This window comes from Bufo bufo, chromosome 1, assembly GCF_905171765.1.
Source record: "Bufo bufo chromosome 1, aBufBuf1.1, whole genome shotgun sequence".
Taxonomy (NCBI): domain Eukaryota; kingdom Metazoa; phylum Chordata; class Amphibia; order Anura; family Bufonidae; genus Bufo; species Bufo bufo.
Genome location: NC_053389.1, coordinates 289280324 through 289352412, shown reverse-complemented (window position 1 = coordinate 289352412; position 72089 = coordinate 289280324). Strand labels below are relative to the sequence as shown.

The 72089-nt window shown below is 43.7% G+C and overlaps 1 protein-coding gene across 1 annotated transcript; it reads right to left on the bottom strand.

Moving 5' to 3' along the window:
- Positions 1 to 33299: 33299 nt before the first annotated feature.
- LOC121004722 (zona pellucida sperm-binding protein 4-like) lies at positions 33300 to 54153 on the bottom strand. The gene is made up of 12 exons (XM_040437077.1): positions 53970 to 54153; positions 51363 to 51484; positions 51039 to 51135; positions 48428 to 48583; positions 38984 to 39174; positions 37437 to 37534; positions 37232 to 37359; positions 35077 to 35266; positions 34856 to 35003; positions 33925 to 34000; positions 33686 to 33799; positions 33300 to 33442 (listed from the first exon to the last, which is right to left on the bottom strand). The coding sequence occupies exons 1-12, from the start codon at positions 54151 to 54153 to the stop codon at positions 33300 to 33302; spliced, it is 1647 nt and encodes a 548-aa protein (XP_040293011.1).
- Positions 54154 to 72089: the final 17936 nt, after the last annotated feature.

Genomic DNA, 72089 nt, shown 5'->3' with positions numbered 1-72089 from the left:
CATACACAACCCAAATGGTATTGTCTAAAATGACAGATCGTCAAAACATGAGCCCGCACACATCTCCGTGGACATAACTATAAAAAAGTTATGATGGTCAGAATATCACGATGAAAAGAAAAAAAATTTTTCTTAAGAAGTGAGTCCTTATGAGGCTTAGCTGGCTGCAGTGAACGGGTCTATAGAGGTCCTGAGTGGGGGGGGGGGGGGGTTAGGGTTGCCACCTTTCTCAACAAAAAATACTGGTTACACAAGTTAAAAAGGTTGGTGTGGGTTAATACGGGTTTTCACTGTTGGGGACACCTTGTGTATTTAAGTTTCATTTAGCCTCTATTTTTAAAATGTTTCTGTGGGGATTTAAACTCACAACCTCCTACATTAAGGGCAAAAACCTTAATCACTGGGTTGTAGAGCTCAATGCAATGTTTTTGCTGAAAAACCTCATAGAAGTTTCTCTTGTATTATACAAGAGAAACTTCTATGAGGTTTTTCAGCAGTGACTTAGCATTTAGCTCTATAGCCCAGTGGTTAAGGCTTTTACCTGTAATGTAGAAGGTTGTGAGTTCAAATCCCCAGAGAAACATTTTAAAAATACTTGTTACACAAGTTAAAATGGTTGGTGTAGTTTAATATGGGTGTTATTTGATCATATTTTACGTTTTGCTCCATTTTTTTCTCAATAAAATCAAATTCTTCACTGTTGGGAACATGCTATGCATTTAAGTTATATTTAGCCTCTATTTAAAAAAAGTTTCTGTAAGGATTTGAACTCACGACCTTCTACGTTAAGGGCCAAAACCTTAAAGGGATTCTGTCACCAAGTTTTGGCCTATAAAGCTGCGGACATGCACGGCTAGATCGCCGCTAGCATGTCCGCAATATACCGGTCCTATAGGGCTGTGTGCTTTTATTTTCTTTAAAAAAGGATTTTAGAGATATGTAAATTAGTCTTGTATGTGTCCAAGGGGCTGTACGAACCTTCCTGGAGCCCAGCCACGCCCGCCTGTGAAGGAGCCCAGCACCGCCTATGTCCTCCGAATCTCCTCCTTTCATCACCGATAGATTGCCGTAATCTTGCTATCGTTGATGAAAGGAGGAGATTCGGAGGACATAGACGGGCGTGGCTGGGCTCCAGGAAGGTTCGTACAGCCCCTTGGACACATACAAGACTAATTTACATATCTCTAAAATCCTTTTTTAAAGAAAATAAAAGCACACAGCCCTATAGGACCGGTATATTGCGGACATGCTAGCGGCGATCTAGCCGTGCATTTCCGCAGCTCTATAGCCCAAAACTTGGTAACAGAATCCCTTTAACCACTGGGCTATAAAGCTCAGTGCTAAGTTATTGCTGAAAAACATCGTAGAGGTTTATCTTATATTATACAAAAGAAACTTCTATGAGGTTTTTTAGCAGTAACTAAGCATTGAGCTCTATAGCCCAGTCGTTAAGGTTTTTACCTGTAATGTAGAAGGTTGTGAGTTCGAATCCCCACAGAAACATTTTAAAAATACTGGTTACACAAGTTAAAGGGATCCTGTCATCTGGATTTTGCCTATAGAGCTACGGACATGCGCTGCTAGATCGCCACTAGCACGTCTGCAATATACATTCCCCATAGCTCTCAGTGCTTTTATTGTGTCAAAAAAAGATTTTATATATATGTAAATGAGGCAAGTAAGGGTACTTTCACCCTTGCGGCAGAGGATACCGGTAGGCAGTTCTGTCGTTGGAACTGCCTGCCGGATCCTTCAAAACGTATGCAAACTGATAGCATTTGTCAGACAAATGCATAGAAATGCTGGATCCGTCTCTCTGGTGTCATCCGGAAAAACGAATCTGGCATTTATTTTTTTTGCGGTCTGAGCATGCGCAGACCGCAAAAACGGATCCGTTTTGCCGGAACACTCGGGGCTGGATCCGGCATTAATGCATTTCAATGGGAAAAAGTGTTCCGGAATTTTGGACGGAGATAAATCGGTATTATCTCCGTTCTGAAAAGTCAAAAAGACTGAACTGAAGACATCCTGATGCATCCTGAACGGATTGCTCTCCATTCAGAATGGGATAAAACTTATCAGTACTTTTCTTGTATTGAGCCCCTAGAATGGAACTCAATGCCGGAAAAGAATAACGCTAGTGTGAAAGTACCCTGAGGTGCCCAAGGGGCTGTTACAAACGTTTCTGGTGCCCAGCCACGCCCACTGTGAAGGAGCCCAGTACCGCCCACATCCTCCGAATCTCCTCCTTGCTCTCAGACGTCACAAAGTTAGAGTACCGTAATCTCACAGCTAGCGCATGTGCCGTTCATTCCCTGAGGCTGATGTCAGCACAGGTAAGGAACACTATGCCGGCACTCGCGAGATTATGGCGCTCTAACTTTGTGACGTCGGGGAGCAAGCAGGAGATTCGGAAGATGCGGGCGGTGCCGGGCTCCTTCACAGTGGGCGTGGCTGGGCACCAGAAACGTTACTAACAGCCCCTTGGGCACCTTACTTTCCTCATTTACATATATAAAATAGTTTTTTTTACACAATAAAAGCACTGAGAGCTATGGGGAATGTATATTGCAGACGTGCTAGCGGCGATCTAGCTGCACATGTCTCTATAGGCAAATTCCATGTAAATAACATCACCTCCTCCCCAGCCACCTCCAACATGCATTCCCATGTAAACATCACCCCCTTATCATGTTAATTATCAATAACATAATTCTCCCCCACTAACTACCTTCAACATACACTTACATGTAAATAACATAATGCCCTCCCACAGCCGACTTCAACATACAGTCCCATGTAAATAACATCACCCTGCCCCAGCCCACTCCAACATTCACTCTTATGTAAGTAACATCACTCCCTCCCACAGCCGCCATCAATAGTGTTGAGCAAATTTGTGTTTTAAGTTCGGCGTCTAAAGTTCGGATTCGGGTTATCGAAGTTATCGGGTTATTCCGCTACCACGGACCACAATGGAATTCGAAATCCATATCGGGATTCTTCGATAACCCAAAGCCAAACTTAAACCACAAGTTCGCTCAACACTAGCTATCAACATACAGTTCCATGTAAATAACATCCCTCCCCTCCCTTCAGCCCTAATATACAGTCCTAGTTAAATAACCACAACTTCCAGCATTGCTTTGCCTCTCCCTTCACTTACCTCTCCTCATGTAGCAGACATCACTACAACTTCTTCTCCTATTCGCTGCTGTCCTCTCCTGCACTGGTCACATGATGGTTACATCATTGCAGGTCCTTCCCAACCACTGCCTGTTTTGCTGGTCACATGACCTGTGATGTCACCACAGGTCCTTCAGCTCTTCCAGTGCATTAGATTCAATTGTATTGCCATCCGGAGGATGGCAATACAGTTGTATCTAGCTGGCAGGCAGGACATTCGGGGCCTGGGATAAAACATCAGAGGCCCAGGCCCCGAATGTTTTAACCGAGCAACGCCCCTGGCTGACCTTGTAAATGTAAAAAATTTTAGGTGCGGGCCTGCTGGTGAGCTGACCCTGTAAAGAATTATATGCGAGGGCCTGCTGGTGAGCTGACCCTCTAAAAGGTTGTAGGTGAGGGCCTGCTGGTGAGCTGACCCTCTAAAAAATTATATGTGAGGGCCTGCTGGTAAGCTGACCCTGTAAAAAAATATTTGCAAGGGCCTGCTGGTGAGCTGACCCTGTCAAACATTGTAGGTGAAGGCCTGCTGGTGAGCTGACCCTCTAAAAAAAGTATATGTGAGGGCCTGCTGGTGAGCTGACCCTGTAAAAAATTATATGTAAGGGCCTGCTGGTGAGCTGACCCTGTAAAACAATGTAGGTGAGGGCCTGCTGGTGAGCTGACCCTGTAAAAAATTATATGCGAGGGCCTACTGGTGAGCTGACCCTGTAAAACATTGTAGGTGAGGGCTTGCTGGTGAGCTGACCCTGTAAAACATTATTTGCGAGGGCCTACTGGTGAGCTGACCCTTTAAAAAAATAATATATACGAGGGCCTGCTAGGAGGATGAGAAAAGGAAGATTCAACCATATACCCTTTTTTTGTGGAAGAGGTGCATGTGTACAGTGTATTCAGTACATTATAAACAACACATTTAAAGTGCCTTTATGTTCATCAGCTTTCCTCTGGTGGAGTAGAGAAGTCATGGTCAATGCAGGACTTGTTCATTTTTATAAGTGTCAACCTGTCAGCATTTTCAGTTGACAGGCGGATACACTTATCTGTTATAATGCCACCAGCAGCACTAAATACCCACTCAGACAAAACGCTGGCGGCAGGGCAGGCCAGCACCTCCAAGACATAGAGCGCCAGTTTGTGGCACGTGTCCAGCTTGGACACCTAGTAGTTGTAAGGCACTGAGGGATCATTGAGGACGCTGACACGGTCTGCTATGTACTCCTTCACCATCTTTCAAAATTTTTCCCTCCTTGTGACACTAGGCCGCGCATCAGGGTGAGGGTGCTGGTGGGGTGTCATGAAACTGTCCCAGGCTTTGGAGGGTGTTGCCCTGCCTCTGTTTGAACTGCTGTGTGTTCCCCTTGTCTCCCCTCCTCGGTTGGCCAAGGAACTACGGACTCTGCCGCCAGCGTTGTCAGATGGAAAATTTTGGAGCAATTTTTCAACAAGGATCTTCTGGTATTGCATCGTTTTGCTCGTCCTCTCCACCAGAGAATAGAGAGATGAGAAGTTCTCTTTGTAGCGGGGGTCGGGAAGGGTAAGAAACCAGTAATCCGTGTTGTCTAAAATGCGCATAACGTGCGGGTCACGGGAAAGGCAGCCTAACATGAAGTCAGCCATGTGTGCCAGAGTACCGACAGGCAAGACTTCACTGTCTCATCTTCCTCCTCCTCTGTCCACCCACGCAGAACAGGTGGAATTAAACTTCCATGGGTACTACCCTTTGTAGCGGAGGCAACCATCTCCTGCTTCTCCTCCTCTACCTCCTCTTCATCGTCCAATTCGTGCTGAGAAGACGAACTGAGGGTGGTCTGGCTATCACCCTGTGTAATGTCTTCCCCATTTCCACCTCTTCCACATGCAAAGTGTCATCCTTAATTGTGAGCAGCGAGCGTTTAAGTAGATATAGAATTGGGATAGTTACGCTGATAATAGCGTTATCTCCGCTCACCATCAGTGTTGATTCCTCAAAGTTTCTTAAAACCTCACAGAGGTCAGACATCCATGCCCACTCCTCGCTTGTGAATAGCGGAAGCTGACTGGAAAGGCGACGACCATGTTGCAGCTGGTTTTCCACTACTGCCCTCTGCTGCTCACAAAGCATGGCCAACATGTGGAATGTGGAGTTCCAGCGCGTGCTCACGTTGCACAAAAGCTGGTGAGGTGGCAATTTCAAGCGCTGCTGCAGCGCTGACAGATCGGCTGAGCTGTCGATGACTTGAGGAAATGTGCACACACGCGGCGCACCTTCACCGGTAGCTCAGGCAAATTGGGGTAGGTTTTAAAAAAAATGCTGAACCACAAGGTTGAACATGTGGGCTAGGCATGGGATATGTCTAAGCTTGCCGAGCTTCAAAGCCGCCACCAAGTTACAGCCATTATCAGACACAACCATGCCTGGTTGTAGGTTGAGTGGCGAGAGCCACAGCTCAGTCTGGTCTCTTATCCCCTGCCACAGCTCTGCGGCGGTGTGCTGTTTGTCCCCTAAGCATATCAGCTTCAGCCCGGCCTGTTGCAGCTTCCCCACTGCAGTGCTACACTGCTTCCAGGTACCGACTGATGACTGACTGGTGCTTCAAAGGGTCTTTCTTCTGCACCCTGCTTACCCTTCGGATGTCCGGAGAGTGTATTTCAAAGAGACACAGATACACGCTTCTAGTGTCACTACAAATAACTCTAATTTTATCTGTGTTCTCTCAGTCTTATATACATTCATTCTAACGATCATTAACAGGTGTAGTTTACATATACAAGGTTGCTGAGTACAAACAATTCCCTATATAGGCTATTGCAAACATACTTGACTGATGTCCTTGGTACAGATCAAATAGCATTTCTTTATAAAACTCCTCACTACATAGCATATGGCTTGCTTTATTTAACCCTTCAATCCCCTCTTAAGTCATGAATATGACTTATCTTCTTTCTCTCAAAGAGAGGTAAGTAGCATATGGTTGTCCAGGATCTGTGGGTTTTGGACACATTGCATAAAACATCTGAATGAGAGAAGGTATACATTGAATACAACAGCATATGATAATCAAGGAAGCAATTATGATTATAAAGCTGATAAATAATGTTCTTAACCAACTCAAATCCGGCAGCCAGCTCAATAACCAGTCCCACCAGGAGGATGAATCAACATCCTTCTTAATATTATTAGCAATTTCATGTAACGCTTGAATATGGGACTGGATTGATCTGGAATGGTCAGATAGATTAAAGCAACACATTCCTTTGAAATCTTGACATCCTGTATTATGTTTAAGTAACAGATAATCTATAGCAAACTTAGTTTCTAGCACTGCTCCTCTTATGCCTTGTAAATCTAAAAGTATGTGTGATAAAGCGATAGAGGTATGATTCAGAGATTTAGCCAAGGCACATGCAATTGAATTTATAGTACGAGCATTATATATAGCCAGTCCGGGCACTCCTAATATAGAGGCACCCAAACTTATATATTCTGCATGGCTGAGAAGGGGTAAAGTAGAGTCACAGTCTTCTGATAAAGTCTTGGTAACCGATCTGTGAGCTCTCCTGATAGAGGGTTGACTGGGAAGGGCCAGAGTCAGCATGGCTAACGCACAGGGACCTCCAATAACGTTAGCAGGAATGTAATTGTAAGTGCTGTTACCACAAGACAAAAACCATCCCTTAGGGAGCATTAAATTATAGATAAAACTAGGAGTCACAATGGTCTTATTACAACTCATGGAATTATTTAGGGAGCTAGCAAGCCTACTATCCTTTTTACAGGTGTCGTCAATGTAATCATATACACTATTCTTAGGTAATCCACTTTTTATGTCTCTACCATCACAATATAAAGTCATATCCTGGGAAAAGGTGAAACAGGTCTCTGCTGCAGTCACATTGATAGTAATTATCCTAATATTATCCCGGCTATCTCCTAATTTCTGGTACTCCCCACAGAGGTCATACAAGGGAATAAAAGATTGTATATTGTTAGCCATTGACCAAACTTCAAGGAGGGATTCATCGGGTGTAGGCACAGCAATAACACATGTTTGTATAAGATCCTGTGGGCTCTGTAAGTCTTTAAGGCACAATGAACTAACATTTAGGGCATTTGCCATCCTAACTATACTGTTCTGTTCAGAATAAAAGGGGCCAGAAGCAAAGGGATCTTGTTCCTGAGCTCTTTTATGTATTGTCCGATTATTTAGTGCACCACAGAAGAAACTCCTCTCCTCTGGGTGATAAATACATGTAGTAATAAGCCCGACTGGCAAGAAAACACAAAAACTAATAATTATCAGCAGACAAACAAATCTCCCAGAATATTGTGTGTCATCATCTTCAGCCCGTGGCAAGGCACTTTTCAGGAGAACTTCTTCTGAGCTCCCCTCTTTGTTCAGGGATTTCACACCTGCTTCACCCTCTTTGTCTTTATCTGTCACCGGAGAGGAAGCCTCTGGGACCCTTTTTATCCTGCTAGCGTGAATCCAGATTGGAGCCTCTTCTGTGAGAATCGCTGTTCTGGTGACTGCTACCACTCGGGTGGGTGGTCCAAACGGGAACTCAATCTGTTTTTGTCCTTTTGCCAGGCGCTGGACTATCACCACATCTCCTGGTTGGAAAGGATGCGTAGGTTCCTGTGGAGAGAAAGGAGAGGCACGAGCAACATTTTGTTCAATTTGATCTAAAGTTTCCTCACATATTCTGCCTGTACTACTTCTAGATCCCCTTGTTCTATTATGGGGGCTTTTGGACCCCAAGGGGTGGGGAAGGGTCTTCCCATTAGGACCTCAAATGGTGAGTAGCCAGTATTCTTATTAGGCTGCATCCTAATTTCTGCTAGGGCTATAGGCATTTTATTTTTATTTGGGACAACCCTGGGTAAGGTTATTTAACTATACTATTTACAGATGCCCAACTAGGCAGTAGAACCTGTCTTGACCCAGGTACAAATTAATACTTCACTTTTATTATAATTCGCTAAAAATTAAACTGTACTGAACATGTGTGCAATTATATTCTTTAATTGAAATAGGACAAGACCAAAAAATTATAAATTAAAAACACAATGCACCTCTGCACTGTAAGTGGCATGCAGTGCACGGTGAAAGTGTGAGAGATGTGCACTATCTCCCACCTTGTGTGGTTATGCACAATTTGCTACTGGTGACTACACCGAGAAATTGACACTACCACAGCACCATGTGTGGCTCAATTGTAACAAACAGTATAGTTGTAATGACAACTTTATGAACTAGTAGGGGAGTAGTGATTACAACTATACTGTTTGTTGCAATTGAGCCACACATGGTGCTGTGGTAGTGTCAATTTCTCGGTGTAGTCACCAGTAGCAAATTGTGCATAACCACACAAGGTGGAGATAGTGCACATCTCTCACACTTTCACCGTGCACTGCATGCCACTTACAGTGCAGAGGTGCATTGTGTTTTTAATTTATAATTTTTTGGTCTTGTCCTATTTCAATTAAAGAATATAATTGCACACATGTTCAGTACAGTTTAATTTTTAGCGAATTATAATAAAAGTGAAGTATTAATTTGTACCTGGGTCAAGACAGGTTCTACTGCCTAGTTGGGCATCTGTAAATAGTATAGGGCTATAGGCAAGAACTTTTTCCAATTAGTGAATGTGCCTCCAGTAATTTTCCATATCTTTTCTTTAATTGTTCGATTCATCCTTTCTACTACTCCGGAACTCTCTGGGTGATACGGGAGGTGGAATTTCCAGTCAATCCTAAGGGCTTTGGAAAGCTCCTTACATACCCTGGACGCAAAAGCTGGGCCATTATCTGAGTTAATTTGAACAGGACACCCCCATCTGGGGATGATCTCTTGTAACAAGATTTTTACCACAGTTTGTGTGGTTTCATTGGTAGTGGGAAAAACCTCCGGCCATCTAGAGAACATATCCACAATTACAAGGGCATACTCCTGCTTACTTCCTGTCTTTGGGATATGGGTAAAGTCAATTTGTAAGTGAGTGAATGGCGAAGTTGGGTAATTCAGATGCTGGTGTTGGGCCTTCTTTGAATTATTTGGGTTGTTTCTGAGACATATAATACACCGTGAAACATAAGATTGTACCTTTGACCTAAGATGTGGTATAAAAAAATCTCTCCGAATGAGGTCAGTGGTTGCCTGTGCTCCCCTATGGCCAAGACCGTGATATTGTGCAATTAAAATTGGGGCGCTTGCAACTGGAATACATGGTTCCCCCTCTTTGCAGATAAGACCCGTATCAGGGTCTTGTACTGCACCTACCGACTGCCATTCCATCTTGTCACTACTGGTAGCCAAATCCTGGAGGCTGAGCAATAGATTGTCAGCGAGGGTAATTTCTGGAACTAGGGAGGGCATTTGAACAGTCGCTGGCTTTCTAATGGCAGCTTCTTTTGCTGCCTGATCAGCCAGGGTATTTCCTTTAGCCATGTGCGTTTGGAGACCAGTATGTGCCCTGCAATGGATAATAGCAACTTTGCATGGTAATTGGATGGCGGCCAGGAGATCATGTACTAGGGTGGAATGTGAGATTTGCTTCCCATCTGCAGCTATAAAGCCTCTTCTCTGCCAGATTACCCCATGATCATGGACAACCCCAAAGGCATATTTGGAATCTGTGTATATATTTACATCTCTTCCCTCAAAAAGACAACAAGCTCTAGTGAGGGCAATCAGTTCAGCTGCTTGGGCTGACTGAAAAGGTATAGGATTGGATTCCAGAATGACATCAGGGAGTTGAACCACAGCGTATCCTGCATGATAAGTGTTGTCATTAGGGCGGGAACAGGATCCATCCACAAAAACATCAGGTGCTCCTTCAATGGATGTGGACTGTAAGTCAGGCCTAGGTGAGGTATGTTCATGTATAAGCTCAGTACAGACATGGGGAGGAGGCAAATCATCCTGCTCTCCCTTGTATCCTAGTAGGGCATTCAGTATAGCCATTGGACCGAATGTGGGGGCTGAGTATTTGATATGAAGTTGAGCATTAGAGGGCAACAAAACTTCATATCCACTCAATCTTTGTGCTGACATATGTTGAGTATGTATGTTCTTCAACAGGACCTGACATTGTGTGAGGTAGGCAGAGTGGTAGGATGACCTAGGGTGACAGGCGTAGCCATCTCAGCGACCAGAGCGCAAGCTGACAAACTCCTGAGACACGCAGGCATGCCCTGAACCTGTACGGGAACCACCTTTGAGAAAAAGGCAACAGGGCGGAATTTGCCTCCATGGTCTTGCGCCAGGACTCTCGCCATGGTTTTACAATTGTCCCTGGCAAATAAGTGAAACATCACGCCATAGTCGGGTAGGCCCAAACCAGGACTTGAAACCATTGCACATTTCAAATGACTAAAAGCTTGTAACATTACATCAGACCATGTAATGAAGTCAGGCATATCAGTATGAGTGGCTTGTCTCAGAATATTATCATAGTAGGAACAATCAGCAATCCATTGGCGGCAGTAACCAATCATGCCAAGAAAGGTTAACATGTCTTTCTTGGTTTGTGGGCGGGGCAGACCCAGTACGGCAGTAATTCTGGCATGGCTGATTCTCCTCTCACCTTTACTGAGAACAAAGCCCAAGTATTCAACACTGTCCATACACCATTGTAATTTTTTCCTAGAAACTTTGTGACCACATTCGCATAACCACAGTAAAAAACTAACACAATCTGCCTGGCAAGCCTCCCGAGTAGAACTACATATGAGGAGATCGTCCACATATTGTAGAAGGACAGAACCATGAGGGGCAGTCCAAAGGCGTAGTGTAGCTTGGAGGACAAAGGAGTAGACTACTGGGGAGTCTACATAACCCTGAAGCATTTTACACCAAGTATACTGGCGAAATTTACATGTGAAAGCAAAGAGTGGTCGTGTCTCCTTGTCCACTGGGACAGAAAAAAATGCATTCTTTAAATAAATAACAGAGAAAAACTCTGCATGGGCAGGAATAGCTGATAGCAGAGATGGTACGTCTGGAACCACAGGGGCTATAGGTATGATCTGTGCATTTACAGCTCTAAGATCCTGGACAAACCTAAAGGTATTGTCAGCCTTTCTCACTCGGTTGATAGGTGTATTATAGGGGGAAATAATTTCCTCAATTACCCCTGCCTCTAGGAATTCCATCAACATAGACTCAATCCCCTTTTCTTTTTCTGGGGAAAGGGTGTATTGTTTAATATAAACAGGTGCAGCGCAGGGCTTAAGCATTGCCTTATATGGTGTACAAGAGATAAGGCCAGCATCTTGGTCAGTATTTGCCCAAACCTCAGGAGGAACCTGATCAAGTAGCGGATCCTGTGGTTGGCATTCCACATATAGAAAACAATTACCCTTTGGTACATGAATGGGCATAACTGAGGATGTGACATGTAGGTGTCCCGTCTTGCTAATCCCCAACTGCATAGTGTCCACAGGTCCTGTCAGGAAGCCAGCCATAACAATATAGAACACAATCACAGGGTGTCATATAATAGTCTGAAAAGCTATCATCAATATGTGACAGAAATTATAAGCTATTCAATTAAAATTTAACTTTTAATAGATAATTATTAAGAGAGTTATAATTCTTCAAAAAAATTTATTGATATATTATCAAATGCCAGAATGAAGGTAAAATCAAGACCCACCGTGGACTTCAGGGCAGTAGGTCATACAATAACGAAGGTAAGAGGTGTAGCACTTACAGTTAGATGTTTCATATAGCTGAATCAGATCTGGTAAGGTCAGGAGGAATTAATATCCCTATTGATACCCTAAGGTGTCTACCCCTGCCTACAGGCAGAGCACCCGCACCGAAAGGGGCGACCCCACCTCTCGGTGGCTAAACCCTTATCTTACCCTCACGTGACCCTAGGTGTTACCCCAACTGCAACCTCAACAGAACAAACAAATCTCTCCCTAATAAATTCACAGGACAATTTGGAATGATCCTAAAACTGTGTGTTAACATTGACTGGTGATTGTATGGATGTTGGATCGAGAGAGGAGGAGTTTTGTAAGATCTGGTCAGTATCCCATTAATTCCCACAGAGGGCTCAGCATTCTCTTTTGGACCGCTATAATAATCCTCACATATAGTACTACTAGTAGCACCAGAGTCTACAAGAAAAGGGAGTGGACGTCCCTCTATGGTTAACACTATCAGTGGTGATTCCTTATAGTGGTTTGTGATGAGAGTGAATGCTGGGATAAAGTCCCCCGGACATCCTCATTGTGATGTCTGCTGCCCCCAGGCTACAGGAAAACGAGGGGTATTATTCTGGGGCTGTGGCAGTGGTGGGGGAAGATCTCGGATCTGAGCTTGTGGATATCTTTGGGAGCCTTGAGCTTGGGTTTCATTTGGGGCATGTTGTCTGAGTGGGTAAGGGCATCGACTGATCCAGTGGTCAGTCTTACCACAATTAAGAAAATAGTAGTGGGTTGTAGTGGCTCACTCCTTAGTAGTTACAGGGTGGTGCTGCAAGCTCATATAGAGGGAATCTGTCATGGTCTTACCTTCTTGCTGTTCTCCTTCGTTTGACATGTGCTGGCGGCCATCTTGGTTTCTGGGTTTCTTGTAGCCTTCCACCCTGCGGCTCCTCCTTCCCACTGGGAGGAGCTGGATGCCTAGCTCATATATATAGGAGGTCTGTGGCTTCAGTTCCTTGCTTGGTCCTCCTGTGTTCACATGCTTCTAAGACTGCTGCTGCTTCTGGTTCCTGATCCTGGTTTCGTCTGACTACCCTGCTGGTTCCTGATCCTGGCTTCGTCTGACTACCCTGCTGGTTCCTGATCCTGGCTTCGTCTGACTACCCTTCTGGTTCCTGATCTCTGGCCTCTCAAAGACTCTGCTTCGGTTTCACCATTCGTTTGGACTTTTGCTTTACAGCTTTATTTTCAATAAAGCCTTTTTATTTTCACTTATCTCTTGATGTACGTCTGGTTCATGGTTCCGTGACAGAATCACCCTACCCTCTGTTAAAAAGTAAATGGAAAAATGGGCGAGCACTCATACACTTGGCAACCAAATTGACATATGCAGAAAATATTTATTATTAAATCCCCATAAAATTCAAGTAATAAAAATAATAAAAACAGTGTATTATAGCAATGACATACAAAAACTACAATCACATAAACTAGAGTAGATATAATAGTATAGTCAATATTGTATTGAATGCTAAAATATATGATAAAATATTCGATACTAGTCTATAGTCGATAAATTCACTGATATAAATCACACACCAAAAACTTCAAATATTGTCCAGGTCTTATATATGCTGTTATTGTGAAGGGGGAGGTAATTCCTCTGTGAATCTATCTCAGATTGGGAAAATGAGTGTCACTTTAAATATTGTAGGTGTACTGTATTTCCCCTGGGAACGTAGTGTATTCATAAAATGTCCACAGGAATCCTGATAATGTTGGAATAAAAAGTCTCTTATGGTATTTCCTTTTAAAGTCGAGGTAAACTTTAAATCGGTATTTGGCTTACCGTCTGGTGTCTGCTGTCTCCCTGTTAATTGAGTGGAGCTTTAAATGTCTGCCGGCTTATTTGATCGCTCCTTCCAGCAAGCTGGTTAAAATTTCGCGGGAGTTCCAAAGATCGCGGGAGTTGACACTCTGTTCTGCAATTTCCTTCGGTACAGCTTTTCGGCGATAAAAGTAGTTGTTCCTTTACTGTAAAAAATTTTTCTTTCTCTGTATGGCCATACAGTTTTATCGGAGGCTTCTCAATACAGGTACATCACTTGTTTCACCATACGCGTTTTGGGTAGATTCGCTCTCCCTTCCCCAGTGTCAAGTGTCTGCCTGCCTGGCCTCCATTTTTATCCATTCCTTAATTACTTCCCAACTCTCAAACACCTGCTGTTCCCAATTGGTCAGGAAATCCTCCCACATAATCAGGGGATAATTCTATGCAGCATTGAAATTTTTATTTTATTTTTTTTCTTTCTCTACTTGCAGTTTCCATGCGTTTTTTTTTTTGGGGACACATGCGTTTTTTTGCCCAGATGTCTCAATTGGTGTTATATACTGATGTATGAAATATAAACTTAATATCTAATTGCTAACACTTATAAAATTACATTTTAATGATAAAATATTATTAAACAAATTATTTAGATTAAAATTCGGATATAAAACTATAAATACTCCCCAACATTTATAATGGATTTGAGTCTTGAAAGTTGGAGATTAATAGGATTCTTGGAATTTGATAAAATTCTTGGGGCTGTGGCAGTGGTGGGGGAAGATCTCGGATCTGAGCTTGTGGATATCTTTGGGAGCCTTGAGCTTGGGTATCATTTGGGGCATGTTGTCTGAGTGGGTAAGGGCATCGACTGATCCAGTGGGTCAGTCTTACCACAATTAAAGCAACCTGCAGGACGATTTCTATTATACCCCCCTTTCCCAGAGTATTACCCTCTACCCCTTCTACTGCCTCTTCCCTTATTAGGCTGATTCGGGGGACAATTCCTATCCTGAGTTTGGAAATGGGCCTCTTTAGGTCTCACCATTTCAAAACAACCAGCCGCATCTTTATCCATTAACTTATTTTGGAATTGATCCTTATTAAGACTAGGCCATTCGGAGATCATTAGTTTAACAGTAAGTTGGAGATGTGGCTGTAGATTGGTAAGGAAAGTCTGAATGAGCAAAGAATGCATATTATCCTGAATACTCATTCCTGCCTCCAGAGTCCAAACTTCATTAAACCTTTTCCAAAAGTCTATAACAGACTCTCCTGATTTTTGTTTACAGGCTACAGCAGTCGGCAGCGAGGACCTAGTCTGAAAACACCTCTCCATTTCACACTTAATTTCTTCCCACATTGTGTCTATGCCTGCCTCAGTATTTAATTTATAATTTCCAGCCGGGGTATTTGGGGGCTCTATAGTGCTTATAGAGGGAACCTTGCTCGAATCCCAGGGGGAATTGTGCCCTACTATCCCATCTATTATAAGGCGCATATCCTCCTGTGTCAGACATCTCCCTTTACAAGCTCTCTTCAAATAATGAAATGTCCCAGATGAAGAGGGTTTAGGGCAGTGTTTGACAATCTAATTAATATCATCTACATCAAGAGGTTTCTTTAACAAGATATCCCCTACAGTCATAAAAGGGAACTGTTCCTCTGGGTTACTGTCAGGAAGAGGTATATGTTCAGGTTTGGGAAAATACTTTTGTGATCTAAGGCGCATGGGAGACATGACATCACCATCACCGACAGCACCAGCCGCTGGATCCTGACCACTTTGATCAGGCATAGGTTGGGGCAACTGCGGAGGCGGCTGCGGGAGATGGGGAGCTGTAGGTGGTTGGATGTTAGTAGCAGTATACGCTGCCAGTAGATCTAAATCATCTTTTGAGAGGGATGGATATATCTTTGGGATATTTGCTAAATAGGGAGGAGGGGGCTTCTGAAATGAACTCCTTGTCAATTCTTTTTCTAACTCATGTTTCTTTTTATATTCCTCCTGGTTCTCTGCCTTCTGTTTCTTAACCTTTTTATTTGATCTGTCATACCAATATGGTGCATAAGTAAGCCAATTTTCCCCTCCCAACTTCATATACTGCATGTCCCACTGAGGGTCTGAACCATAATATGGGTAAGCCTTAATGTCACCCAAACATAATCCTTTTACCATGTCCATATGGAAGGTGTCATTAGCCCCTTCCCAAGGGAACAGATTTATACTCTTCATCCCCTCTGTCCATTCTGCCATATTATCCACGCAGGGAGTAACTAAATAGTGATTAGTCCCACAGACCCGGGCTACATAATCCTTGCATGTTTCTCCCACATGCGGAGGGGGTGGAGAGACTTTTCCTTGCTTTGCACCCATTTTTTATAATTGAATTGAGACGGAAGCAGTGCAGAACTCTTTCCAGGACTGGCTGTATTGAACCGTGAAGGCTCTGACAAGTCCTGTCAACTGGGTAGAGGACTTATGTCTGTGCTCAACTTCCTTCTCAACTGCCTATTAGTATTATCCCTTAACCACCTCCGGACCGCCTAACGCAGGATCGCGTTCCGGAGGTGGCAGCCCTGCGCAGAGTCACGCATATATGCGTCATCTCGCGATGGGCGAGATTTCCTGTGAACGCGCGCACACAGGCGCGCGCGCTCACAGGAACGGAAGGTAAGAGAGTTGATCTCCAGCCTGCCAGCGGCGATCGTTCGCTGGCAGGCTGGAGATGTGTTTTTTTTAACCCCTAACAGGTATATTAGACGCTGTTTTGATAACAGCGTCTAATATACCTGCTACCTGGTCCTCTGGTGGTCCCATTTGTTTGGATCGACCACCAGAGGACACAGGTAGCTCAGTAAAGTCCCACCAAGCACCACTACACTACACTACCCCCCCCCCCCCCGTCACTTATTAACCCCTTATTAGCCCCTGATCACCCCTGATCACCCCATATAGACTCCCTGATCACCCCCCTGTCAATGATCACCCCCCTGTCATTGATTACCCCCCTGTAAAGCTCCATTCAGATGTCCGCATGATTTTTACGGATCCACTGATAGATGGATCGGATCCGCAAAACGCATCCGGACGTCTGAATGAAGCCTTACAGGGGCGTGATCAATGACTGTGGTTATCACCCCATATAGACTCCCTGATCACCCCCCCTGTCATTGATTACACCCCTGTCATTGATCAACCCCCTGTAAAGCTCCATTCAGACGTCCGCATGATTTTTACGGATCCACTGATGGATAGATCGGATCCGCAAAACGCATCCGGACGTCTGAATGAAGCCTTACAGGGGCGTGATCAATGACTGTGGTGATCACCCCATATAGACTCCCTGATCACCCCCCTGTAAAGCTCCATTCAGATGTCCGCATGATTTTTACGGATGCACTGATAGATGGATCCGATCCGCAAAACGCATCCGGACGTCTGAATGAAGCCTTACAGGGGCATGATCAATGACTGTGGTGATCACCCCATATAGACTCCCTGATCACCCCCCTGTAAAGCTCCATTCAGATGTCCGCATGATTTTTACGGATGCACTGATAGATGGATCCGATCCGCAAAACGCATCCGGACGTCTGAATGAAGCCTTACAGGGGCATGATCAATGACTGTGGTGATCACCCCATATAGACTCCCTGATCACCCCCCTGTCATTGATCACCCCCCTGTAAAGCTCCATTCAGATGTCCGCATGATTTTTACGGATGCACTGATAGATGGATCCGATCCGCAAAACGCATCCGGACGTCTGAATGAAGCCTTACAGGGGCATGATCAATGACTGTGGTGATCACCCCATATAGACTCCCTGATCACCCCCCTGTCATTGATTACCCCCCTGTAAAGCTCCATTCAGATGTCCGCATGATTTTTACGGATGCACTGATAGATGGATCGGATCCGCAAAACGCATCCGGACGTCTGAATGAAGCCTTACAGGGGAGTGATCAATGACTGTGGTGATCACCCCATATAGACTCCCTGATCACCCCCCTGTCATTGATTACCCCCCTGTAAAGCTCCATTCAGATGTCCGCATGATTTTTACGGATGCACTGATAGATGGATCGGATCCGCAAAACGCATCCGGACGTCTGAATGAAGCCTTACAGGGGCGTGATCAATGACTGTGGTGATCACCCCATATAGACTCCCTGATCAACCCCCCTGTCATTGATCAACCCCCCTGTCATTGATCAACCCCCCTGTCATTGATCAACCCCCCTGTCATTGATCACCCCCCCCCCTGTCATTGATCACCCCTCTGTAAGGCTCCATTCAGATATTTTTTTGGCCCAAGTTAGCAGAATTTTTTTTTTTTTTTTTTACAAAGTCTCATATTCCACTAACTTGTGTCAAAAAATAAAATCTCACATGAACTCACCATACCCCTCACGGAATCCAAATGCGTAAAATTTTTTAGACATTTATATTCCAGACTTCTTCTCACGCTTTAGGGCCCCTAGAATGCCAGGGCAGTATAAATACCCCACATGTGACCCCATTTCAGAAAGAAGACACCCCCAGGTATTCCGTGAGGGGCATATTGAGTCCATGAAAGATTGAAATTTTTGTCCCAAGTTAGCGGAACGGGAGACTTTGTGAGAAAAAAATTAATAAATCAATTTCCGCTAACTTGTGCCAAAAAAAAAAAATTTCTATGAACTCGCCATGCCCCTCATTGAATACCTTGGGGTGTCTTCTTTCCAAAATGGGGTCACATGTGGGGTATTTATACTGCTCTGGCATTCTAGGGGCCCCAAAGCGTGAGAAGAAGTCTGGTATCCAAATGTCTAAAAATGCCCTCCTAAAAGGAATTTGGGCACCTTTGCGCATCTAGGCTGCAAAAAGTGTCACACATCTGGTATCGCCGTACTCAGGAGAAGTTGGGGAATGTGTTTTGGGGTGTCATTTTACATATACCCATGCTGGGTGAGAGAAATATCTTGGTCAAATGCCAACTTTGTATAAAAAAATGGGAAAAGTTGTCTTTTGCCAAGATATTTCTCTCACCCAGCATGGGTATATGTAAAATGACACCCCAAAACACATTCCCCAACTTCTCCTGAATACGGCGATACCACATGTGTGACACTTTTTTGCAGCCTAGGTGGGCAAAGGGGCCCATATTCCAAAGAGCACCTTTAGGATTTCACAGGTCATTTACCTACTTACCACACATTAGGGCCCCTGGAAAATGCCAGGGCAGTATAACTACCCCACAAGTGACCCCATTTTGGAAAGAAGACACCCCAAGGTATTCCGTGAGGGGCATGGCGAGTTCCTAGAATTTTTTATTTTTTGTCACAAGTTAGTGGAAAATGATTATTTTTTTTTTTTTTTTTTTTTTCATACAAAGTCTCATATTCCACTAACTTGTGACAAAAAATAAAAAGTTCCATGAACTCACTATGCCCATCAGCGAATACCTTGGGGTCTCTTCTTTCCAAAATGGGGTCACTTGTGGGGTAGTTATACTGCCCTGGCATTCTGGGGCCCAAATGTGTGGTAAGGAGTTTGAAATCAAATTCTGTAAAAAATGACCTGTGAAATCCGAAAGGTGCTCTTTTGAATATGGGCCCCTTTGCCCACCTAGGCTGCAAAAAAGTGTCACACATCTGGTATCTCCGTAATCGGGAGAAGTTGGGGAATGTGTTTTGGGGTGTCATTTTACATATACCCATGCTGGGTGAGAGAAATATCTTGGCAAAAGACAACTTTTCCCATTTTTTTATACAAAGTTGGCATTTGACCAAGATATTTATCTCACCCAGCATGGGTATATGTAAAAAGACACCCCAAAACACATTCCTCAACTTCTCCTGAATACAGAGATACCAGATGTGTGACACTTTTTTGCAGCCTAGGTGGGCAAAGGGGCCCACATTCCAAAGAGCACCTTTCGGATTTCACAGGTCATTTACCTACTTACCACACATTTGGGCCCCTAGAATGCCAGGGCAGTATAACTACCCCACAAGTGACCCCATTTTGGAAAGAAGAGACCCCAAGGTATTCGCTGATGGGCATAGTGAGTTCATGGAAGTTTTTATTTTTTGTCACAAGTTTGTGGAATATGAGACTTTGCATGAAAAAAAAAATAAAAAAAGAAATCATCATTTTCCACTAACTTGTGACAAAAAATAAAAGATTCTAGGAACTCGCCATGCCCCTCACGGAATACCTTGGGGTGTCTTCTTTCCAAAATGGGGTCACTTGTGGGGTAGTTATACTGCCCTGGTATTCTAGGGGCCCAAATGTGTGGTAAGGAGTTTGAAATCAAATTCAGGAAAAAATGAGGAGTGAAATCCGAAAGGTGCTCTTTGGAATATGGGCCCCTTTGCCCACCTAGGCTGCAAAAAAGTGTCACACATCTGGTATCCCCGTACTCAGGAGAAGTTGAGGAATGTGTTTTGGGGTGTCTTTTTACATATACCCATGCTGGGTTAGATAAATATCTTGGTCAAATGCCAACTTTGTATAAAAAAATGGGAAAAGTTGTCTTTTGCCAAGATATTTCTCTCACCCAGCATGGGTATATATAAAATGACACCCCAAAACACATTCCCCACCTTCTCCTGAGTACGGAGATACCAGATGTGTGACACTTTTTTGCAGCCTAGGTGGGCAAAGGGGCCCATATTCCAAAGAGCACCTTTCGGATTTCACAGGTCATTTTTTACAGAATTTGATTTCAAACTCCTTACCACACATTTGGGCCCCTAGAATGCCAGGGCAGTATAACTACCCCACAAGTGACCCCATTTTGGAAAGAAGAGACCCCAAGGTATTCGCTGATGGGCATAGTGAGTTCATAGAACTTTTTATTTTTTGTCACAAGTTAGTGGAATATGAGACTTTGTAAGAAAAAAAAAAAAAAAAAAAATCATCATTTTCCGCTAACTTGTGACAAAAAATAAAAAGTTCTATGAACTCACTATGCCCATCAGCGAATACCTTAGGGTGTGTACTTTCAGAAATGGGGTCATTTGTGGGGTGTTTGTACTGTCTGGGCATTGTAGAACCTCAGGAAACATGACAGGTGCTCAGAAAGTCAGAGCTGCTTCAAAAAGCGGAAATTCACATTTTTGTACCATAGTTTGTAAACGCTATAACTTTTACCCAAACCATTTTTTTTTTACCCAAACATTTTTTTTTTATCAAAGACATGTAGAACTATAAATTTAGAGCAAAATTTCTATATGGATGTCGTTTTTTTTGCAAAATTTTACAACTGAAAGTGAAAAATGTCATTTTTTTGCAAAAAAATCGTTAAATTTCGATTAATAACAAAAAAAGTAAAAATGTCAGCAGCAATGAAATACCACCAAATGAAAGCTCTATTAGTGAGAAGAAAAGGAGGTAAAATTCATTTGGGTGGTAAGTTGCATGACCGAGCAATAAACGGTGAAAGTAGTGTAGGTCAGAAGTGTAAAAAGTGGCCTGGTCTTTCAGGGTGTTTAAGCACTGGGGGCTGAAGTGGTTAAAAACCGTCACTTGCTTTCACCAGTTTCTGGGTTAGCGGGTTTCCCCTCGCCAGAGTGGTGGGGCGTCTTACGGTTCTCCAGGACACACACAATAAAGTTAGTACATTTTTTTTACAATATCATTGGCTACTTACCTTCAGCATAAAATAAAATTACTTAATGTTTCATAACATCATAACATAACAGAGAGCACAAGAAAGCGACAGATAAGAAGCGGTAGACATGGGGTGACAAGGGAGACCAAGGTGCAGACAATATTTAACTTCTTGCCAAAAGAATTCCTGTTTTCTAAATCCTTCCCAAAAGGATTGCTCTATCTGCCATTAGTCTATATCAGTGATGGCTAACCTTGGCACTCCAGCTGTGGTGAAACTACGACTCCCAGCATGCTCCATTTATTTCTACAGAGTTCTGAGAGCAGCCAAGCAAGGGGGGCATCTTGGGAGTTGTAGTTTTACCACAGCTGGAGTGCCAAGGTTAGCCATCACTGGTCTATATAAAAGTCTACCTTGCAAAAGATAGATTAATCCTTACCGAAAGGATTGCGCTATTAAATTCTAACCAAAAGAATTTATCTTTTAGACTTGGCCACTATTCTATCTGTAATAATAGGAAAATGAGCGGGCACTCGTACACTTGGCAACCAAATTGACATATGCAGAAAATATTTATTAAATCCCCATAAAATACAAGTTATAAAATTTATAAGTAAATGTAGCAATAATATACAACATTACAATCACATATATTATGGTAGATATAATCGATACTAGTATTCGATAAATTGAATGGTAGAAAATTCAATGTTAAAATATTCGATAGAATATTCGATACCACTCAATAGTGTCAATAAATTCAATAGTATATATCACACCAAAAACTTCAAGTATATGCTGTTGTTTGGGGAAGAGGGGGTATTTTCTTCTAGAGCTCTATCCCAATTTGAGAAACTGAATGTCACTGAAAATGTTGTAGGTGTATTCACTGGGAGCGCAATATGTTCATAAAGTGTCCACAGGAATCCTGATAATGTGAAAAGTCTCTTATAGCATATCCTTTTAAGGTCGATATAAGCTTTGAATCGAAGAAAACTTTAAATTGATATTTGGCTTACCGTCTAGCGTCTGCTGTCTCCCTATTGCTTCAATGGAGCTTTAAATGTTTGCTGGCTTATTCAGTCGCTCCATACAGCAAGCTGGTTTGAATTTCGCGGGAGTTCCAAAGATCGTGGGAGTTGCCACTCTGCAATTTCCTTCGGTGCAGCTTTCGACGATAAGAATAGTTGATCCTTTACTGTAGAAATTTTCTTCTGTATGGCCATACAGTATTATCGGAGGCTTTTCAATGCAGGTACATTGTTTCACCATACGCGTTTCGGGTAGATTCACTCTCCCTTCCTCAGTGGTCGAGTGTCTGCCTGCTCTGCCTCCATTTTTATCCATTCCTTAATTGCTTCCCAAATCTCGGACACCTGTTGTTCATACTACTCCCAGTTGGCCAGGAAATCCTCCCACATAATCAGGGGATAATTTTATACAGCCTTGATGTTTTTTTTTTTCTTACTTGCGGTTTCCATGCGTCTTTTTTGGGGACACATGCGTTTTTTGGCCCAGATGTCCCAATTGGTGTGATATATCATTGTGTGAAATATAAACTTGATATCTGATTGCTAACACTTATAAAATGACTTTTTATAATAAAATATTATTAAACAAATTTTCAAGATTAAAATATCAATATAAGAATGTAAAACAATAAATAGTAAATGTGTGGAATCTTGAAAGTTTCATAGGAATCCTAGAAATTGATACAATTATTCGGATTTGATAGAAAAAGAAGGGTCGGTATCTCGGAGCCAAGGACACGTCGCAGCGCCGATAGACGGCCTAGCATGCGACGTGCCATCGGCCACGAGACACCCAACCTACAAAAATCCAAAAATTTCCAATTCCGAATTAAGACCTTTCGGTTGTAGAGATCCAAATTCATAAATGCGTCTGGATTCTATCCTAGACATTTGTCTGATAAAATCCCCGCCTCTCCAGTGTTTCTCCACCTTCTCCAGTGCCGTAAACCCCAGACTTGATGGATCCTGATTATGCATCTCCTTATAATGTTTAGATAGGGAATGTTTATCATAACCCTTCCTGATGTTGGCAATATGTTCGCCACTCTTTTTTTGAATGGCCTCTTGGTACGTCCTATATATTGTCTGTTACAGGGGCACTGTGGAAGGTAGATAACTCCACTGGAGTCACATGTAAGACAATCTTCTATCTCCCAATTATAGTCGTTCTGAGTCGAGGGGACATTAGTCGTCAGGCGGGGTTTTTTATTATTCATTCTACAACCCATACACCTTCCACATTTATAAAAACCCTTCAGACTCAGCCAAGTTCCTGAAAAACTCAACTTATTCTGTTTCCACGGTTTTACGGTAGGGGCCCCCTTGATACCTAGATTGGGTGCCCTAGTGAAGGTAATCGTCGGAACAGTCGGAAGTAAGTGTCCCACAATTTTATCATTCAACACATGGTGCCAATGGGTTTTAATAATTTTCTGAATCTTCCTATAATTCTCATTAAATGGAAGAACAACTCTCATGGCTTCTTCTTTATTTTGTGTTTTATCTTTCTCATTTTTATCTTTATTGTCCTCCTTATTAAAGAACTCTCTTCTATCCAATTTCCTAATTTGGTTGAGTGACTCCTCCACTAAGTGTTCAGGATATTCCTTCTCAATAAATTGTCTTTTCATCTCAATGGCTTCCATCTCAAAAGTATGTCCCTCTGTGCAGTTCCGCTTAATTCTACGGAACTGACCAGAGGGAACATTTGTCAGCCATTTCGGCAGGTGACAGCTAGAAAAATCAATATAACTATTTCTAGCTGTGGGTTTACAAAATGTCTCACATATATATTTATTACCAGATTGTGTGATTAATAAATCCAAGAATTCAGTACTCTCCTGTATGTTTGAGGTAAAGACTAGATTTAAATTATTAATATTAATAGTTTCTAGGAATTTTTCCAATTCTTCTTTACTCTGATTCCAGATGAAGATCACATCATCTATATAACAGCGCCACAGGGCCAGATCCGTCCCCAGCCTTGGCTTGATGAGGTTGTACTCCCACTCAGCCAAGAACAAATTAGCATAGCTGGGGGCAAATCTGGTCCCCATGGCGGTACCCCGCTTCTGCAAGAAGAATTCCCCCTCAAAAAAGAAGTAGTTGTGGCTCAGGATATACTCTATTCCTTTCGTTATAAATTATTTTTTTATTGCTCCATACGAGCCATCTCTTATTAATTGCATTTTTACACCATCAATTCCTTGCTGATGATCAATCACAGTATAAAGTGATTGAATATTAAGTGTGCCCATAATCCATCCAGACTGGACATCTAGGTTTTCCAGAATCTGTATGATTTGGGTAGTATCTTTGATATAGGAATTGGTTTTCTTGACTATTGGCTGTAACTGTACGTCTATATATTTTGACAGGTTGGATGTGATAGATCCAATCCCTGAGACGATAGGGCGTCCTGGGGGATCATTCAGATTTTTATGCACTTTGGGCAGGCAGTAGAAGCATGGTAGCCTCCTCTGCGTGCCCAAAATGAAATCCAGTTCCTGCTGTGATATTGTACCATTATCCAATCCGTCCATACTGTATCTCCTGAGCTCCAACTCAAATCTCTCAAGGGGGTCTCCCCCCAATTTTTGATAGGTCTCCCCATCTGAGAGTTGTCGGAGGCATTCCCTATTATAATTAATTGTGTCCATCACCACTACCGCACCTCCCTTATCTGCCGGGCGTATAGTGATGGAGTGTTTTTTTTGTAGTTGTTTCAATGCCTCAAACTCTCCTTGGTCTAGCCTTTAGTTTGCAAATATCTTCCTCTACACACTTCTGAAAGGCTCCTATTTCTATGCTGATTTCACTCCTTGGGAACATATTTGATTTATTTTTTAGGAGGTTTTTATTAGGGTTTTTTTGTCTTTTTTACGGTTTTTTCAACTATAGCTTTCTCATTCCTCACAATTGGATTTTTGATAAAATATTTTTTAAGGCAGATATTCCTTATTAGCTTTTGTACTCCTATATACGTAGAGAATTTATCCATCTTATTGGTGGGGGAAAACTTCAGACCTTTCTCTAACAGATTATTTTGGGTTTTAGTCAGGGTGGTTGAACTTAAATTAATTATTGCGCTGAGATCCGTTGCTAGTGATGTCTTTTGTGATATGTGTCTCTTCCTCTTACTTCGTCTTGTCTTTCTGACCCTCCTCTGTGTCTTGAGTGTTGATATCTTATTTGTTCTATATGGTTCATCTTTTGGGGTGCATGGTGATCCTGTCTCTGTGATATATGATGTTGTCCCTTCCTTATGTTCTGGTATTGATAAGTGCTCTTGGGTCTTAAATTGTAGTGATGTGTCGGTGATTCTAAACTGTGATTGGGAGGTGTCCTTTCTCTGTGTTGTAATCGTGCTCTGTGATGTGCTGGGGTATGATCTAAAAAATGCCGTTCAGACAGCTCCTCATATCTGTTTGTCACAGAGATTGAGTAGCTGTCTGATAAGCCCTGTCGATCCCTATCCCCTTCCTTTTTCTTCCCTTTTGAAATCTCTTTCTGTAATAAGGGAATTGTTCTCCAAATCTTTCACCCTGGTGATTTTTCTGTGTATTTTGGTGTTTTTTAGTTTTTTTTATTAATTATCTCACTCTCAATTTTATCTAATCCACTACAGAGTCTTTGTTGCCACATTTCAAATTCACTATTTCTAGAGAATTTTTCAAGGTGGTCCTTTAATTTTCCAATTTTTTGATTCAGCACTTCCAATAGTGCTGTTCTCCTTTTTATTATGAGTTGCATGAGTGAAATGGAACAAGAGAATAGTAATCTGTTCCATTCCCCCTCAAACTCATACCGACCCTTCTTTCTCTATCAAATCCGAATAATTGTATCAAACTCTAGGATTCCTATGAAACTTTCAAGATTCCTCACATTTACTATTTATTGTTTAATAATATTTTATTATAAAAAGTCATTTTATAAGTGTTAGCAATCAGATATAAAGTTTATATTTCACACAATGATATATCACACCAATTGGGACACCTGGGCCAAAAAACGCATGTGTCCCCAAAAAAAAAAACGCATGGAAACCGCAAGTAAGAAAAAAAAAACATCAAGGCTGTATAGAATTATCCCCTGGTTATGTTGGAGGATTCCCTGGCCAACTGGGAGTAGTATGAACAACAGGTGTCCGAGATTTGGGAAGCAATTAAGGAATGGATAAAAATGGAGGCAGAGCAGGTAGACACTCGACCACTGAGGAAGGGAGAGTGAATCTACCCGTAACGCGTATGGTGAAACAAGTGATGTACCTGCATTGAAAAGCTTCCGATAATACTGTATGGTCATACAGAAGAAAATTTCTACAGTAAAGGATCAACTATTCTTATCGTCGAAAGCTGCACCGAAGGAAATTGCGGAACAGAGTGGCAACTCCCGCGCTCTTTGGAACTCCCGCGAAATTCAAACCAGCTTGCTGTATGGAGCGACTGAATAAGCCAGCAAACATTTAAAGCTCCATTGAAGCAATAGGGAGACAGCAGACGCTAGACGGTAAGCCAAATATCGATTTAATGTTTTCTTCGATTCAAAGCTTATATCGACCTTAAAAGGAGATGCTATAAGAGACTTTTCACATTATCAGGATTCCTGTGGACACTTTATAAACATATTGCGCTCCCAGTGAATACACCTACAATATTTTCAGTGACATTCAGTTTCTCAAATTGGGATAGAGCTCTAGAAGAAAATACCCCCTCTTCCCCAAACAACAGCATATACTTGAAGTTTTTGGTGTGATATATACTATTGAATTTATCGACACTATTGAGTGGTATCGAATATTTTAACATTGAATTTTCTACCATTCAATTTATCGAATACTACAGGGTGGGCCATTTATATGGATACACCTTAATAAAATGGGAATGGTTGGTGATATACTAATGTGCCACAAAGAGGAAGTTAATATGTGAGGGGGGAAACTTTTCAAGATGGGTGGTGACCATGGCGGCCATTTTGAATCCAACTTTTGTTTTTTCAATAGGAAGAGGGTCATGTAACACATCAAACTTATTGGGAATTTCACAAGAAAAACAATAGTGTGCTTGGTTTTAACGTAACTTTATTCTTTCATGAGTTATTTACAAGTTTCTGACCACTTATAAAATGTGTTCAATGTGCTGCCCATTGTGTTGGATTGTCAATGCAACCCTCTTCTCGCACTCTTCACACACGGATAGCAACACCGCAGGAGAAATGCTAGCACAGGCTTTCAGTATCCGTAGTTTCAGGTGCTGCACATCTCGTATCATCTGAAGGCAATCGTCTATGCTGTGAAGATACGAGATGTGCAGCACCTGAAACTACGGATACTGGAAGCCTGTGCTAGCATTTCTCCGGCGGTGTTGCTATCAGTGTGTGAAGAGTGCGAGAAGAGGGTTGCATTGACAATCCAACACAATGGGCAGCACATTGAACACATTTTATAAGTGCTCAGAAACTTGTAAATAACTCATGAAAGAATAAAGTTACATTAAAACCAAGCACATCATTGTTTTTCTTGTGAAATTCCCAATAAGTTTGATGTGTCACATGACCCTCTTCCTATTGAAAAAACTAAAGTTGGATTCAAAATGTCCGACTTCAAAAATGCCCACCATGGTCACCACCCATCTTGAAAAGTTTCCCCCTCACATATACTAATGTGCCACAAACAGGAAGTTAATATCACCAACCATTTCCATTTTATTAAGGTGTATCCATATAAATGGCCCACCCTGTAGTATCAATTATATCTACCATAATATATGTGATTGTAATGTTGTATATTATTGCTACATTGTTCTTATAAAATTTATAACTTGTATTTTATGGGGATTTAATAAATATTTTCTGCATATGTCAATTTGGTTGCCAAGTGTACGAGTGCCCGCTCATTTTCCTATTATTACATTTGCCTTTTAACCACTTCAGCCCCCCTAGCTTAAACACCCTTAATGACCAGGCCACTTTTTACACTTCTGTACTACACTACTTTCACCGTTTATTGCTCTGTCATGCAACTTACCACCCAAATGAATTTTACCTCCTTTTCTTCTCACTAATAGAGCTTTCATTTGGTGGTATTTCATTGCTGCTGACATTTTTACTTTTTTTGTTATTAATTGAAATTTACCGATTTTTTGCAAAAAAATGACATTTTTCACTTTCAGTTGTAAAATTTTTCAAAAAAAAAACATCTATATATAATTTTTTCTCTAAATTTATTGTTCTACATGTTTTTGATTAAAAAAAATGGTTTGGGTAAAAGTTATAGCGTTTATAAAATATGGTACAAAATGTGAATTTCTGCTTTTTGAAGCAGCTCTGACTTTCAGAGCACCTGTCATGTTTCCTGAGGTTCTACAATGCCCAGACAGTAGAAAAACCCCACAAATGACCCCATTTCGGAAAGTAGACAACACCCTAAGGTATTCGCTGATGGGCATAGTGAGTTCATAGAACTTTTTATTTTTTGTCACAAGTTAGTGGAAAATGATGAATTTTTTATTTATTTTTTTTCCTTACAAAGTCTCATATTTCACTAACTTGTGACAAAAAATAAAAACTTCCATGAACTCACTATGCCCATCATGAAACACCTTGGGGTGTCTTCTTTACAAAATGGGGTCACTTGTGGGGTAGTTATACTGCCCTGGCATTTTAGGGGCCCTAAAGCATGAGAAGAAGTCTGGAATCTAAATGTCAATTTTTTTTTACGCATTTGGATTCCGTGAGGGGTATGCTGAGTTCATGTGAGATTTTATTTTTTGACACAAGTTAGTGGAATATGAGACTTTGTAAGAAAAAAACATACAAAAAAAATAAAATAAATCAATTTCCGCTAACTTGTGCCAAAAAAATGTCTGAATGGAGCCTTACAGGGGGGTGATCAATGACAGGGGGGTGATCAGGGAGTCTATATGGGGTGATCACCACCCTGTCATTGATCACCCCCCTGTAAGGCTCCATTCAGACGTCCGTATGTGATTTGCGGATCCGATCCATGGATGCGTGGATCCGCAAAACACATACGGACATCTGAATGGAGCCTTACAGGGGGGTGATCAATGACAGGGGGGTGATCATGGAGTGTATATGGGGTGATCACCCCCCTGTCATTGATCACTCCCCTGTAAGGCTCCATTCAGAGGTCCACATGTTTTTTACGGATCTACGGATACATGGATCGGATCCGCAAAACACATACGGACATCTGAATGGAGCCTTACAGGGGGGTGATCAATGACAGGGGGGTCATCATGGAGTGTATATGGGGTGATCACCACCCTGTCATTGATCACCCCCCTGTAAGGCTCCATTCAGACGTCCGTATGTGTTTTGTGGATCCGATCCATGTATCCGTGGATCCGTAAAAAACATACGGACGTCTGAATGGAGCCTGACAGGGGGGGTGATCAGGGAGTCTATATGGGGTGATCAGGGGTTCCTAAGGGGTTAATAAGTGACGGGGGGGTGGGTAGTGTAGTGTGGTGCTACTTATTACAGAGCTGCCTGTGTCCTCTGGTGGTCGATCCACGCAAAAGGGACCACCAGAGGACCAGGTATATTAGACGCTGTTATCAAAACAGCGTCTAATATACCTGTTAGGGGTTAAAAAAAATAAAAATAAATCGCATCTACAGCCTGCGATCGCCGCTGGCAGGCTGCAGATCTACTCGGTTACCTTCCGATCCTGTGTACGCGCGTTCACAGGAAATCTCGCGTCTCACTTAACCATGTGTCCATGGTTAAGTGGACCTTCCCAGTAACTGCATTGGTCAGGGCACGTGTGACGTTATGGTACACCTTGAAAAATAGTGTGTAATGCGGGACAGCCGCCGACATCAGGCTGCAGAAGGCCTCAGTGTCCACAAGCCTAAATGGCACCATTTCTAGGGCAAGTAATTTAGAATGCTGCTTATTTAGTTCAAATGCCTGGTGTCTGATCATCCACCTCATTAAACAGTAATTGCCATTCCCCACAGTCATCTTCTTGTGATTGTGGATGCTCAAGAGTTTGGGTATAATGGCACAAGATCTGTCCCTCTTCAAGCATGGTTGACGAGAGGGCCAAATCAAGGAATGGCGCTGAAAAGAGCTCCTCGGAATATCCGAGTGTGGGATCACTTGTTTGCCAAGACTCTCCATGGTGGGAGGAAGGAGGATCAGGGTGAGCATTGTGTTGACCAGACTCTTGGCTACTAAAACTGGACTTGGTGGAAGACAGGGTGGTGCTTAACCGACTGAAAGCATTATCTGCTGCAATACAACCGACCACCTGGTCACACTGGTTTGACTTCAAGAGTGGTGTCCTGCGCCACCCTGCAAACTGGGATATGAAGCTAGGTATCGTGGCTTATTGTTCTCCTTGTGCTGCGGCAGCAGGCACAGTTTAACCACTGCATGCACCATCACAGCTACTGCCCGCCCCTTACTGCTTGCCTTCTTCATATATGATTAAAAGTCTGTCAAACATACAGTAGCATAGGATTTGTAAGTGTATGCGCAAACAAATTTAAAATAGTATTTGGGCTGTGGAAACATCACACAGGAGATATCCCGCAGGTAATGTAAATTCTGTCACTAGCAGCTAATGAAAAATTACAGGGAATGTCACAGGTATTTGGGGTAAGGAAATGTTATACAGGAGAGGTACCACCGGTAATGTCACTGCCCGCAGCGTCTACGCAATAAAGCACATTGTATGTCAGATACATTTTTGAAGTGCACACGTTACACTGGTAATGTCACTGTCAGAAGCGGACACTGGATATCAGATATTTTTTGGATGCGCACACTTTACATTGGAGATGTTGCGCAGCTAATGTCGCTGTCTGCCACGGCCTAACTATTGTACGCTATTTAGTGCAGGATGCGCTAAAAATAGATATTGCTGCCACACACACAATAGTCCTTAAAAGGACTTTCGGGTCTCTGAAAAGTTTTGGTGGTAAAAATCTTAAATAACTCCCTGTCAGGGAGAGCTGTGCTCAGGAAGGGACAAAGAATGAGCCAAACATGCGTCATTGGGTGCTATATAGCACCAGGTGATGTGTTCCAGCCAACCAATCACTGTAATGGCTACTGGCATTTCAGTGAGGGGAGTACTTACCTGCACGTTTGTGCTTGAGCACCATGCTTGAGTCTCCTCCCCGCAAAACAGGGAGACTCAAGCTTTGCGCTCAAGCACATGCGGTACTCGGCCAAGTACCGCTATGTGCTGAGCATAGCAATGCTCAAGCCAAACAGCAGTTCGGCCGAGCATGCGTGCTCAACACTAATCACTATATTAACAGTAGGAACATTATATAACTGTTTTAAATACCTATTTTGGCCTTTCTGCTTCCATAAAACACAGATCTTAGTGGAGTGAATGTCTGTTCAGCTCCTCTTGTGTAATGATTCTAGCAGCTCCTGCTAGGGGAATTTCCCACACAGGCTGTGTGTGAGGCTGACTGATTGGTCAAGACTCCTGCCCAGCAACAGTTTAAGGCCAAATGCACACGACTCAGGACTTGAGACTAGTGATGATAGAGCATGCTCAGCCAAACACCAGTTCAGCTCGAGCATCTCGATGCTCGGCACATGGCGGTATTCGGACGAATACCGCATGTGCTCGAGCGCAATGCTCAAGTCTCCACCCCGCATGTTTCTTGGCTGCTATGCAGCCAATGAACGTGCATGTATGTACTTCCCTCACTGTAATGCCATAGCCATGTTGGCATTACAGTGATTGGCTGGCCGGAACATGTCATCGGGTGCTATATAGCACCCAAAGATGCATTTTCAGCTCATTCTTAGGGTACTTTCACACTAGCGTTAGTGTGATCTGGCAGTCAGTTCCATCGTCGGAGCTGCCTGCCGGATCTGCCGATCAGTGTGAGACCTGACAGCATTTGTAGACGGATCCGGGTGCAGATCGGTCTACAAATGGATTGCAAGAACTGATCCATCTCTCCGCTTGTCAGGCGGATGGACAGATCTGCCCTTCAGTTTTGCAATGCCGGATCCAGCACTAATGCAAGTCAATAGGAATTAATGCCGGATCCGGCATTTGATCAGGAATTCTGGACGGACATAATATTGCTGCATGCTGCGGTATTATGTCTGGCCAAAACGCCTGACCCTGACTGAACGAAAGGCATACTGATGCAAACTGCATGGATTTCTATCCATACAGAATGCATTGGGATATGCCTGATCAGTTCTTTTCCGGCAATTATGGAGTAACAGTCTGGTTAGACTAAAAGTCAGATATCAAAATTCTTCTAATGCCACAGTGCAAAAGGCACTTCATAATGCTGTGCCTGCCACACTGCATGTTTAGAAAAATCTACTTCAAGTCTAGAATATGCTGCACGTTGCGCCATAAGTAGGGTTTCAGCAAAAGCCAATTACTTAAGTGAGTTTTTTTGTTTAAGTGTAGAGAGAAACAAAAAAAAGTGATGAAGTGAGCTTTCCTAGTTAGGAAGGGAAACTTTGCATATAGTTCTTTGGTGAAGATCATTGTCAGTCAGTTTAAAACCATTGCAGAATCAAAACTTTCCATGAAGTTTAATGCATTACAGCTAAGTTACAAGAGCCAATAATTATGTCCAAATAGAGGAATCGGCTGGGTGCCTACATTATGGCTATAGTAAGCCACATATCAATACCCTACATGTGACCAAGCTGAGGTTTACTACTATTATGCAACTTAAAACCATGGCAAGTACATGTGCAGTGTGGCTGTCCTTATTCACATGCAGTTAATGTGAATATGCTGCAGCATGTACAAGCTCCCTTAAGATCCACTCCTACCTCAAGATAAAATCAAAAGTGGTACCAACTAGCTTGTTCAGTTGCAATGGTGATGTCTGAGAGACTGTTTAGTGTAGAGAACACAAGGAACTATGCTGTATAGGAAGACCAGCAACCTAGAGCAGTTACTAGTTAGATGAGCAACTCAAAATCCCACAAGTTCTTTATCAGCAATATTGTTATATTGAACACAATACATGTTACTGAGAGATCTACTTTATTAGAGCATTTACTGTGGACAGTGCACATTTCTTTTGTTTCCTATACAAGTAGATACCCAGAAGAGACACCACCAAGATGAAGACGGTAGCCACTATGCCTGGAAACCAAGCAAGGGCAAGTCCAGAGCCAAAACCTGTTTTAAAAGGGAAAAAAAAAAAAAAAAAGTTAGCCCAAGCTAGAACATTTGTATGCCAGGTTCATTTTCAATTACAGCCAGTATTGAGCAAAGTCCTGTAGGTGTGCGTTCAAAATGCTGAAGTAACATACTTTTGATACTACCAGTATGATCTTTGCCAATTTGAACTTCAGCCCAATTTGAAGGCCTCAACTATTGTACCATGCACAACCACATTCAGTGATGTCAATAGCACACTACCTTCGTCCTTGTCGACTAGGTTATTTGTTTTGATCTCTTCAGAATAAAATATCACAGGACCATGAGAAGTCACTGTAAGAGTGTTGTCTGTCTGCTGCAATTCCACCATTCTCTCTGCAAGACAAAAAGTTGATCAAATTGGTGCCTACAAGTAGTGTAACAAGCAATCAGTTAAATGTTAGCAGAATGGAAAACCCTCAACTGAGAGAGGAGTAAAGACAATTTACTGGGTCACCTACTTTTCCTTTGACAGGTCACAGAGCATGTCTCCGAGGCAGATGGGACACATACTGAAGCACTGCAGTGAAAGAATACCTATAGGAACACAAGTCACCTGTAGTTTATGTAATTGTAACAAACAGCTCCTGGTTATTTGTGTTATTCACACACTAGTTCAATGTGCTGTTTCGGAATAAATTTAAATACCAAGGGTGGTTAATCATCTATAATTATAGTAGCCCAATATTGAGCTGTCCAGAGTACAGTGCTAAGCAGGGAAGCTTATGTCTGTGTAGGGAAGATACCTGGCACTGTGTGGAGAGCAGGGAGTCCTGAGCACCCCATGCTGGGAAATTGGGACCAGTCAAAATGCTCCCCCCTCCCCAGCCCATGGCACAGGGCTATGACGTGGGCAGGAACGTAGATTTTTTTTGACCATCTGGACTCCAGTTCCAACATTGTAAAAGTTAGCCGACAGACCTCCCCTGTGAGGCAAGGATATAGTAGAACAGAGGGCCCCAGGATCTGTACAGGCAAGGAAGTTCAGGTTCTAAGAGATAGCTGGCTGGCTTATACTTCCTGTGGCTTGAAGCCACACAGGAACAAAGGGAGATACAAATAGTTTCCTCATCTTAAAGTGGTAGAAAGATGCAAGGTCTAAATTTTTACACAAGCGAGCCCAGGAAGTCACAATAGCCCCATTTGGCAACTGATGCCACAATTCTGGAGTGAAGGCATAAATCAGGACTCAAGTACTGTGTGTATTCTACAAAGATTCTGTGAGCAGCATCTACAACATGGATTAGATGTACAGTGGGTAGTATCCATATTGGAATTATGGCTTACTAGATCTGGGAATGTCAATATTTCTTTAAATTACAGGTGACACCTACTGATTTGGCAACAAGTCCTCCACACACTTCCATAAAAACACTTATCCAAGCAGCTTACCGATCCTCCAAGAGCAGTTTGGGTGTTCGAATCCACAAAGGTGAAGGTGCTTACAATGAAACGACTGTAGTATGTTGGAAAAGTTATTCCTTGTGAGGAAGTAACAGGAACCAGCTCTGTAAGATAGTTGTCTCCAGCAAAAGGGCAGCTGAAACAACATAAGTACTTGTATCATTACAGCCCTAAGCAAGAGAATGTTTGATCGTTTATCCAGTCCTCACCTGCTGGACAAGATAGGCCATTGGGGAAAGCTAGTAGGCTCAGGAGAACTGGTGGCCCAGCAGTTGTTCAAAATCAGAACTAGGCTTGGATCAGTCCTCTGCAGGATGTGAACTTCAACATGCACAGGATCTCTTAACACTCTTAAAATAGGATAATCTTCATCTGCATAGTATGAGCTATACTGCACATCTGCAAGACATATCCAACATCAGCTTTTGCATGACCATACAGTTTCACATCCAAGAATAAGGGAATCTGTTTGGCATATTAGTCAATAGAACATTTTGTCAAGTACAACTACATAAGCCCTTATACACTAGCTGCATGCCAGACTAAGTTATGTTCCCATCAGATGGGTGGCAGTCAGTTCAGATTTCTTACCATTTGTGATTTTGCAGTTACAGCTTAAGGGTTGGCACCCAGAAGCTGCCCTCTTGAATTTAACTGTCACCTACCCTCAGCATGGCAAGACAGATAAATACTGTGGTAAGGTAGCAATTTTAGGTAGCTGCACCATTTGGTTCTGCTGGAATGGCACTTTGTGGTGCACCATTGTGTTGCTGACTGGCCCACATTTGTTGTCCCTGCTTACAACTTTTTTTCCAGGGCCACTTTACATTCCCTGTTCACTATGGGTCCCATGGACAGTATGTTCAGGTTTCCCCCAATATCCATGTTATCAGGAATGTCTATTATGTATGATCTTAATCTACATCAAACACCTTTGAAAGACAAAAAAGTATTAAGCAGATGGCTCACTCTGATTTATCACGACAGGTGCACTAGTTCAAAGAAACACCCCCTGATTCTGATTAGCGTAAATGTAAGTTGGATGGAACCGGCACTCAGACAATAGGAATTCACGTGGAACTTGAATCTTATTAATATTAAAATATTTATTAAACAACAAGTATATATCCTATGTGCACTAGGTTAAAATTTTAAAACATCTAAAAAGCATATACAATCATATGTGTCTATCAAATGTCCATGACTGGAACACAAATATCCGTATACTGCGACACAGAGGGGTGCATCCGTGTTTCCCAGATGATATTGGCTATTTGGATCGCAGCCGTCTGTGGCGGAGCAGAGCAGAATATAGTAAACGTGAGTCCCAGATATAGACAAATATGGGCGTATCACCTGTGAAGCAACTATCCCAGCGGTGCATGGCCATGTACTAAAGAACGAATAGATTTACCCACTTTGAGCTCACGTAAGACCAAGGCAGACTGCAGGATTCACGAAAGTGAAATACCTGATACAGGTCTCCCGCGAGAATAGAGACGGGATTCTAACTAGGACCTGACCGGATACCAATCAAGCGGAGATAGGCTGAAGCGTGCAAACGCCACGAGAAGTAACCCTTCCGCGGGATCCATTCAGTGAGCCGACTGGAGTCACAGTGAGTAAAGAGACTATTCTAAGTGAAGCTGTACTAAACCACGGAACAACAGGTGGTATAAGTACGGGAGCTACTTACTTTCTGGACAATCGATTTCTTATACATAGGCGTACTCAGACCCTGAGACGTCCTTAACAAATAGACTATCCACAAGTGGTGTGAACTACAGACTTACTCTGAAAGCCATATATATTTTTTTTATTTTTCATTTTTTATTCTATATCCCATATAGGTGGCATAAAGATATTAATTTATTGATATAATGTATTACTATGTATAAGTTTGTATAACCGGGATAGCAACTACATATTTGTCTATATCTGGGACTCACGTTTACTATATTCTGCTCTGCTCCGCCACAGACGGCTGCGATCCAAATAGCCAATATCATCTGGGAAACACGGATGCACCCCTCTGTGTCGCAGTATACGGATATTTGTGTTCCAGTCATGGACATTTGATAGACACATATGATTGTATATGCTTTTTAGATGTTTTTAAAATTTTAACCTAGTGCACATAGGATATATACTTGTTGTTTAATAAATATTTTAATATTAATAAGATTCAAGTTCCACGTGAATTCCTATTGTCTGAGTGCCGGTTCCATCCAACTTACCTTTGAAAGACAGTTCTTAAGATAAGCCAATTTAAAGTGGTTGCGTAAGGTAAGCCATGCCCAACTTTGCCATGCCCAACCCTTCCTATGCAGGTCACAAATTGTTTCCAAGTAGCTTGTTAATTACCTCGAGCTATTCTCATCTCCAAGGTTAGAGGTCCCATGGTAGATACAGGGAGAGGAGGTGGAAGGGTGAAGACCTCTACCTGCAGTGGGACAATGCCAGTCCGTGAAAAGCTACAGCTTACAGTCACTCTGTAGGAAGAGGAGCATTTTGTAATCCAACCATGGTACTTGTAGGGTCAAAAAAACAAAACAAACCTTGACCTTACCTCATAGTACTGTCTCTAGTGACCGATGCCGACTGCCAGGTGATTACTCTGTTGGTTGCCACAAAAGTGTACTCATACACCATGGATGCATCAACCGCCTGTTAAATAGTTAACATAGGTGAGATACTGTTGTCATTTCATTTAGCATTTCTCTTCATAACTTACACCCGACAGACTAAATGAAAGTGTCCACACTGACAGAAACAAGGCATTTTACAGCAGAAGCAGAGAGAATAAGATTTTAAATAGTGTTATCCGCATGCTGTGAACATGGATTATTTAATGCACTTCTATAGCGCTACTATATTCTGCGGCACTTTATAGACATTGCGCTGTCCCCAATGGAGCTCAGTCTAAGTTCCCTATCAGTATGTCTTTGGTGTGTGGGAGGAAACAGGAGTACCCAGAGGAAACCTATGCAAATACAGGGAGAACATACAAACTCTATGCAGATGTTGTCCTTTGATTCAAATCAAGGACCCCAGTGCTGTAAGGCACCAGCGCTTAGCACTGAGCTGCAGGTTCTAAAGGGGTTTTCTGGGAAGATTTTACCCTTCAGTTATCAATATCTGATCAGTGTGGGTCCAACTCCCACAGATCTTTGAAGAGGCTTTGGTGTGTTAAGCACCTTCACACCATATTCATCAATTCACTCAAATAGGGCCAAACTGGCAGCTGTACGTGGGCCATGTTACTAACATCACTGGCCCAAGAGGCCATGGTACTCAATGGCCTCAAATAGCTTAACAGGGGTGCAGGGATTTAGACTCCTACCCATCAGGTAATAAAGGCCCATCCTGAGATTAGGCCATTATTACTCTGAAAACCCCTTTTAACCTACAGCAGTTTATTCTGCTGATCTTTGCCCCTTTGTAGTGCATAGGATGAAATCCAAGCCAAGTTTGCATGCAACACATGCAGATTATGTCTAATGGCTGTACCACAACAGTGGCTGATGAAAGTGTTCAGTGCTTCAAAGAAAGTCTGGCAGTGTAAATGTGGATATTAGAAGTGGACAACCTCTTTAAGGGGTTAAGCAGGTCATTAAACTGAGCTATCCTCTGGATAGATCAGCTGTTTTAGAAGGCAGCAGCACTGGCAGTAGTGCTGCTGCCTTCTTGCCGTTTACCGCAGGCCCAATGACATCATGGCTAGTATCAATGGCCTGGGTGGGGCTAAGATCTGTTCACTTGAATGGAGCTTAGCCCTACCAAGGCCATTGATACTAGTTGTGACGTCACTGGGCCGGCAGTAAACAGTGAGAAGGCCGCAGCACTACTGCCTTCTCACAGAGCTGATCAGCAGGGTTCCCAGGTGTCAGACCCCCGCCGATCAGATGCTGATAATCTATCCGAAGAATAGATCAGTTTAATAAAAATAAAATTATAAAAATTCAGAACACCTAAAATATGCACAAAAATATGCACAGATAAAAAGACATGCCTGATCTGGACTAGATTGGGCCAGTTCCCCTTGCCATTTTCTGTAGTCAATAGACATTAAGCAGTATTTCAGGCAGGTTCAGCATGATTGGACATTTTGCTCACCTCGTTTGCACTCCCACAGGACAATGGGAACTGGAACCCAATAAATGATGCAGTTGTTGCCACCATCAGGCTTGGGCACGAGTTTGAATCCACACCAAGTACTTTTACAGAGTCCAGGATCAAGGATGGTATGGTTATGTCTTTTGAAATCGCAACCACCATGTTATTTTCAGCAGAGCAGTAGGTAGTCACTACACAGAAGAGGCAGACTGTTAAGGCATCCACTCTACATGCAACAAAGTTTCAAGTTTCCATGCAAGGGTTTATCCTGACCCATCCTCAGAATAGGCAAGTATGTAATCAGTAGGTGTACAACACCTGGAACACCCACCGATCAGCTGTTTGAGAAGTTAGCAGCGCTCCTGTAAGCACTGCAGACTTCTTGCGGCTTTTCCTAGGCCAGTGATGCCACATTAATTGTGGACATGGCCTAGGAGTAGCTCAGCCGCATTCAAGTAAATGGGGCCCAAGTGTAATACCAAGCACAGCTGCTATACAACGTATGGAGTTGTGAGAAGGCAGCGGCCACAGGAGTGCAGGTGCCTTCTCAAAACTGCTAATTGGCAGGGGTCCCAGGTGTTAGACCCCTGCTGAGCAGATCCTAATGACCTACCCTGATGGGTCTTTCAACCTTTATACTGATGACCTTTCTAACTGAGGTACTTCGGTATGTTATGGTGGCCAGTATGGCACTATAGAAGGTAGTATTCAAGGTTAGGTTCCCATCTTATAGATATCGCCTTGATGCCAGCAGACATGCAAAAATTGTACAAAATTTGCCACAAATCTCAAATTCGTAAGAGCATAGCATTAGCACCAGAATATTTTCTATTACTATGGAATTGTTGTATGTTATGGGTGTTTGCAGAGTGCTGTTGCATTGGGTTTTCTTTCTTTGCGTTTCTAGCCATGGCAGCATGCACCTGTGCATTGGGATGTGCTGACTGACCCCATTTTTCCCTGCAGTAGATTACCCGGCCGCCCCAATTAAAGGGGTTGTCTCATCTCAGACAATGGGGCATATCGCCATCAGATGCCCCCATTGTGTTATGGGGTGGGGGCCACATCTCTCTAAGCAGAGCCCCACAATGTGGTGGCTGGAGGCAGGGCCGGCTCCAGGTTCATGTGGGCCCTTGGGCGATAAATCCCAGTGGGCCCCCATGAGGCATTTTTTTACATTGACATGTCCCCCTGTGGCTCCTACACGGTATAATGACCCCCAGTGGCCCCTATACAGTATAATGACTACTAGTGGCCCTTCACACAGTATAATGAACCCCCAATTCCCCCCCACTGTATAATGACCACCTGTGGCCCTGCATTCAGAATAATAACCCCCAGTCGCCCCCATTTAGAATAATGACCCCCAGTAGCCCCCACACTGGGGGAATACTGTATGGAGGGGGCTCTGGGGGTATTTATACTGAATGGAGGGTCATTGGTGATCATTACTAAATGGGGGACACTGGGGGTCATTATACTATGTAAAGGGCCCTCACAGTATAATGACCCCACAGTGGCCCTCCATTCAGAATAATGACCCCCAGTCGCCCCCACACTGGGGGTTATACTGTATGGAGGGGGAACGAGGGGTTATTATATTTAATGGGGGCTCTGGTGGTCATTATGCTAAATGGGGGGCACTGGGAGTCATTATACTGTGTAAGGGACCCTCACAGTGTGATGAATGACCCCCCAGTGGCCCCCTCACATACCTATCATTGCAGGGGAGCTGGTGGTCCTGTCATTCACTAACCGCAGCTCCCAGCTCCCCACATGAACCTGGAGCCGGCCCTGAATGACCCCCAGTAGCCCCCACACGGGGGGAATACTGTATGGAGGGGGCTCTGGGGGTCATTATACTGAATGGAGGGTCATTGGTGATCATTATACTAAATGGGGGACACTGGGGGTCATTATACTATGTAAAGGGCCCTCACAGTATAATGACCCCACAGTGACCCTCCATTCAGAATAATGACCCCCAGTCGCCCCCACACTGGGGGTTATACTGTATGGAGGGGGCACGAGGGGTTATTATATTTAATGGGGGATCTGGTGGTCATTATGCTAAATGGAGGGTCAATGGGGATCATTATACTAAATGGGGGGCACTGGGAGTCATTATACTGTGTAAGGGACCCTCACAGTGTGATGAATGACCCCCCAGTGGCCCCCTCACATACCTATCATTGCAGGGGAGCTGGTGGTCCTGTCATTCACTAACCGCAGCTCCCTGCGCTCCTTCTCTACGGCGGCCCGCTGCAGCAGTGAGCCAGGCCTGGAGGAGAGAAGGAGATGTGCAGTGATGGAGCTAGAACTGACTGGGCCCCACAGCGAAATTTAGTACGCCCCCCTCCCCCCCAATGTGTGTTCACATTACGTTTTTCCTATCGGTTTGATGTATACACATGTGCTGCACTCCACGTTTTTGTATCCTGCAGAGTCAAGTAAAAAATGCATACGTTAACGTATATGTTTTTTTACCATGGAACTGTATGGTGAACGGACGCCACTGTACGGCATCAGTCTGAGGCATCTGTTAACGCATACATTTTCAGTATGCATTAAATGGATGGCAAAAATGTGATGTGAACCCAGCCCTAGTGTCAGAATAAGCCCCAGTACACAGCGGAGCAGCGTGGCGGAGAGGGGAGGCCGCCATGTACTGACAGATCGCTACCTGGTCCTGGTGGTCAGGGGTGAGGACTGTGCTTCCCAAGGATCATTTTCTACTGGGAAATACAGGGCACAGTATAATACACTAGAATCTATATAATATAAAGATATTAGCCCCACCCCCCGAATAATCATACGATTAGGGGTCATTTATTATATAGAAATACGTCTATATTAGGCGTATTTCTGACACAGATGTGGCGCAAAGGTCCTTAACCACCTCAGCCCCCAGTGCTTAAACACCCTGAAAGACCAGGCCACTTTTTACACTTCTGACCTACACTACTTTCACCGTTTATTGCTCGGTCATGCAACTTACCACCCAAATGAATTTTACCTCCTTTTCTTCTCACTAATAGAGCTTTCATTTGGTGGTATTTCATTGCTGCTGACATTTTTACTTTTTTTGTTATTAATCGAAATTTAACGATTTTTTTGCAAAAAAATGACAATTTTTCACTTTCAGTTGTAAAATTTTGCAAAAAAAACGAGATCCATATAGAAATTTTGCTCTAAATTTATAGTTCTACATGTCTTTGATAAAAAAAAAATGTTTGGGTAAAAAAAAAATGGTTTGGGTAAAAGTTATAGCGTTTACAAACTATGGTACAAAAATGTGAATTTCCGCTTTTTGAAGCAGCTCTGACTTTCTGAGCACCTGTCATGTTTCCTGAGGTTCTACAATGCCCAGACAGTACAAACACCCCACAAATGACCCCATTTCTGAAAGTACACACCCTAAGGTATTCGCTGATGGGCATAGTGAGTTCATAGAACTTTTTATTTTTTGTCACAAGTTAGCGGAAAATGATGATTTTTTTTTTTTTTTTTTTTTTTCTTACAAAGTCTCATATTCCACTAACTTGTGACAAAAAATAAAAAGTTCTATGAACTCACTATGCCCATCAGCGAATACCTTGGGGTCTCTTCTTTCCAAAATGGGGTCACTTGTGGGGTAGTTATACTGCCCTGGCATTCTAGGGGCCCAAATGTGTGGTAAGGAGTTTGAAATCAAATTCAGTAAAAAATGACCTGTGAAATCCGAAAGGTGCTCTTTGGAATATGGGCCCCTTTGCCCACCTAGGCTGCAAAAAAGTGTCACACATCTGGTATCTCCGTACTCAGGAGAAGGTGGGGAATGTGTTTTGGGGTGTCATTTTATATATACCCATGCTGGGTGAGAGAAATATCTTGGCAAAAGACAACTTTTCCCATTTTTTTATACAAAGTTGTCATTTGACCAAGATATTTATCTCACCCAGTATGGGTATATGTAAAAAGACACCCCAAAACACATTCCTCAACTTCTCCTGAGTACGGGGATACCAGATGTGTGACGCTTTTTTGCAGCCTAGGTGGGCAAAGGGGCCCATATTCCAAAGAGCACCTTTCGGATTTCACTCCTCATTTTTTCCTGAATTTGATTTCAAACTCCTTACCACACATTTGGGCCCCTAGAATACCAGGGCAGTATAACTACCCCACAAGTGACCCCATTTTGGAAAGAAGACACCCCAAGGTATTCCGTGAGGGGCATGGCGAGTTCCTAGAATTTTTTATTTTTTGTCACAAGTTAGTGGAAAATGATGATTTTTTTATTTTTTTTTTTTTTTCATACAAAGTCTCATATTCCACAAACTTGTGACAAAAAATAAAAACTTCCATGAACTCACTATGCCCATCAGCGAATACCTTGGGGTCTCTTCTTTCCAAAATGGGGTCACTTGTGGGGTAGTTATACTGCCCTGGCATTCTAGGGGCCCAAATGTGTGGTAAGTAGGTAAATGACCTGTGAAATCCGAAAGGTGCTCTTTGGAATGTGGGCCCCTTTGCCCCCCTAGGCTGCAAAAAAGTGTCACACATCTGGTATCTCCGTACTCAGGAGAAGTTGAGGAATGTGTTTTGGGGTGTCTTTTTACATATACCCATGCTGGGTGAGATAAATATCTTGGTCAAATGCCAACTTTGTATAAAAAAATGGGAAAAGTTGTCTTTTGCCAAGATATTTCTCTCACCCAGCATGGGTATATGTAAAATGACACCCCAAAACACATTCCCCAACTTCTCCCGATTACGGAGATACCAGATGTGTGACACTTTTTTGCAGCCTAGGTGGGCAAAGGGGCCCATATTCAAAAGAGCACCTTTTGGATTTCAAAGGTCATTTTTTACAGAATTTGATTTCAAACTCCTTACCACACATTTGGGCCCCTAGAATGCCAGGGCAGTATAACTACCCCACAAGTGACCCCATTTTGGAAAGAAGAGACCCCAAGGTATTCGCTGATGGGCATAGTGAGTTCATGGAACTTTTTATTTTTTGTCACAAGTTAGTGGAATATGAGACTTTGTATGAAAAAAAAAAAAAAAAAAAAAAAAAAATAAGCATTTTCCACTAACTTGTGACAAAAAATAAAAAATTCTAGGAACTCGCCATGCCCCTCACGGAATACCTTGGGGTGTCTTCTTTCCAAAATGGGGTCACTTGTGGGGTAGTTATACTGCCCTGGCATTTTCCAGGGGCCCTAATGTGTGGTAAGTAGGTAAATGACCAGTGAAATCCGAAAGGTGCTCTTTGGAATATGGGCCCCTTTGCCCACCTAGGCTGCAAAAAAGTGTCACACATGTGGTATCGCCGTATTCAGGAGAAGTTGGGGAATGTGTTTTGGGGTGTCATTTTACATATACCCATGCTGGGTGAGAGAAATATCTTGGCAAAAGACAACTTTTCCCATTTTTTTATACAAAGTTGGCATTTGACCAAGATATTTCTCTCACCCAGCATGGGTATATGTAAAATGACACCCCAAAACACATTCCCCAACGTCTCCTGAATACGGAGATACCACATGTGTGACACTTTTTTGCAGCCTAGGTGGGCAAAGGTGCCCAAATTCCTTTTAGGAGGGCATTTTTAGACATTTGGATACCAGACTTCTTCTCACGCTTTGGGGCCCCTAGAATGCCAGGGCAGTATAAATACCCCACATGTGACCCCATTTTGGAAAGAAGACACCCCAAGGTATTCAATGAGGGGCATGGCGAGTTCATAGAAATTTTTTTTTTTTGGCACAAGTTAGCGGAAATTGATATTTTTTATTTTTTTCTCACAAAGTCTCCCGTTCCGCTAACTTGGGACAAAAATTTCAATCTTTCATGGACTCAATATGCCCCTCACGGAATACCTGGGGGTGTCTTCTTTCCGAAATGGGGTCACATGTGGGGTATTTATACTGCCCTGGCATTCTAGGGGCCCTAAAGCGTGAGAAGAAGTCTGGAATATAAATGTCTAAAAAATTTTACGCATTTGGATTCCGTGAGGGGTATGGTGAGTTCATGTGAGATTTTATTTTTTGACACAAGTTAGTGGAATATGAGACTTTGTAAGAAAAAAAAAAAAAAAATTCCGCTAACTTGGGCCAAAAAAATATCTGAATGGAGCCTTACAGAGGGGTGATCAATGACAGGGGGGTTGATCAATGACAGGGGGGTTGATCAATGACAGGGGGGTTGATCAATGACAGGGGGGTTGATCAATGACAGGGGGGTGATCAGGGAGTCTATATGGGGTGATAACCACAGTCATTGATCACGCCCCTGTAAGGCTTCATTCAGACGTCCGGATGCGTTTTGCGGATCCGATCCATCTATCAGTGCATCCGTAAAAATCATGCGGACGTCTGAATGGAGCTTTACAGGGGGGTAATCAATGACAGGGGGGTGATCAGGGAGTCTATATGGGGTGATCACCACAGTCATTGATCACGCCCCTGTAAGGCTTCATTCAGACGTCCGGATGCGTTTTGCGGATCCGATCCATCTATCAGTGCATCCGTAAAAATCATGCGGACGTCTGAATGGAGCTTTACAGGGGGGTAATCAATGACAGGGGGGTGATCAGGGAGTCTATATGGGGTGATCACCACAGTCATTGATCATGCCCCTGTAAGGCTTCATTCAGACGTCCGGATGCGTTTTGCGGATCCGATCCATCTATCAGTGCATCCGTAAAAATCATGCGGACATCTGAATGGAGCTTTACAGGGGGGTAATCAATGACAGGGGGGTGATCACCACAGTCATTGATCATGCCCCTGTAAGGCTTCATTCAGACGACCGGATGCGTTTTGCGGATCCGATCCATGTATCAGTGCATCCGTAAAAATCATGCGGACATCTGAATGGAGCTTTACAGGGGGGTGATCAATGACAGGGGGGTAATCAATGACAGGGGGGTGATCAGGGAGTCTATATGGGGTGATCACCACAGTCATTGATCACGCCCCTGTAAGGCTTCATTCAGACGACCGGATGCGTTTTGCGGATCCGATCCATGTATCAGTGCATCCGTAAAAATCATGCGGACATCTGAATGGAGCTTTACAGGGGGGTGATCAGGGAGTCTATATGGGGTGATCACCACAGTCATTGATCATGCCCCTGTAAGGCTTCATTCAGACGTCCGGATGCGTTTTGCGGATCCGATCCATCTATCAGTGGATCCGTAAAAATCATGCGGACGTCTGAATGGAGCTTTACAGGGGGGTAATCAATGACAGGGGGGTAATCAATGACAGGGGGGTGATCAGGGAGTCTATATGGGGTGATCACCACAGTCATTGATCACGCCCCTGTAAGGCTTCATTCAGACGTCCGGATGCGTTTTGCGGATCCGATCCATCTATCAGTGGATCCGTAAAAATCATGCGGACGTCTGAATGGAGCTTTACAGGGGGTTGATCAATGACAGGGGGGTAATCAATGACAGGGGGGTGATCAGGGAGTCTATATGGGGTGATCAGGGGTGATTAGGGGTGATCAGGGGCTAATAAGGGGTTAATAAGTGACGGGGGGGGGGGGGGGTAGTGTAGTGTAGTGGTGCTTGGTGCTACTTTACTGAGCTACCTGTGTCCTCTGGTGGTCGATCCAAACAAAGGGGACCACCAGAGGACCAGGTAGCAGGTATATTAGACGCTGTTATAAAAACAGCGTCTAATATACCTGTTAGGGGTTAAAAAAAACACATCTCCAGCCTGCCAGCGAACGATCGCCGCTGGCAGGCTGGAGATCAACTCTCTTACCTTCCGTTCCTGTGAGCGCGCGCGCCTGTGTGCGCGCGTTCACAGGAAATCTCGCGTCTCGCGAGATGACGCGTATATGCGTGACTGTGCGCAGGGCTGCCACCTCCGGAACGCGATCCTGCGTTAGGCGGTCCGGAGGTGGTTAACACCGCAATCTGTATCTTTTCCCGCTCATGCCAGGTCTAAAAAAAGTGGTGTGGGCAGAAAGGGGATACAGTTATGGCCATGCAGTTATTGGATACCACCGCCATATAGTGATAACACCGCCATATAGTGATAACACCGCCATATAGTGATAACACCGCCATATAGTGATAACACCGCCATACAAGGATAAAACCACCATACAGTGACCGGATAAAAGGGTATAAGAGGGCACAGTACAGGGAATGACTATGGGCACTGCACAGAGTGTGGTAAGAGGGCACAATGCAGGGTATAAAGGGGCACAGTACGGGGTGGGGGGCACAGTCACATGACCCTGTGATGTTAGAAGGTCCTTATGGTGAATGCGGTTCAGATGCCACCATAATGAGAGGCAGAGGAGTGAGACAGGGGCCCGGGGCCCTGGATGGACAGGAGGGGTGGACACAGCAAGTAGGTTGAAGGGGCTCTGAGGGGGATTCATACAAGTAGTGGCAGGAGGTCTGTGCAGGGCAGCAATAGGAGATAGGAGGGTGGGACAGGAGCCCTGGATACATGAGGGAGGAAAGGAGACAGCAGGGGCTCCATAAGGGTGATATAGGACAGGATATGGGGGGGGGGGGGGGGGGGGGCAGGTGTCATGGAGGCAATCAGCTTAATAAAACAGTAACACAACTAAATAGAATGAAGCAGCAGTGTCCCCCCCTTTCCTTCTGTCCCACAGACAAGAGACAGTCACAGTGCAGACTCACTCACAGACTGTCTCCACACTTCTCTGCTCCAGCTCCAGCCCTGCGGTCTCTCTCCAGTCTCCTCAGGCAGCGTGTGTCCTGTGTAGAGGGGGCGTGTCCTGAGTAGAGGGGGCGTGTTCTGAGTCTCTGCAGCTCAGAGGGCCCACCAGAGGGGTACTGCGTATGTGAAATGACAGCAGTGAGAGCTCCCATCTGTATTGATGGAAGTGCTCATAGCAGCTCAGTGGGCCCCCCCAGGAGCATTGGGCCCCGGCACTTGCCCGGGGATGCCGGGTTATGACGCCGGCCCTGGCTGGAGGACTAGTCTAGCCACCACCAAGCACTCCCCATAGAAGTGAATGGAAGCGCACCACACATGACTGGTCACCGCTCCCATTCACTTCTATGGGCCTGATGGAAATAGCCAAGCCCGGGCCAAGCCATTTTCAGTGGCCACATAAAATAAATGTAGGGTGGCTGCACATGCACCCAACATCACTTTCGGGGCTCCGTTCTATCAGACAATGGGGTAAATCCTAGCATGAATACAAGTTATGCTGTATTGGACCTGCAGATGGAGCATTTTGATTGTCAGAAATTGGAGTCCCTCAATCTCATGAAACGTGATGTCATGATTAATTTCTGCCAATATATTCCAACTATAAACTGACAGAATGATCCCCATTTCTCAGCTTTACTGCTTGTGTGCAGCCATTATTTTTTTATTTATGTAAACCGACAGTGATACGCTAACTGCTACAGCCCGGGTGGTGGGGGATGAATAGAATTACATTATTGCAAAGACTCACATTTCTTTCCATAGTAGCAGCGCAGTGCAAGTGCGTTTTGAGAAAAGCAGCATCCAAGTCCTTCACAAAGTTCTTGAGATACAGAGTCATTAGCACACGGCAGGCGGTCAGCTTGCAGAACTGAAGCACAGTCACTTGGACTAGGAGCATCCATAGCTATAGATAAGGAAACATTGTCAATACAATTTATGTCTCCAACAGATCCATGAGACAGGAGCACTAACTCAACTCGTCTGAAGTCCATGTCCTGCGACTGACATTAAAAAGGTTGTCCAGTTTCAGTAGAAAACTGGGCAACTGTCTAGTCCAGTTCTCTGCTGGGATCTTTTTACCCACCTGCAGTAGTGACATCACCCAACTGCTACAGCCAGTCACTGGCCTATGTGCACTGGGTATTTTCACACTTGCGTAGTTGGATTCCGGCAGGCAGTTCTGTCACCGGATCCGGAAATCCGTATGCAAACAAATTACATTTGTAGACTGATCTGTCTCACAAATGCATTGCAATACTGGATCCGTCTCTAGTGTCATCTGGAAAAACGGAGACAGTATTTATGTCTTTCCCATTTTCTAAAGGTTTGCGCATGTGCAGACCAGAAAACAGGGGTTTGAACCCTTGGTGCTGGATCAGGCATTAATGCACTTCAATGGAAAATGCTGGATCCAGCAAGTGTTCTGGAATTTGACGGAGAAAATACCACAGCATGCTGTGGTATTTTCTCCGGCCAAATACCATAAGTGACTGAATTGAAGACATCCTGAAGCCTACTGAACAGATTGCTCTCCATTCAAAGACGCATTAGGATAAAATTAATCAGTTCTTTTCCGTATTAAGCCCCTAGGACAGAACTCTATACCGGAAAAGAATAACTAGTGTGAAAGTAGCCCAAGGCCAGTAATCGATTATAGTGGTCACATGTCCATTTGAGCAGCCAGGTTAACAAGTCCTGGATGAGCACTAGTAGTGCAACATGATATCTGTCTAGTAACACTACTGCAGGCAGATCCCCCTCTAGTCCAGACAACCCATAGAATTTTTTAATTAGCTTCCCAAGCCACTTATGCTGCTCCCATAGATTTGAGTGGAGAATTATATAAGTGTGGCCTATAGGTTTGCATCTGAGATGTGGGACCCACACCTACTGAACAGTGAAAACCTTTTAAGCCTACTTGTGGAGGTGCAAAAACATAAGCATGATGTTGGGACTTTCTAAAGACAGTCTTGCATTGACACCAAGTTGGTGGAATGTTCTCCAAGATGAACCAGTTGTGAAGTTAAACGTAGTGCATCTTTAAAAATTATAGACCAAGTGTGTTAACTGCCTCACTAACAATTCAAAAACCTTGCATGAAATTAAGTCAATGTTACTAGCATACTAAACCATGCCCAGGTTGAATAGCCTGAGAATAACGCAAGTTCCAAATTTTGGCACAAACTTTATACACCCTTTTGTTTAACTCTCCATGGAAAATTTATGGGGTGGGGACAGGGTTGCCAACCAGAATTTCTGGACAGCTGATCACAAAAGTCAGACAATTTATGGACAAAGTGGAAAACCTTTGACTTTACTATACATGACAGAATTAGGTTAATGGCTGAATAGCCTAGCCTTTGAATGATCATACGCCAGCGCAGCACAGTAGTCCAAACTTGATGCACACTTCCAATGACACTGGGCAAAGGTCTTGAGATCCTTCATGGAACTGCTCCTGGCTAGCAAGTAGCTGGACAATAAACACTGCCAATGTCTATCCAGATGACAATCTGCCATCAGCTGGCTAGAGTGGCCATGTTTCACAACATCAGGATGTTCATGACTACCTTTTGCCAGCATTTGTTTACAGGCAATCGTTCTGCACATTAAACCTCTGGAATTCCAGTACAGCTGGAGGTGGAATTTTGCCATGGAATATATTGCAGAGGGTGAAACCCACAGCACAAGTAAAGCATGGGGCAGATTTTTAGAGAACTCAGCCACACACTTGGAGAAGTTCTCATCCTCACTGCTGTATAGTGACAGCAAGTTAGATGTCCACTGGCCCTAGGATGCCCAGATTAACTAGGTTTCACTGAATTTATGGGACTAGATTTAGGTTCTATGGCGTAACAAGTTATTAAACTGGTTAAATTACACCATTTGAACAAGTGGTTAATCTGGAAAAATTCAGCTCAAACTGAATTGCTAGAACTATGGACCATCATAGGGATTGTTAAGGGCTGCTACTTTCCTGCAGAGTATTGGATCAACTCTAAAGTGAATTTAAATGTTATTCTGCACAGTACTTTGACTGAAAAGCATGACCAAGTTAATCTTTACCCCAGTCTGAAAACTCAAATTGTAGCTGCAGGCAGCATGTCATTTTAAATCCAAGTATGAGACTGTCACGCTGTCATTTGGTCCATGGGCTGCAGGCGATAGTCTAGTGACAATGATCAGCTGTCCCCAGCAGCTTAAGAGTAGAGTGGCAGTGTGTCTTCTCCATTTGAATAGTGGTGGGGGAAACACCAACCAAAGTCAATTGGACACTTACATATTCTGTGGACAGAAGATAATCTGACCAACCAATTGAACAGTCTACCAAGTTTTTTTTTTTTAATACAAATCTTTACCTGGAAGAATCGGGCATGCAAGATCTTTCTTGTGATACTGGGACTTCTCATCACGAAGAATTTCTTCCAGAGTGATCGTTACCACATAGCTTCCATTCTGAGAGGGGAAAAAAAAAAAAAATATGAAAATAAAAAAAAAATATATAAGTGAATTTTCCTGCAGCTTTCCCCTTAGTACAAAAAAGCCCCCTAACAGTAGCAAAAACACTTCCATCCTAAGGGCCTTCAACTACTGTTCTCACTGCAAGAAACACCAATATAAATCTACCCTTAAACCGTTATGAGCAGTTCAGACCTTGCAGAGTTAGATGCTCCACAACTTACCTCCTCACGAACATAACAGCCATTGAAAGTAGAGCCAACCACCAGTGAGCCATCAGGTTTCTGTCCAATCCAAGTCCCGCAAGTGGAGTCATTGTGAAGATAGTGAGGCTTTCCATTCTTGTCTAGAATTACAGTCAGTTCATACATACAACTTGCTCTTAAAATTCAGTATGACATTTTTACTGTACACAAGTTGTCCACACAACAGCCACAATGAAGAAAAAACACTCCAGCTTTAAGTCTTACCTCAGCTTGGCACAATTTTGAACTATTAGGAGTTGAACCATTGTACAGGTAGAACTCCCATTTGCCTGCAAAGCCACAAAGCCATCAATTTGAGAACCAAGTTAACCTGCCATGACCCTACATACTGGTGTGAAGCACATTTGTATTACAGTAGAGAAAGTTTAAAGGACAGTTTAGGCATCGTTGACATCTGCAGAAAGCCTCCCATTCCTGAAAGTGGAGTGCAAGCCAAATACTTACCACATGAATGAATTGCACTGATAAATCCCATTGAATAGAGTTTCCATTACAGTTCCATGCAGGTCTCACTCATATACTGGCAGGGGATGTGCCCAACTTATGACAAGGAACACACTGCATCATAAATTAGGTGCATCCTTCAGCATTCTGAACCTGGAGTGAGAAACCATTTCCATGCATAGATTTTTTCAGGGACAATATTCCAGACCCCACCACTCCCAAGTGCAAGTATGGCATAAAAGGGGGTGACTTGATGCATGGAAGGGACCATCAAATCCTTAGCATGCTGCATTATTTTAACAGTTTGCAATTCAGGCTCCTGAGATCTATAAATGCATATGTTATGAGAAAGATACTGTTTTTTTTGTTTTTTTTTTACATACTAGTTATGAAAAACTCCCTTTACCACCATTATCAGAACACCCAGCTTCCAGATGGCAGGAGTGTTTTGATGCAAGTGTAGCGGTCAGGGGAGGAAGAGACCGCAAGGCAGGATTCAAGTACAGTACAGCAGACTGAAGCAAAATGAAACTGCCGGAAAACCTAAACAGTACCACCACACCAGAGGCACAATTGGTCAATGACAGGAATGGCAAGACCTTGTACTGGTCTGACACAGTCCCACTCCTCTGGAACACACTGCAGTACTTCAGTTAAGAGGCTATCTTGGCCTGTCTCAAACACAGCCAGCTTCTCAGGACTCCATGAGTCAGGCTCTGTGTCCCATCACTAGCCTTTACTTGGCTCCTAACATGGCAGCCATCAACACAACTGTGCAAAAAACAATATTCTAAGGGACTGACCCTTACATGAGCACAGAGCCACCTAGTGGCCAGTGCACAGCTCAACTGTATAGCAGGGCAATGCCAGTAGTCTACTCATGTTCGGGCCTGTGACAAAAGAAATTAATTACTGGGTAGGTGTATGGGGTCTGGTGTCTCAGTGAGGAGGACTGACTTTAGGTCAACCCTGAGCAGACATTTAGAGGATTCTAGTCTCAATCCCTAGCTCAAGACCTTTTCAACAAGAAAACCCAGACAGTGTCAATGTTAAGTCCACAGCATGTCAAGCAGAGTTGGAGTGAAGTCCCTTGGGCCCACCAGAGGAAATGATTGAGAGCCCACTCTCTATAGAGAATTAAGGGCCCATTATTGTCAGATCTTAGGCCCACTGGAGGATCCTTTGGTACTCTGGTGGGCCAATCCAACCCCGGTGTCGATATGTTGCCGGTTTCTACTATGAATTTCCAGCTTCCAAAGTGGAACACATTTGCAAACCCATCATGTGTGGCAGTACACTAACAGTAGGGATGAGCAAACTTGTGTTCTCAAGTTCAGTGTACAAGGTTTGGGTTCTAAGAATTCCATTATGGATGCCTCTACCACTGACCATAGCTTTTGGTTCGTTGTAGCAGAATCTTTAGATAACTGAAACCTTGTACACAAGTTTCCTCACCCCCAACATGCCACACTTGCCCTGCCCTTTTCTAATGGCATATAATCAGAATTTAACTTTGTTGCCGGGAGATATTCCCAGGGGCACCAACAAAACACTGGCATGCTCAGATATTTAGACAGTACTAGCAGATATTCACCCCCAGATGCCTCTGGTAAACTGAGCACTGTTCATTTTGAAGCTGCTACTCCTAAATACAGACAGCAGAAGACAGATACACAATAAGGCCTCTCGCCCACAAACATAAGGGCTCCATGCCCACACTGGACCGCAATGCATGGGCACCCACATGCGGATTACTTACCTATTTACTTGAATGGAGTCTGCAATCCATCTGTTCCACAAAGATATAAGTTCTATCCTTTTGTGGAACAAAAGCACAAACCACCACAGAAGCACTCCGTAGTGCTCCCATTCCGCAAGGCATATCCAGGTTTGCAGACGCATTCAAGTGAATGGGTCCACATCCATGATGCAGAATGCACACAGCTGGTGACCCGTGTATTGTGGAACCGCCGTATGCGGTCCACACCACAGACACAGAACCCGTACATTCATGGGCAAGAGGCCTAAGCAATAAAAAAGTACCACCACATTTTTCCACAGAAGACAGCACCATGAGAAGGTATTACATACATCTTAGCCTAATTACTACATAGGACCTACCAATGATACTCAAGGCAAAAGCTGCATCCTCCAACAAAGAAGGTAGAGAAATCTCCATAGTGTGAGATCCACACTGCAGATGGGAAGGATCATCCCAATAGTCCTGTGTCACACATACTAAAGACCCCAATCCATAAGCCAAAAGGGCTAAGACCAGCTTCATCCCTGCTTTGCCCAAGCCCATTCTGGCAGCTGCTACCAATACCGCAGTCTGCCATAGCCCAGAGTTTTATAGCTTGTGTGAGGCCAGAGCAGCTGTGTGATAGGGTAAGAGATGAAAGACTTCAGGTGCAAGGTGTATCATTGAGGTTCTCCAGGGAATTCTACCATCAATCAGTATGCAGCTTAACCCCTTCATAGTCAGATGTAGCTGTGGCTTTACATAGGACTTCCAACACTGCACTATAGCAGGCCTAGGCTCCGCAGTGATTTTCTGCTCTGTGATTCCAGTGGATTGCAGTGTATTATAATCGCCACTGAGTATGACCAATGTACAGGTGAACTCTTGATGATAGACATCAGAATACAAGATGGACAAGGACTGCCGTAGATGCGCCAAATTTCTGATGAGGAGAAAACTAAGACTGACGTAAAAACCCGGTCTTAGTAAATGTACCCCACTAGGGCACATTTACTAATGGACTTGTGACTATTTTAGGCGTAAAATAGTCGCAAGTCCCCTTTTTTAACCGACCATGCAACAATATTTATTCGCACGGCCGTTTTTATGCCACGTCTGCCAGTTGGGTGTGACAGGGGTGGGGGCTGTGCCAGGGCCAGGACTCCAGCCCCAGCAAATTTACTAACATTTACGCCTGGAAACAAGCGTAAATGTTAGCAAAAAGCTATGCCAACCAGGGGCTGGAGTAATTTTTACACCAGGTGCAAGGATTGCCACAGATGCACCTAATTTATAAATTAGACTAATCGAATGGCCGCGCAAGGGGGAAACTAAGATTGGCGTAAAAAAACAGCCTTAGTAAATGTGTCCCACTGAGTTTTTGGAGAAAGTCTTGGGTATGCTCAGATGGAGGATTTTAGGCACAGGTTTCTGTGTGGATTAGGTACAGAAAACCAGTCCAAATCTGCACTGAATTCACACTCCATTGTCTTTAATGGGAATCCTCACCACAGTTTTTGTGGCCGATGTGGTTTTCAAGATCCCAGCCAGAATGTACAGTCCATTTATGGAGTGGTTACCACGCTGACGCCACACAAAGCTGTAGCGGGAGCTTTGTGCGCGGTTTAGTTCCATTATAAACCTAGTGCGCATCCGCATGAAAACCCAAGGCAGAACCCGAAGCACAGCGCAGCAGTTTCTGCCATGGGATACCTGGTGGATTTTGTTGCGGACAAAATCCTCCCTCTGAACATACGGGGGTCATTTATGACCTTTTTATGCCTGTTTTGGTGAATAAATGTCATATGACCCCCTCTTTTGCGACTTTTTAAATGCTAGTTTTCTGGCATAAATAAATACTTAAATATACGGCTGCTAGTCACATGGCATAGTTGTATAGGTAGGTAGGGTAAAGGGTTTTTGACTATATTTTGGGTCACAGTGACACAGAAGGGTATGGCTACATGGAAACGTGTCGCCCAATATTTGATATAATGTATTTTAATGGGTGTCGCAATGCGACATGGCGGTTTCAAAAAAATGTAAATGGGATGGAACTTTTGTGACTGTTGCGTCAAAGCATGTCACTTAGCGGCACCATTGAAATGCATTACATGAAATGTTGCGCACGTTTCTTGTTGTGCGACACTTGTTGCAGTGTAGCCAGACCCTTATGCCTGTTTCCAGACGTAAAACTAGCAAATTTGTCCGGGCCAGGCACAGCCCCAACAGTCCTCCGCTCCGACACCATCACATCCAACTGTCGAGAACCAGCCATGCAACAACATTTAGAAAAATATATGTTTATTATTAACTGAGTATGCCTTGTTGTATTTATTTTAAGATTAAACTTTTATTTTTATCATTTAAAATAATGATGAGACGGCTGAGTTCAGTGAAACTGCTGCGCTATTTATATTAGAGAGAGGGAGAAGAGGGACCAATTACATAGTACTGGTTTTGGCTTATCTGTCTAGAAGGCTTATTGCATATAGGGGGAGAACCTAGTTAGTTACACTAGAAGTCCCTATGCCCTTACCCTACTTGACCTAGTCTAGTCAGGGTGATAGCCTTAATGGCTGTAGTCGGAGCACTCGTCTTGAAAAAGACGACCCCCAGCCTCAGGAACCTCGGGCCTGTACTAAGAGTCCCTATGCTCTTACCTCTCTATCGTTTGTTGTCCTTTTTCATCCGACGCGTTTCGCCAGGTATGGCTCTTCAGGGAATAAAGAGGATGTTCAGGTGATGAAGGCAGTAGCTCTCACCTGTATCGATCATGCGGCTACTGCCTTCATCACCTGAACATCCTCTTTATTCCCTGAAGAGCCATACCTGGCGAAACGCGTCGGATGAAAATGGACAACAAACGATAGAGAGGTAAGAGCATAGGGACTCTTAGTACAGGCCCGAGGTTCCTGAGGCTGGGGGTCGTCTTTTTCAAGACGAGTGCTCCGACTACAGCCATTAAGGCTATCACCCTGACTAGACTAGGTCAAGTACGGTAAGGGCATAGGGACTTCTAGTGCAGTGGTGTTGCGAGGGGGGTGCGAGGGGTGCGGGCCGCACCGGGTGACACCAGTGATGGGGTGACACCAGTCTGATGGCGGCTGCGGCAGGGCACAGGGAGATGAGCGCTTCCATTGTGGAAGCGCTCATCTCCATAGTCTTCTGTATCGCCGTCCTCAGGACAGCGATACAGATGGATGCTGCAGCGGGGCAGGGGAGGGAGAGGCGTGTCCCTTCCCTGTTCCTCTGATAGGCTGCCGGCACTAGGCCATCTGCTTAGCCCCCCCACGTCAGCGGTCTGTTTACTATCCAACCCCCCCTCCCCACGTTACCGCTTGAGTCGGTCAGCAGGCACAGTGAAGGACGTGAAGGGACGTCAGCAGTGCCGCAGAGGCAGGGCGGAGCTTGATGGACGACCCCTATGTGACTCGTCCGCACAGGTCAGAACACAATGACCACAAAGAAGCTGTCACCAGAAGAAATTGAACAGCATTTGGTGTCTCGGTCAGCCAGCGAGCGAAAGTGGAGTGCACTTGACCTAGGTGAGCTGCTGCAGCAAGGGGGAAAGGGGGTGCTGGGGCTCTAAGCTTTGGGGGGGTCTGCTGAGCTAACGGATGCCCCCCCTACGGCAGTAGCACCCCCATAGCCCCCATATATGGCTAAAAAATTATTGCTTCGGGGGGGGTGACACCATTTTCTACCGCACCGGGTGACACCAGCCCTAGCAATGCCACTAGTTCTAGTGTAACTAACTAGGTTCTCCCCCTATATGCAATAAGCCTTCTAGACAGATAAGCCAAAACCCAGTACTATGTAATTGGTCCCTCTTCTCCCTCTCTCTAATATAAATAGCGCAGCAGTTTCACTGAACTCAGCCGTTTCATCATTATTTTAATGATAAAAATAAAAGTTTAATCTTAAAATAAATACAACAAGGCATCTCAGTTAATAATAAACATATATTTGAGACACTGAGAATACTTTATAGTGGGTCTATTCCATAGACACTTACTATAAACCTATGACAACATTTTAGAAAAGGACTTTTAGTTTGACCAAGGCCTCCTGCACACGACTGTATGGCTTTTTCAGTGTTTTGCGGTCCGTTTTAAAACAGATCTGTTTTTCAGTTTTTTTTGTTTCAGTAGTGTTTCTGCTTCTGTTCCGTTTTTTTCCGTTCCGTTTTTCCGTTATTTTTGCGGATTGCAACGGAAACGGAAGCATGGCATATACAGTATACTGTAATACATAGAAAAACTGGGCTGGGCATAAATTTTCAATAGGTGGTTCCGCAAAAATGGAAACGGAAACGGAAGTCATAGGGCTCGTTCACACGACCGTGCCATTTTTGCGGTGCGAATAATTGCGGATCCGCAAAACACGGTTGGCACCCGTGTGCCTTCCGCATTTTGCGGAACGGAACAGGAGGCCTATTATAGAAATGCCTATTCTTGTCCGCAAAACAGACAAGAATAGGACAGGACTCAAAATTTTTGCTGGGCCACGGAACGGAGCAACGGATGCGGACAGCACACAGAGTGCTGTCCACTTCTTTTGCGGACCCATAGAAATGATGTTCGTATACGGATCGTATGCAGAAACGCAGAAAACGGCCCGTATACGGAACGCAAAATACGTTTCGTGTGAACGAGCCCATACGGATGCATTCCGTATCCGCTCCATTTTTTACAGCCCATTGACTTGAACGGAGCCACGAAACGTGATTTGCGGGCAATAATAGGACATGTTCTATCTTTGAACGGAATGGAAAAACTGAAAATACGGAACAGAATGCATACGGGGTACATTCCGGTTTTTTTGCGGAACTGTTGAAATGAACGGACCATAAACAGAAAAAAAACACCTCGTGTGCAGGAGGCCTAAGTCCAATGCGCCACCTGAGAGAAGAAAACTAGACCAGCCCCTGCTGGTGGAGTAACCTTTTTTTGCCAACATTTACATCTCTTTCCAGGCATAAAAGGTAAATTTGTCAGGGCCCAAAGTCCCGCCACACCATTGACACTCCTATGTGTTGAGCATGGCACTAAAGCTGGACAAAAATCGCACATAAATCCACACTATTTATCGCAGTTCTGGTGCAGATTTGTGTGTGGATTTTCTGTTTATATAAAGAACCCCATTAAAGTCTATGGGATAAAACCCCTCCACAGAAGGCGCGGAATCACTCAAACAATAGACTTGCTGCTGCATATCTCCCAACTTTTGAAAAACACAAAGAGGAACAATATGTGCAATATTTTTTTATACTAGGCCACAACTCTAACGCCACCCAAAACATAACTACACACACCCAGCCCCACCCAGTCCCCTAAATGCCCCTGCATAGTAATTATTCCCCCTTTATGCCAGCACAATGTCCACATTGTGCCCCTCACAGTAGTTATGCCCACATTGTGCCCCTTCACAGTAGTTATGCCCACATGTGCCCCCTTCACAGTAGTTATGCCCTCATTGTGTTCCTCACAGTAGTTATGTAAACATTATGCCCCTCACAGACAGTAGTAATGCTCACATGTGCCCCTCATAATAGCTATGCCCAGATGTGCCCCCTTCACAGTAGCTGTGCCCAAATGTGACCCCTTCACAGTAGGTATGCCCAGATATGCTCCCTTCACAGTAGTTATGACCAGATGTGCCTCTTTCACAGTAGTTATGGCCAGATATGTGCCCCTTCACAGTAGTTATGGCCAGATATGTGCCCACTCACAGTAGTTATGGCCAGGTATGTGCCCCTTTACAGTAGTTATGGCCAGATATGTGCCCCCTCACAGTAGTTATGCCAGATATGTGCCCCCTCACACAGAGCTGGTTTTAGACAAAATGTGGCCCTGGGCAAAATCAATGCCCTCTACCCTCACAACAATGAGTTCCCCTAACTCACAGCATCTGAGAGTGTTAAAAACCGGAAGCGCTGGATTCCTCTTTAGGCGCGCTTTCCCCCAGAGGAGATCAGGTAAAGCACCCTGTTCTAAAAATGAGTCGAAGCCTGTACTAGGCTTCCAGGTTCATTGTTAGTATATCCCAGTTCAGGCACTAGATGGCAGCACTGACTGTGATAAAGTGATTTGTAGACAGAATATAGCTTCATTCACACGTCCGTGTCACGTGTGCTCAGATCCCGTGAGCAGGTGGTCAGTGATGCATCGTTGATGAGCTGTCCGTGAAAGATCCGTGTTGGATCCGTGTGTCTGTTTTTTGCTGTCTGTGTTGCATCCGTGCTTTCACTGACAATGAACAGCCTGAAAAATAATTGTCAAAGAATCTCTACATAAAGATCGTGAAACACGGATGCAACACGGATGGCATCGTGGTTTTCATGGACCCATAGACTATAATGGGCGTGATGCATCCGTGAACACGGACAACATAGAGATGCATCGTGCTAAAAAAACGCCCCACAGGACCGTGCTAAGGACACTGATGTGTGAATACACACATTAAAATGAATAGGGACGTGTGCTGTCCGTGGAGAACATGTACAGCACACGTTCATGAAACACTGACATGTGAATGAGGCTTAATGGAGCAATTTACATCTGATGATTGTAAGTTGTGGTCCGCTTGGCAGACTTAACAAAAAGAAAAAAAAAAGAAAAAAAAGTTTTGAAAATATAAAAAAACATAAAAATTAAAATCACCCCAATTCCCCAAAATAGGAAAAGAAACCAAAAAAATTGAATTATGTGCATCGCCGCATGCGAAAGCGTTTATACTATTATAATATTTTTAAAAAAGTTAGCTCATATGGTGAATGGCATAACAGAAATAAAATAAAAAAGGCTGTTTCGAGTTTTTTTCATCATTTTATCTCCCAAGAAAATTAAATGAAAAGTGATCAAGTCATATACAACCCAAATGACATGTCAAAAACAACAGATTGTCCCGCAAAAAATGAGCCCCCACACATCTCCGTGGACATAACTATAAAAAAGTTATAACGGTCAGAATATTCTGATGAAAAGAAAAAAAAATTTTTTTAAGAAGTGAGTCCTGATGAGGCTTAGTTTGCTGCAGTGAGCGGTCCTATAGAGGTCCTGAGTGGGGGGGGATGGGGGGGGGGGCTGTTAGGGTTGCCACCTTTCCCAACAAAAAATACTGGTTACACAATTTAAAAAGGTTGGTGTGGGTTAATATGGGTGTTATTTGATCATATTTTACGTTTTGCTCCATTTTATTCTCAATAAAATCAAACTTTTCACTGTTGTGGAAACCTTGTGTATTTAAGTTTCATTTATGAAATGTTTCTGTGGGGATTCAAACTCACAACCTTCTACATTAAGGGCAAAAATCTTAACCACTGGTCTGTAAAGCTCAATGCAATGTTTATGCTGAAAAACCTCATAGAAGTTTATCTTGTATTATACAAGAGAAACTTCTATGAGATTTTTTAGCAGTAAAGTAGCATTGAGCTCTCTAGCCTAACGGTTAAGGTTTCTACCTGTAAAGTAGAAGGTTGTGAGTTCAAATCCCCACAGAAACATTTTAAAAATACTGGCTAAGTGCTGAAAATGTATCACTGAGGGCAAGGACCTAAAACTTACTCTTATTTATAATCACAATAAAATAAAAATTACAACTTGGATAAAGCATCCTAATTGGTGCGTAAAAGCTATCAACGGTAAACGAAGGGCGGTAAAAGGCTGAGAAAACTTGGATACAGGAATAACTGTCCTAAACTTTCCCTCCACAGCTGCTCAGCCCAGAGATACACCTTAATGGTAGGTGTACCTGTTCGTGTACCTAGGACTGAACTGTCCTTGAAAAGACCTAATTAACAAAATGTAATTTTAAGATGTATCCCACTTTACACTGGTCCCGACTGTTCAACTTCTGCTATCTGCTGGGCACTGAAGCAGGGGGCGCCCCTTAGAGGTTCGGGGCCCTGGCAATTGCCCAGTTCTCCCCCCCTAATTGCGACCCTTGAACTCACAGTAGTTGTGCCAGATATGTGCCCCCTCACAGTTAGTAATGCCAGATATGTGTCCCCTCATAGTAGTTATGGCCAGATATGTGTCCCCTCACAGTAGTTATGGCCAGATATGTGCCCCCTCACAGCAGGTGTGGCCAGATATGTGCCTTTTTACAGAAGTTATGCCAGATATGTGCCCCCTCACAGTAGTTAAGCCAGATATGTGCCCCCTCATAGTAGTTATGGTCAGATATGCGCCCCCTTAGTGTAGTTATGCCAGATATGTGCCCCCTCACAGTAGTTATGCCAGATATGTGCCCCCTCACAGTAGTTATGCCAGATATGTGCCCCCTCACAGTAGTTATGCCAGATATGCCCCCCCTCACTGTAGTTATGGCGAGATATGTGCTCCTTCACAGAAGTTATGGCCAGATTCATTGGGAGCCGTCTGGCACCAGGAGAGGTATAGAGTGGCCTCGGCATGCATGTTGGTACCTGCATTCCCTGGATGTAATGGAGGCCATTATGGCACCAAAAATGGTAAAGGGCAGAGTAGACCCAGCATGCATGTGGAACCTGCATTCCCTGTATTTTATGGTGACCAGTATGACACTATAACAGGTAGTATTTAGTGTTAGGTTTCCATCTTATAGAGATCACCTTGACGCCGGCAGATGGGCCCAAATAATTTTGCAAAAAATGTATTTGCCAAGAATCTCAAATTTATAATATAGGCGTAGCATTAGCACCAGAATATTTTCTATAACTATGACATTATTGTACTTTATTTGTGTTTCTAGAGTGCTGTTGTATTGTGTTTTTTTCAGATATGTGCCCCTTCACAGTAGTTTTAGACAGATATGTGCCCCCTCACAGCAGGTATAGCCAGATTTGTGCCCCCTTCAGTGGAAGTAGAAAAAAACTACAAAAACAAACAAACAAACAGTAAATACTCACCTGGTTCCTCTGGTGATCACAGCTGGGCTGCCAGTGCTCCCCAGCAGGATACTGTTGCACATCACACTGTAGGAGGATTAGGAGAACAGAGGCTAATTCCACCGCTCATCCTACACAGTCCAGCAGTGTGATTTATGAGGGCATCGTGCTGCTGCTGGGGAGCGGCGGCACCTGAATGGTGAAGCAGGGAGCGGACAATCATCTGTCTGTGGACACAGAGACAGCTGACAGCGGGAAATACCTCAGCCATTCCAGGACCACTGGACAGCCACTAAAATCCAGGACTGTCCCGTTGGTTGGGAGGTATGCTGTGATTTTAAAATCCACATAAAAGGTCAATTTCCACACCTAAGAAAAAACGCAAATTGTACATGAGATTTGTCTAATCTCATGCACTTTTCTGATACTGTACTAGGCCTCATGCACATGACCGTATTTTTTGTCCGTGTCTCATCCTCATTTTTAGCGGATCACATGGACCCATTTATTTTAAGCCTTTTCCTGTATCTCAGATGCCACATGTTAGCTGTCTGCATAGGATTTCATGGAAGATGTCTGCAGAAAATCCCTAAGCTTAAAGTTTGTACCCCCCTTGGCAAGTGGATCGAGGTATGCAGAAAAGTGTGCATTGTTATAAAGGTGTATATGTTCTAGAGATAAACCCTGTTCATGCTGTTTGGTTTTAAATACGCTATACTGTATAATCCAAGGCACTTTGCATGTAACCATGTTTCTTTGAATGTTCAATGTAATTAGATGTGTGTGCAGACAACTGTAATTAACCCTGTAACCCCCTTTTTGGTGACAACTGTAAATAAGTGTGTTGTATGTCATTTACAGTTTTCACGGTGCTATGGTGCTATGGTGCTATGGTGCTTACGATATTCATGTTTACGGTGCTCAAGGAGATAAAGAAAATAATATTCAACCCTGCTGCGCACCTTTGTTCCAAAAGAATAAAACTACTGCACCCGTCAGAAGCTCTCCTCTTGTTATTTATTCGATGCCAAAGGGGCCGTAACAGTGAAAACTCGTCGCTGCGGTGGAGACTCGACATCACCACCTGCGTCGCTGTCTTCATCGAACTGTGAGTAAAGGATTCCCAACGCCTCGCAAGACACGTGCGGACGCCATCTTGGCAACAGAGACTTGGCTAAAAAAGTAAACGTGTCACGTGGACTTTTAAATATAGCGGGCTCTTTATATGTGATCCGGAAGCCGCCCTTAACTACTATGCGAGCCAAATAGTTAATATTTTGCTAAACCAGTGATCAAGTTATTATATTCGTGTTTAGAGGCCTAGTGTCAGATTTAAAGCAACGCTATCTTCCAAGTTCCTAATCCACTAAACTGCAGTTATTTACAGAAAGAGTTAATTGTCTGGTTAGAAAGTGTCAGCAGTATATTCGTTTAAAACATTTTGTAGTACTGTATGCATTGTTTGCTAATCTTTAGTTACAAGTGTGAACACCTGTTATCTGTCGTAGCCCTTAGTAGCAAGTTTGAGCCAACACTCATTCAAGTTAGGTTTCAGGCACACTCACACTTGAAAGGCAAAGGCACACTAGAACAAAATGTTGTCACCTGCTGAAGAAACAGACAAACCCACAGAGTCACAACAGGTACGATCCAGCTCTAGAGAGCGAAGCCTAACAGAAAAGGGCAAAGAAATGCACGAAGAAACAGTTAAGAAAAATGAAAAGGCATTCAAAAAGGTGTGCAACTCTTGGAAGGAGCTAGCAAAGGAATGTAGGACAAAGTTAAAAGGTTTCTGCTCAACTGAAGACCTTAATACAAGATTGAAAGAGATTAAAGCCAAAGAAGCGTTAGTGCACCAACAGTATGAGTCCATGTGCCGAAATAATTCCACTACCCCGTACGTTGTTAAGAAAATGGATGCATGCACCGCGTTAACGGCTGAAATCTGCAACCTCATCAGCAAGCGGCTAGAGAATGTAGATGAAATCTTTAACGATCAACTTGAGAAGGAAAGGGTGAGGATGGTGCTTAATAAAGAAGAGCATGAGTCAGTCTTTGGAAACTCAGAAACAGATACTGTCCTCTCAGAGTCATTACCAGACTTCAACGCAAGCTCAAGAGCTACTTCCAGATCTATCAAACGCGCTTACGCAGAAGCAGATCTTGCAGCCAAAATAGAACAGGCAAAGGCGACGCAACAGATGCGCGAGGAGCAAGCTAAGCTGAACAAACTAGAGGCAGAAATTAAACTGAAGTTGGATGAGGAAAAGACAAGACTACAACAGCTACAAGCAGAAAATGAAGTCAAGGTAGCTGCAGCAAGAGTGAAAGCCTACAACGCTTATGATAGCCTTGAAATTTACGAACAGGAGACAGACCACAATGTGCAATACCTCTGCCAAAATAATGAACCACGAAACTCATTGAATCCAAAGGCTGTGCCATTTCAACCTTCAAATACACCACTTGGGGTGTCAAGACCAAATGAAGAAGTTAGTCTAACCCCAGGACTTGCAAGTCTGCTTATCTCCAACCGTCTCCCTATACCTGAACCAACTGTATTCACAGGTGATCCTTTGAAGTTCATAGATTGGAAGATATCCTTTATGGCGCTGATTGATCAGAAACCACTCCCTGTGTGCGAAAAAATGCTGTACTTGAAGAGGTATCTGGGTGGTGAAGCTCGTAAGGCAGTGGAAGGGTTCTTCTACCGAAATTCAGAAGATGCCTATCTAGGTGCTTGGGGAATCCTACAGGACAGGTATGGAGGTCCATTCATAGTGCAAAGAGCCTTCAGAGAAAGGTTGGCTAAATGGCCAAAGATATCAGCAAATGACCCTGTAGCATTAAGAGAGTTTGCAGATTTCCTTCAAGGTTGTGTGGAGGCCATTCCTCATGTTAAAGGCCTAGCTATTCTAAATGATTGTGAAGAAAACCACAAGCTTCTCAAGAAACTGCCTGAATGGATCGTGCGCAGATGGAGTCGCATCGCCGTGGACGAGCTGGACAAGTCCCAAGAATACCTAACCTTTGCTCGTTTCACAGAGTTCCTGCAAAGGGAAGCTAAGATTGCATGCAACCCCATTGCCTCTCCTTTTCTCCTCAGTACCAAGACTACAGATGAGAGAATTCCCAAGAGAGCCAAGGCGCTCAACACAAGCATTTAAATGAAGCCCTCTACCTTCCACGTTCCAAATATCTCAGCTTCAAGACCGAAACCACCTTGCCTAGCCTGCAAAGACGAAACACACGGTGTCGCTAAATGTCCGACTTTTGCGGTAAAAACCATCGATGAAAAGAAGGCTTTTATTCACGAAAACCATCTCTGTTTTGGTTGCTTAAGAAAGGGCCACACTACAAAAGACTGCAAAGGAAGACACACGTGTAGCATATGCAGTCGACGTCATCCAACCTGTTTGCACATACAGAGAGACACTGAGCCTGTCAAGGCATCAAACGATGATTCAGTAGGCATGAGAAATAAGGCAAACGACAACGTTCCCAAAGTTATGTCCCATACTTTGACAAGACATACGTCTGCCACATCCTGCATTGTTCCAGTTCTGTTGTCAGCTACTACGGAGCCTCAGAGGGAAATCCTCACTTATGCCTTACTTGACACACAGAGTGATTCAACCTTTATTCTGGCAGACCTGGTATCGAAGTTAAGTGTGAGCACCAAGCCATTACAGCTAAGGCTCAGCACAATGACAGCGGTTGACACAGTTATTTCAAGCCAAATTGCTCACGGTCTGCAAGTGCGTGGCTTCAACTCCGAAGTTCAAGTCCAACTCCGTCAAGCCTATACAAGAGATTTCATTCCAGTAGATAAGTCTCACATCCCCACTAAGGAGACTGCACTCCAGTGGTCACACCTCAAACACTTGGCAAACAAGTTACAGCCACTTCAAGATTGTGAAGTAGGACTACTGATCGGCTATGACTGCCCATCAGCACTGGCTCCCTTGGAGGTTGTTATCGGCTCCGAAAATGAACCCTTCGCTCAAAAAACTATGCTCGGCTGGAGCATTGTAGGATCAGCAAATCCACATCTTGATAGACAGGGTAGCCAGAGCTTCGTACACAGAGTCGCAGTGAAAGAAATGCCAATGCCGCCGGTCGCTGATGTGTTAAAGGCTTTAGAAATGGACTTCATTGAAAGAAATTATGAAGATAAGTACGTGTCTCAAGATGATGTTCCCTTCGTGCAGTTTCTCTCGGAAACTATAATGAAAAGGAAAGATGGACACTACGAGATGCCGTTACCCTTCAAAGACAACAGTCAACTGGCACTACCAAACAATAAGAGGCTGGCCCTTATTCGACTTCATCATCTAAAGAAAAGATTAAAGGGAAATAGACAGTACCATGAACACTACACTGCATTCATGGAAGAAACAATCAGAAAAGGTGATGCAGAACCAGCCCCTTCATTATCAGAGGAAGAGACAGTGTGGTACATCCCACATCACGGGGTTTATCACCCCAAGAAGCCAGACAAGTTAAGAGTTGTCTTTGATTGTTCAGCAACGTTCAAAGGCATCTCCCTAAACGATACCTTGCTGACAGGTCCCGACCTGATAAACTCTCTAGTGGGAGTCCTCTGTCGCTTCAGGAAGGAAGCAGTTGCTGTGATATGCGACATTGAAAAGATGTTCCATCAGTTCTATATCCCCTCAGAAATGCGCAATTACTTAAGGTTCCTTTGGTGGGAGAACGGTCAGTTGGAAACAGAACCGAAAGAATACAGAATGGCAGTTCACCTTTTCGGTGCCAGCTCCTCTCCAGGATGTGCCAATTTCGGCCTTAAGTATCTTGCACGACAACACAAGTCAGAACATCCCTCAGCATCAGCCTTCATCGAGAAGAATTTTTATGTCGACGACGGCCTAACTAGCGTTCCAACAGTCAGCGAAGCTTCGAATCTAATCCTCGAAACTCAAGGATTATGTAAAAATGCCGGCCTACGACTGCATAAGTTCAACTCTAATAAAAGGGACGTCCTGTCCTGTATTGCTCCGTCAGAAAGAGCAACAACTAGTGTACCTGTCAAACTTAGCCCAGACTCAACAACAGAAGGACAAGTACTTGGCATTCAGTGGTCAATTGAAAACGACACCTTCAGTTTCAGTGCTGACATAAAGCATCAACCCTCAACTCGTCGTGGTATCCTGTCAGTCGTAGCCTCCCTTTATGATCCTCTAGGCTTCATAGCCCCCTTCATACTGAGTGGCAAGTGCATTCTCCAAGAGCTTTGCCGCAGAGGCATCAGTTGGGATGAAGCACTTCCTGAGAGCTTATGTCCACGGTGGGAGGCTTGGAAGAGTAGTCTGCAAGCTTTAAGGGAAATCAAGATACCCAGATGTTACCATCCCCCAGACTTTGGTAACAGAATGAAAGTGGAACTACACCACTTTTCCGATGCCAGCAACATAGGATATGGTGCCTGTTCGTACCTTAGGTACAAAAATGACAGAGATCAAGTCCATTGCAGCTTCGTAATGGCCAAGGCAAGAGTTGCACCAACGAAGATTGTGAGCATCCCAAGGCTTGAACTCTCAGCTGCCGTCACTGCAGCAAGGTTGAGTGTCATGTTGAAGGCAGAACTTGAAATAGAAGCTGACAAAGAGTTCTTCTGGACAGACTCCCAAGTAGTCTTAGCCTATATCAATAACGAAGAAAGAAGGTTTCACGTGTTTGTATCCAATCGTGTTCAACTCATAAGAGAGATTACAGATCCAACCCAGTGGCATTATGTGGATACGACACAAAACCCAGCCGACCATGCATCCAGGGGTCTACATGTAGCGGATATCTCCACCTCAAGTTGGTTATCTGGGCCTAGTTTCCTTTGGAGATCTGAAGTGCACGCATCTTCAAGCTCTTCAGCAGAACTAATTGTAGGCGACCCTGAAGTCAAACCTGTTACAACCCTTGCATCACAAGCCAATGAACAAACTGATACTCTAAATCGTCTGAGCAGGTTCTCCAGTTGGTCAATGCTCATTAAGGTGATTGCAAGAATCAGGAGAATAAAAACGAAGACGTATCACTGCAGCAATCTTGTGTCTGTGGAGGAACGTAAGGAGGCCAGGGAGGTAGTGATAGGTCTAGTTCAACAGCAAGTTTTCCCCCAAGAGCTAAAACTCCTTCAAAAAGGAGATAGTCTCCCAAGTTCAATCCCTCTTAGCTGCCTTGACCCCATTCTGGTTCAAGGACTTCTTCGTGTTGGTGGAAGGCTGTCAAGATCAACTCTTAGTCAAGAAACAAAGCACCCAGTCATCCTCCCAAAAGAAGGGCACATTACCCAGTTAATCCTGTCCCACTATCATGCAGCCATTCATCACCAGGGCCGCAGCCAAACTCTAACAGAACTCAGAGCAAATGGATTTTGGGTGCTTGGTGGAAGCAAGTCAGTAGCCAAGTTAATACATAAATGTGTACAGTGTCGAAAGCTCCGGCGTCCCACAGAGGAGCAGCGTATGTCAGAGCTCCCCGAAGAACGCATAGAAGTTTCAGCTCCCTTTACATACTGTGGTATGGACTGTTTTGGTCCCTTTATCACCAAACAAGGTCGAAAGGAATACAAGAGGTATGGTCTAATCTTCACATGCTTCTCCTTACGTGCAGTCCACATCAAAATGCTTGAAGATTTATCTACAGATTCCTTCATCAATGCCTTAAGGTGTTTCATCAGTTTAAGAGGAGCCGTTTGCCAACTTCACTGTGACCAAGGCACAAACTTCACAGGAGCAAAGAACGAACTTAAAGAAGCCCTGAAGCAATGTGACACAAAGGCACTAGAAACTTTCCTAGCTGATAAACAGTGTGAGTTTATCTTCAATGCTCCTTCCGCAAGTCATGCAGGTTAGAACCATTCGTAATGTGCTAAATGCTACAACAGTCCAATGTTCAAGTAGACTAGACGATGCTTCTCTTAGAACGCTATTTTATGAAGCCATGGCCATCGTTAACAGTCGTCCTTTAACTGTCGATGGTATCAATGACCCCAAGGCGCCAGAACCTCTAACTCCAAACCACCTCATCCTGATGAAATCCAAGGTTGCATTACCTCCACCTGGGAAATTCGTAAAGGAAGACGTATATGCAGCTAAACGGTGGCGTAGAGTGCAATATTTAGCAGAACAATTCTGGAGTCGGTGGAAAAGAGAATACCTCATGAGTGTTTCCACAAGACAGAAATGGCACACACCTCGACGTAACCTCAAAGTAAATGACATTGTCATAATCAAAGATGATATGTCTCCCAGATGCCAGTGGCAACTAGGACGTGTAATTGAAACTACAATAGAAAAGGATGATCTAGTTCGTCGAGTCAAGGTGTTAGTAGGTGACAGAAGATTGCAAAATAAGAAGGACTATGTATCAAAACCTTCAATTATTGAACGTCCTATTCAAAAGCTAGTAGTCCTCATAGAAAGCAAATAAGTTCAGTTTTAGTGATACACTAGCATACCACCACACAAGACAGTAGCCAGTTACAGAGGTACCTATAAGCTAAATTGTGTATGATGTACCATGTTTTATAGCGGCCAAGGTTATGTTCCGTAAATTATGTATGACTTTTAGGTTATGTTCATCATAACATAATTTGGTGGGAGTGTAACTGTCCGCTTATCATTGTGGATCTTGTTCAGCACTTACTGCTGGGTGGAACCTTTCTGCCTCCCTTTGGTTCCCTGGGGAATGTTTTGATCAGCAGGATTACAAGACCACTCCTTCTTCCTGTCTTAGAAAGAAAGCCTTTTCCTGTATCTCAGATGCCACATGTTAGCTGTCTGCATAGGATTTCATGCAAGATGTCTGCAGAAAATCCCTAAAGCTTAAAGTTTGTACCCCCCTTGGCAAGTGGATCGAGGTATGCAGAAAAGTGTGCATTGTTATAAAGGTGTATATGTTCTAGAGATAAACCCTGTTCATGCTGTTTGGTTTTAAATACGCTATACTGTATAATCCAAGGCACTTTGCATGTAACCATGTTTCTTTGAATGTTCAATGTAATTAGATGTGTGTGCAGACAACTGTAATTAACCCTGTAACCCCCTTTTTGGTGACAACTGTAAATAAGTGTGTTGTATGTCATTTACAGTTTTCACGGTGCTATGGTGCTATGGTGCTTACGATATTCATGTTTACGGTGCTCAAGGAGATAAAGAAAATAATATTCAACCCTGCTGCGCACCTTTGTTCCAAAAGAATAAAACTACTGCACCCGTCAGAAGCTCTCCTCTTGTTATTTATTCGATGCCAAAGGGGCCGTAACACACACATAGAAGGTGATTGCACATAAGATCTGCACAAATTTCGGTCCAGATTTATGTGCATTTCTGCAACATATCTGCCTTGGTGTGGATTAGATGCAGTTTAGCCGCAGATCTCACCTTTTTATTGAAAAATGGGTGAAATCTGCAGCTAAAACCTCAACCATAATTGACATGCTGTGGATTTAGAAATCCACACTGCAGGGCAGTTTCTACATGGAAACCGCAAAGTGTACTTGAGATTTGTATACTCTCATATACTTTGCCGGTACGGAACTACGCTGCGTTGTTTCCAGACAAATCCGTGAGAAAAAATTTGTGTATTCCACATCATGTGCAGACTGCCTTAAAATCCACACCACAGGTCAATTTCTGCTGCAATTTTTTTTATACCAACTGTGGGGCACATTTACTAAGCTTGCCTTTTTTGGAGTAAAAGAAAAAAACTGACGTATTGGCAACGCCACTCTTCAATTTGTGCCTCATTTATTATCCCTTAATCAGGTTTTTCTTTCTTGGTTTAAGTCTGACATCTAGTGGTTGATTTCTTGTAAGACAGGTTCACATTCACTAAGGCTACTTTCACACCTGCGCTAGGTGCGGATCCTTCTGGTATCTGCACAGACGGATCCGCACCTATAAATGCAAACGATGGTATCCGTTCAGTGCGGATCCGTCTGCATAACAGCTTTTTCAGATCTGAGTTTTCACTATCGTGAAAACTCAGATCTGAAACTCGTGAAAACTCAGATCCGACAGTATATTCTAACACAGAGGCATTCCCATGGTGATGGGGACCCTTCAAGTTAGAATATACTAAGAACTGCTTACATAACTGCCCCCTGCTGCCTGGCAGCACCCGATCTCTTACAGGGGGCTGTGATCCGCACAATTAACCCCTCAGGTGCTGCACCTGTCACCTACCAGTAGGAGGAGCGCCGGTGCGGATCTCAGCACCCGATCAGGGGGCTGAGATCCGCACAATTAACCCCTCAGGTGCGGCACCTGAGGGGTTAATTGTGCGGATCACAAGCCCCCTGTAAGAGATCGGGTGCTGCCAGGCAGCAGGGGGCAGTTATGTACACAGTTCTTAGTATATTCTAACTTGAAGCGTCCCCATCACTATGGGAACGCCTCTGTGTTAGAATATACTGTTGGATCTGATTTTTCACGATCTAACTCAAATCCGATGGTATATTCTAACATAGAGGCGTTCCCATGGTTATGGGGACATTTCAAGTTAAAATATACCATCGGATTGGAGAAAACTCCGATCCGATGGTATATTAATAGGGACTCCTGACTTTACATTGAAAGTCAATGGGGGACGGATCCGTTTACAATTG

Bases quoted from the DNA above. Each gene is read 5' to 3' on its own strand.
- LOC121004722 (XM_040437077.1), bottom strand. From the start codon at position 54,153: ATGGGCTTGGGCAAAGCAGGGATGAAGCTGGTCTTAGCCCTTTTGGCT. The intron at 35,267-37,231 runs GTAATTAACAAG...TATGTCTTGCAG, and splicing joins GGAGATGAGAATAGCTCGAG to ATGTGCAGTATAGCTCATAC. The intron at 33,800-33,924 runs GTAGGTGACCCA...TTTGTCTTGCAG, and splicing joins TGTGACCTGTCAAAGGAAAA to AGAGAATGGTGGAATTGCAG.